The sequence below is a fragment of the Phyllostomus hastatus genome, unplaced genomic scaffold (assembly GCF_019186645.2).
Source record: "Phyllostomus hastatus isolate PE091 unplaced genomic scaffold, TTU_PhHast_1.1 phas_contig_468, whole genome shotgun sequence".
Taxonomy (NCBI): domain Eukaryota; kingdom Metazoa; phylum Chordata; class Mammalia; order Chiroptera; family Phyllostomidae; genus Phyllostomus; species Phyllostomus hastatus.
The window spans coordinates 2945715-3015367 of NW_025333884.1; the positions used below are offsets into that span (position 1 = coordinate 2945715).

Below are 69653 nucleotides of genomic sequence, written 5' to 3' on the forward strand. Positions count from 1 at the left end.
GATGGGGTTCATAGACACTTTCAGGTATACTTGAATTACCTACCTAGTTGTCACGGTGTAGGAACAACTTCCAGGAATGCTCCTATTGTCCAGGTGCTAACTCACTATGTGCAAGGCCAGGGTCTACTGCGACACGAACTGTCCTTTAAGTGGCTCACCCCAGGAGCACCAGCACAAGGGAATTAGTTGGGTCAGGAATTTAAAGGACTGAGCTGGAAGCTACTCTGTGGAAACATTTTCTAGAACTACCACTAACCTGTAAGTTAAACTTCATGAAAGTTTTCACAAATTTCCCCCAAGTGTAGAGGGCATCACCAATACTGACTTGTAAAGCTGAAACTTTAAAAAAAATTCTAATGACTGAAAAAAGTTCCATCAAGCATGCGAGAGGAAGGATAATTTACTTTTCTCTCTGGAGATAAGGATATTGTGAAATAAGTACGCGAAGCCAAAAGAGTAGGAAACATATCACAGAGGTGTGTCAGGCAGTAAATTAATAAAAACATTACGTTATCATCTTTTGGGATTTCGCGATGTTTGCGGTATTTGTCAGTTCTTTCGAATATGTAATTTGTTGTCGTTTCATGTGCGAAGTAAATTTGTATGTTCATACCCAATTTTGCGTTTGTGATTTTGTATTCCTTTTTTAAAAGAACGCTCCCCTACTATAAGCTCCATCCGCCCTGTTGCTGCCTCACTGGCACAAAATACTTGTCGTTCTCAAGCTCTGTGGTGAGGGGCTAGTGACTGTACTTCGAGCCTGTTTCTTTAGGGGCAAAATGGGGATCATAACAGCGCCTACATTGCAGGGTTGTTAACTTTAAATAAGCCAAGGCCTACAAAGTACTTAGAGCAGGCTGGGACGCTCTGAGCGCTGACAGATCTCAACCTGTCTTTTTTATGCTAATAGCACTTCTGTAGCTTTCCAACCAAGGCCAGTATCTTCCCGTGCGCTTGCGCGTCCGACACTCCCACTTCCCCCTTGGTCTAGTCATCCCGCAGGCTGTGCCTATTCTGTCGCAGGGGGTGATGGGCGGAGTCCAGTGGCTTTTTCCGGGATTTCCTCCCCTCTCCAAGGAACAACCCTTTTCCTATGACTGGCAGTAACGATTAGTTCGTAGTGATTGGAAATGGGATCCTATGGTCCGACCCATTTTGGAACCTCTCTTCCGACTTGGCCAATTGCAAGCTTTGGAGGGCGGGTTCTTCTGTGGGGCGGGGCAGAGTGACGGGCGTCTGTTTGACTAATAGGAACTTGGCTGTAAGTAAGTCAGAGCCAATTAGAAGTGAGAAAACCGGATCTTGGGGCGGGGCTGGAGCTTCGGCAGTTGAACCGCTCGCGAGGAGGGGTGGCAGTGAAGAAGGTGAGCGGCGGAGAGAGCCGCGGGTGCGCGGGCTGGTTTGGCAATTCCTGGGGGGAGGGGGTGCTTTGGGGGGGAGTGGGCTGCGGCGGGCAGCTGACCCGGCAGTGTGGGATTCGGGAGGGGCGTGCTTTTTAATACGGGAGGGTCCTTTGATGAGGATTTTTGAAGCAGAAAGCAGACTGTGAATCAGAGGGGGTTTTGTATTTCTCAGGAGGTTCTTTAATGAAGAAAGTGTAAAGCAGGACACAGCAAATGGTAAAATGTAGAAATGGACTTGTAATATAGCGATCTAATGGGAAGTTTTAAGGCAGAGAATTAATATAGCGCAGCATGGGGGGCGGTCCCTGCTATGAGTTCTAAGCTTTGGTTTGGATGGAGGGCATGTGTAGAAGCAATATTGAGGAGGGTGAGAGGGAGGCCTCTGGAGATGAGGTTATGCTTTAACGAGGTGGAAGGCTTAGCCTTTACTGGGGGCTCACTATGTGCAAAGAGCATCTATCAGGTATTATGTGAATTAACTCTTAAACTTCCTAACGACTCTGTTGTTAAGGCTGTGGCCTTGGGATGCTTGAGTTTGAATCCTGGCTTTGCCACTGACCCTCCCATTGAATATCAAAGTGGCCTCGGCGAGTTCTTTACCCCTTGTGCTGCTGCGTCATCACCGGTAGAACGACCTCTTCTCTGACTATACCACTCCCCTAGTGGCCTCACGTAGCTTTGGGGCCTCGGATAGTCTTTACATAGCGATATCCCCATGTACTCCCCCGTGAACTCCAGAGTTAAAATACCCAATGGCTGACTCTTCTCTATTTGGAAGTTCAGGTGACATCCAGACCTTAAAAACTTATCCTGATTCAAACTGTGGTTTCCCCTCTTCAACCTCCAAATCCTGTTGATGGCATTTCCATTCTTCCAGGAACGCGAACGCGGGGCAAAAACCTTGAAATTGCCCTTCGCTCCTCCTTTTTCTCACACTCACAAATGCCTTGTCATTCAAACATACCAAGAATCTGGCCGCGTCTTGCCACCTCCTGTGCTACCACTCCGATCTAAGCCCTCACCTGTCCTTGGTCTTTGCAATGAGCTCCTCACTGGGATCCCTGCCTGTGCCCTTGACCCCACATACAGGAGGATCTTGTTTAAACAAAAGTCAGGTCGTGTTGCTGCCCTGTTCAGATCCTTCCCTGTTTCTCACCTCATGTAGTCTCACCTCCTGTAGAAGGCCTTGCCAAGCCCACCAGGCCCTACATGATCCAGCTCCCCCTCCTCCCTGCCCTTAACTCCTACCACTCCTCCTTGCTCACCTTGCTTGAGCCACCTTGGCTTCCTCTTGTCTCTCAGACATAGTAACTACCATCCCACCTGGAGAATGTACTTGTCCCCCGCAGATTACACTCCTCCCAAATGTCTAGCTAGACTGCTTCTCCCTCACCACCTTCAGGTCTCTTCTCAAATGTCAACCTCACAGACAGGTCCTTGCTGACCACCCAAGCTAAAGTAGCTTCTGTCACTCCCGGGCCCCTTGCCACTTGGTTTTAGTTTTCTTCATAACACCACCGTGTGATATATATCAGTGTTTGTTTATATGCACCGGGCTTCTTCTTTTCTATTTGAGTTATTATTTATTTCAATTTTTAATTGAATTTATTGGGGGCATTGATTAATAAAATGATATGTTTCAGGCATACAATTCTATAAAACATCATCTGTATGTTGTAGTGTGTGTTCACCTCCCAGTCGTCTCCCTCCATCACCATTTATCCCCGTTTGCTCTCTTCTACCTCTGCCCACCTCCTCCCCCCATAATAACCATACTGTTGTCTGTCTGTGAGTTTTTTCCTTGATCCCTTTGCCATTTCCACCCAGTCCCCCACCCCCTCTTTCTTCTGACAGCTGTCAGTCCGCTCTCTGTATCTAGTCTGTTCTATTAGCTTATATTGTTCATTAGACTCCACATATGAGTGAAAGCATGTGGGACTTGTCTTTCTCTGACTGGCTTATTTCCCTTAGCATAATACTCTCTAGATCCATCTATGCAGCCTTCAAGGGTAAGAGTTCTTTCTGTTTCATAGCCGCTTATTATTCCATTGTGTAAATGCACCACAGCTTTTTAATCCACTCATTTACTGATGGGCACTTAAGTTGCTTCCAAATCTTGGCTGTTATAAATAATGCTACATAAGGGTGCATATATTCTTTCAAGTGAGTGTTTTGGGTTTCTCTGGATGTATTCCCAGAGGTGGAATCACAAGGTCATAAAGCAGTTCCATTTTTAATTTTTTGAGGAAACTTCATACCGATTTCCACAGTGACTGTACCAATCTGCATTTCCATCAACAGTGCAGGAGAGTTCCCTTTTTTCCACATCCTTGCCAGCATTTGTTGTTTGTTGATTTATTGATGATAGCCATTCTGACAGGTGTGAAGTGATACTTTCATTGTGGTTTTACTTTGCATTTCTGTTGCTTAGAGACACTGAGCATCATTTCATATGTCTGTTGGCCATCTGTGTGTCCTTTTTGGAGAAGTGTCTATTCAGGTACCATTTTAAAATTTGGGTTTTTTTTATGTTGAATTATATAAATTCTTTATAAATTTTAGCTATTAACTTCTTATCAGATGTATCATTGGCGAATATGTTCTCTCACTCAACAGATTGTATTTTCATTTTGTTGATGGTTTCCTTTGCTGGCAAAGACTTTTTTGTTTGATGTGGTCCCATTTGTTTATTTTTTCTTTTGATTCCCTTGCCCAAGGAGATAAATCAGAAAAAATACTGCTATGAGAACTGTTTGAGATTTTACTGCCTATGTTTTCCTCTAGGATTTTTATGGTTTTGAGTCTGACATTTAATATTTAATCCATTTTGAGTTTATTCTTGTGTATGATGTAAGAAGGTAGTCTAGTTTCTTTGTTCTTGCATGTGTCTGTCCAGTTTTTTTCAACACCATTCACTGAATAGACTATTTTTACCCCATTGTATGTTCTTGCCTCCTTTGTCAAATATTAATTGACCATAAAGGCATGGGTTTATTTCTGGACTTTCTAGTCTGTTCCAACAATTTATATGTCTGTTTTTAATGCCAGTACCATGCTGTTTTGATTACTATGGCCTTGTAGTATAGTTTGATATTAGGTAGCATGATTCCTCCAACTTTGTTTTTCTTTCTCAAGATTGCTGTGGCTATTTGGGGTCTTTTGTGGTTCCATATAAATTTTTGAAATACCTGTTCTAGTTTTGTGAAATATGCCAATGATATTTTGATAGGAATTGCATTGAGTCTATATATTGCTTTGGGTAGTGTGGATATTTTAATGATGTTAATTCAGCCTATCCATGAACATGGTATGTGCTTCCACTTATTTGTAGCTCCTTCAGTTTCTTCCTTCAATGTCTTATACTTTTCTGAGTACAGGTCTTTTACATCCTTGGTTAAATTTATTCCTAGGTATTTAATTTTTTGACACAGTTATAAGTGGAAATGTTTTCTTAGTTTACATTTATGATAGTTCATTATTTGTATATATAAATGCAACTGATTTTTGGATATTTATTTTGTATCTTGCTTCTTTACTGAATTCATTTATCAATTGTAGTAGTTTTTTTGTGGAATTTTTAGGGTTATATATATATATATATATATATTATACACACACAATATCATGTCATCTGTAAATAATGGCAGTTTTATTTCTTCCTTTCCAGTTTGGGTGCCTTTTATTTCTTCTTCTTGTCTGACTTCTGTGGCTAGAATTGCAGTACTATGCTGAATAAGAGTGGTGAAAGCAGACATCCCTATCTTGTTCCTGATCTTAAGGGAAGCACTTAAGTTTCAGATTCTCTGATTCTTCCTGATTTGGTTTTGGAAGATTACATGTTTCTAGGAATGTCTCCATTTAGCCCAGGTGTTCCCATTTGCTGGCATATAATTGGTCATGATATTTTCTTCCAGTCCTTTGTACTTCTTCAGTGTCAGTGTTACTTCTCTTTCATTTCTGATTTTATTTATTTGGGTCCTCTTTTTTTCTTGATGAGTGTGGTTAAAAGCTTGTTAATCTTGTTTATTTTTTCAAAGAACCAGTGCCAGGGTCCAGCCTCAGCAGGGTCTCAGGGTCCCCGAAGGATGCACGGCTAAGGTGAAGAGACTGAAGCGAGACACCAGGTGGGGTGCCAGAGGATAGCCAGGCTTTTTGGGCCTGACTGACTCACCTGGAAAAATCAATTTTTATTTTTATAGGGGACGTTATACAACATTCAGTGCGTAGTGTGATTATTAAAACAGAAACAGTTACCATAGAAATAATTTCGAAAAACAGAAGGTTTTACAGATCAATCATTTTAAATCAAGAAATAACCAAAAAGTACAGGAGGTCCCACAGATCAACCATGTTAAACAAAGGTTATTTTGACCAAGAGGGTCATTAATTAGATAGCCAACAAAGCTATATGGGCACAAACTTTCAGGTGCCAGTTAGTAACTAGGTATCTATTAAGATTCTAGGAATTGGTCTAAATTAAAAGGGTGCAAGGGGTGATTTATAGGTATATAGAAATCAACTATTATCCTTTGAAGTTAAATTTTTCTCAGTTAGGTAACTGGTTTTTTGCCTAGGTTTTTTGATTTATACATCTTGGGGGGGCCATGTTTTGTGTTCGTTTCCATGTATTGAGATTATTATTTTCAACTAGAACTCCTTGCTGCTTTACACTCCTGTCCAGGGTGTGGAAGGGGTATTGGCTCTAATAAATCTTAAACTTTTGAGTGGTGACTCCTTAAGAAACATTCCTAGCAACAGCTTCCTTCAGCGTTCTGGCAGTTGGTCTGTCCATAGTTTAATTTTGTCCTTAACTTCCCAAGTGGGGGAAGCAGGAAACATTAGGGTTGCTAGGGGTCTCTATTCTGTGGTCAGCAAATCATTTTGTGCGGAATCAGAGGCATTGTGCAGATTTTTTGTTATAACACACAGGTATCCCAAAATCCCACCACCTATTGCTAGCAGGGACAGGCATACAGGAGGAGATAGACAGGAGATCTGGCCACAGTTGCCTCTGCTGTGCAGATGCATCTCATCTGTCCTGACTGTGTCAAGGGTTGGCTGTTGGTTTCATTGATCTTTTGTATTTTTAAGACTCTATTTTATTTATTTCTGCTCTGATCTTTACTATTTTCTTCCTTTTGCTCACTTTGGGCTTTGTTTATTATTCTTTTTCAAGTTCCTTTAGGTTTAAAATTAGATAGTTTATTCGAGTTTTAACTTGTTTCTTGAGATAGGCCTGTAATGCTATGAATTTGCCTCTTAGGACTGCTTTTGCTGGTCTCACAGATTTTGGGTTGTTGTGTTCTCATTTTCATTCGTTTCAAGGTATCTTTTGATTTCTTCCTTAATCTCATTGTTAACCCATACATTGTTCAGTAACATGATACTTAGCCTCAATGTCTTTGTGTGTTTTTCAGTTTTTTTCTTGTGATTGATTTCTAGTTTCACACCATTGTGGTCAGAGAAGATGCTTGATATGATTTCAATCTTCTTAAACTTATTGAGGCTTGTTTTGTGTCCTAACATGTGGTCTGTCCTAGAAAATATTCCATGTGCACTTGAAAAGTATATATATTCTGCTGCTTTGGGGTGAAATGCTCTGAAGATATTAATTAAATCCATCTGATCTAGTGTGTTGTTTAAGGCCCCTGTCTCCTTGTTGATTTTCTGCCTGGAAGATGTACCCATTGAAGTCAGTGGGTGTTGAAATCCCCTACCATGACTGCGTTACTGTCGATCTCTTCCTTTTTGTCCATCAAGATTTGCTTTACATGTTTAGGTGCTCCTATGTTGGGCGCATTTTTACGAGAGTTATCTCCTCTTGTTGGATTGCTCCCTTTATCATTATGTAGTGTTCTTCTTTGTCTGTTACTATATTCTTTGTTTTAACGTATTTTGCCAGATATAAGTATTGCAACCCCAGCTTCTTTTTCCTTTTCCATTTGCATGAATTATCTTTTTCCATCCCTTTACTTTTAGTCTCTGTGTATCTTTCATTCTGAGGTGGGTCTCTTGTGCATAGCATATATGTGGGCCTTCTTTTCTTGTCCATTCAGACCACTGGGATTCTTAGACTCCCCCCACTAGAGGGCTGGCTCCATGTGAATTTAGAACTTGGCACCTAGAAGTGCACATAGGTGCTTAAAAGGTGTTACTCGTACTATATATAGCACCGTTTTTGGCATTTCTTGAGGGGAGGGATGTTGTCTCCCTGTCTCACAGGGCAGGGTTGTTGAGCTGGGGGGTCTTGGGTGGGTCTAGATGGTGATAATAAACTGGGAAGATTGTGGTGGCCAGGGGCAGAAGCTCTCAGCTCTAGTTAGTGCTGGGGGAGTGTGTAGGGAATGCGGATCCCTGGGCCTGCCCCCAGAGGTCTTGCTTCTCCAGGTTTGGGACCATGCCCAGGATCCCTCATTTCCATTAAACACCCCGAGGCCCTCACTGAGCCAAATAGGCCGTTTCAGAGCTCCAGCTGGAGCTCTCTCATCATTAAACCCCTCCTTTGTGGCTGGCCCTCTGCTGGAGACACCGTGATTGAGCAGGTGTCTGGCAGTCAGGGCGGCCTCCTGCAGGGGTAGACATTGGAGCTGAGACCTGGAGGGTGACAAGGAGTGAGCTGAGGGCAGAGAAGCCCTTGGCTGTATCTCCAGTGTCCAGGCCCCCATTCCCCAGTGTCGTTCAGTTCACAAGCTGCCCCTGACCTGTGCTTGGCCCAGGGCGCTGAACAAGCAAGAATGATCAGAATGGCTCTTTCTCATGGCTTCAGGTCTGGCAGCGAATCATCCACTCGTTGCATCCATGGTCATAGCTGACTGCATGCCAGGCACTGTTTGAAGTGCCTTGCATGTACTTAGTGAATCCCCACAACAGTCCTACGAGGTGGGATCCCCACTTTACTGATGGGGAGAGGCCCAGAGAGGGGAAGTGCCTTGGCCAGGGACACGCTGTGGGTAAGTGGTAGGGCTAGATTCCGAGCTTGGAGTCCCAAGCTTGTAGCGTGTGCCATGCATAGGGTATGAAGCCACTTTTAGATTAGTGCTGGAGGAGAAGGAACAGAGTTATGGGGGGCACATGGAAAGTGGCCAGGGAAGGACACCTGGGTGATGACTAGAGGGACAAACATTCCAGTCCACTGTGGGGTGCTGGGCAAGCCTCAGTTTTACCCTCTGTGAAGTGGGGATGGTTACAACACCTATCAGAGAGCAGAATTCAGCATGAGTCTTTGATAAGTGTGCCCGGTCCTTATCTAAGGTAAAAGCTTTTGAGGGAAAGTGTGTGGGGGGGGGGGTCTGGACACCCCACGGGGTGGTGGTGGGCTGCAGTGTGCACTATGGAGATCTGGAATGTGGGGTGTCCCAAAGGGCTTTTGGACCTATACATTCCGGGGGTCATCATGGAAGGCTTCGGTCTGTATTCTGGGGAGTACCAGGAGAAGTGAGGAGGGGATGCTATCCTGCTCAAATTCACCCACATGGTGGGATGTGATGTCAGAATAGGGGCCAGGCTGTGTGTGTGTGTGTGTGTGTGTGTGTGTGTGTGTGTGTGTGTGGTGAATTGAAGAGTCCCACTAGGTCATGGCTGGGCTGAAATTGGTGGTGGTGGGGTGGGGCTGCAGGGAGTGGGAAACACCGTGGGGTGGAGACCGTCAGGGGTGGGGAAGTACCCACGTCTGGTGTGGGAGACGGTGCTGTGGATTTGTCTTCGGGGAGTCCAGCGTGGAGGACTGTCAGCTCCAGCCCTGGGGTGAGGGCTGTGAAATCTGAAATATCCAGGGGAGTGTAATTTAGGGGGAGGAGCCAGGGGCGGAGGTGTAACACTGGAACCCAGAGGGGGTCACCTTAGTGAAAGACCAGAGGGAGAGGCTGGGGCTGGGAAAGTGTGTGCACGCAGATGGCGTGATGTCATGAGGCCCCAGAAATGGGGTCAGGTGTGTGGGCCAGAGTGGGGTTCTGGGGTGTCCATACACAGTGCGCAAGGTTGAGGTGCTGACTTTGGGGTTGACTAGGGCAGAGCCTTGAAGGCTTGGCGGGGATGCCGGGATGCCGGGATGCCGGGATGCTGGGATACCGGGATGCCGGGACGTGGCCTGTAGAAGCTGAGGCGGGGAAGAGGAGCTAGGAGAGACGTGGAACTGGAACACAACCAGCCACCAGGAAGGGCCACTGGTCACAGAGCAGGGATAGAGGATGCAGGTAGAAGGACAGGGTCAGCTGGGGGACTGGGTTGCGGGAAGCAGAAGGGAGGGAGGGACTCCAGGCTTGGGGAATCCCTGGACGGGGAGGCGGGGAGCAGGTGGTGTTCAGGAGGGTCTCTCCAAAGGAGAAAGGGGTGGAAAATGTGAGCGTGGGGGAGAGGGGTTTACACAGGATTTGGGAGGGAACAGAATCCAGGCAAAATATTTGGGTGATGGAATACAGACTGAAAATGGGGTGTGTGAGGAGTAGAACCTTGGGATATGCAGGCAGAATCCTGGCGGATTAATGGGGGCAGAGAGCAAAATTCAGGTACTATACGGAGGAACCCCAGGAGAACATGGGGGCTGCTGCAAGGAGAAGGGAAGTGTGCCCCGCTCTGCGCCCCCTACTCTCGCTGAATCTGGGAGATGGGGATGGAAGAAAGGGACTTGGGGAGGGGGGGGTGGTCTTGTGAACTAGCAGAAGAGGGGCGGGGCTGGAATGTGGAGGGCGGAGGTTCTGCAGAGTGGAGGGAACAGGCGCACCGAACCTCCAGGCTGTCTGGGGAAGGAGCGATGGGGAGCTGGGGTCAGGAAGGGCGGGTCGAGTTTGCAGGGTGGGAGATTTATTCTATCAGCAATTGTTGAGCGCTCACCACGTGCCTAGAAGAGGGGATGGGGAGGGAGTGGCGAAGTTTGTGGAGGTGAGGGAGGCAGGTGTGTTAAGGGAAGGGTTGAATTCGGGCAGAACATTCACGGGCTTATAGCTGGTGACTGAGGGGAAGCTAATGTTTCATGGCTCCTGGATTTGGAAAGGTCCTTATTATGTAGTGAAGGGCTGCTATCTTCGGGGTGAGAATGGGGGCTTATGTGGGGGAGTGGGGGAGGAGGAGAGCTGGAAGGTTGCAGCAAGGATGGGGTGGGGCGGGCTCCCTTCCTCCTCTGTCCCCTCCCGGGAGTTAGGTACCACAAGTGGGGTGGTAACCGAACTCGGAAGTAGTGCGGTTCCCCGGGGTGTGTTTCGCAGCTGCTTCCAACGCCTTGGTAACCGAGATAGTGCCTCCGCTGATTGGCTCGTGGCGTCTGAGGGCAGGTCAGTGGGCGGGGTCCGGTGCACCTGTGGGGCAGGTCCAGCGTTGCCCGGCACCGGCTTTGGGGACCAGGGGATGAGGGGTATGTTGAAACGTGTGGCTGCACAGAGCTCCGAACCTCTCAGAGAATGGAAGCACAACTGCAAGAGTGTGAATTTTCAAAGGAAAGAGGTCTCCAGATTTTAGGAGCCCCGCCAAGACCAGAGACCCCTCCATCAAATAAAGTCAAAGTGAGCACCTCAACAATTGCTTGGGTCTAGGGACAGGTGCCTGTCAGGACTTGCGGGGCTCAGACGGTTGTCACTGGGCCTTTGAGAAAGGGAATCTGTCGATGAACCTGGCGGTGGTATTCGGGGAGCCCCCGAAATTAATTGCAAAAATATATGAGTCTATTCAGTTTATCTGGGGAAGGTTCAGAGATCTTACTAGATTCTCAAATGCTCACGACTTTCAAACGGCTGAAAATCACTGACCCTGAACTTCAGGGGTCATCATCTCTCCCTGACAACATGACATTCCTGATACCGGACTTCAGGAGGGGCTTCCTTGGGAATGTGGGAGGATGAAAGGAGGCGGTTGGGGAGAGGAGGTCAGGCATTGGAGAGGTCCCCATGACCGGCGTCTCGGGAAGCCCTGGGTGGCCCTGTCTTTGGAGCAGCAGTGGGACGCTGGGCAGGGCTCTTTGTCTCCCTGAGCCTCAGTTTCCCTGTCTGCACACTGGGGAGGGAATGGGCTTGCCTTATCTCCGTAGTCCCTGTCACGCTCAGAAACAACAAAGCAATAATAACGATGATGGTGCCAGTAGGTATTGAGTGCTTGCTGTATGCCAGGCGTGACTCAATTTCTCCAAGGGTTTTGACATGATTAGTTCATTCAGTCCTCGTACCCGTCAAGGAGATGGGGCGCTGTTCTCTTACCTAGGTGTCCGGCACGGGCATCACCTGGCCCGTATACCTCTACTGGCATCCTCCTCCCCCTCCCACCTCCTTGCTGCCCTCCTTGCTGTGCTTAGAACAAACTGGGAACTACTCACCTAGGGGCCCTTACCTGGCTGTTCCCTCTGCCTGGACGCTCTTCCCAGGCACTCACCTGGCTCTCTCCCTCCCTCCAGGCCGCTGAACAGAGGCACCTTCCCTGGCCACCTTAGCCAAAAGAACCCCCACCTCCCAGCATTCCTGTTCCCCACTACTTGACACTTTTCTACCTCTGACTCCTTGCCATCCTCACTGAGGGTGGGACTGCAATCCGATCCCTGATCCCCAGCCCCCAGGGTGGCCTGTGGTTTAAAGATAAGGAATCTCTAAAGATAAGGAATCTAGGCTGTACTAAAATTGGAACAATACAGAGAAGATGAGCATCACCTCTGCCCAAGGATGACACACAAATTTTTGAAGTGTTCCATATTAAAAAAATAAATAAATAAAGATAAGGAATCTGGCTCCAGGAGAGGTTAAGTAACCTGCTCGTGTCTGCACACGTAGCTGAACCTGGACGTGACCCAGGCAGCCTGCGGCTGCCACCCTGAAGCAGCCCCCGGACTCCGGGCCGAGGTGGAGCCCTGACTCGCTTCCAGCTCCTCCACTCAAAGAGCTGACAGTAAGTCATAGCTCTACTGGCTGAGAGAAAGTTCTTGTGCTTACGACAGACTAATTAATAAAATCAATGTTTAATTCAGTGTGAGTGATTTACATGTCATTGATAGTATGTAGCACTGGGTGTTCTCTCAACGTGGACCACTGTCCCTGTACGGTCAGTCATGGCCGCTCCCTGGCCGCCTTCAGTTTTCTGCTCAGATGTCAGCCTCTCACAGAGCCTGCCTTGCCCCCTCTTTAAACTCTCTGCCTCACCTCACCTCAGGACTCTCTGTCCCCTTTCCAGCTAGACTTGTCTCTACAAATGTTTGCTGATCAATGGGTGAAAATTAAGTATATAACAAGTATAGAGATTAATAAATAATAGTATTAATCATGATTGTCTTTTTAAAAAAGGATTTTATTTATTTATTTTTAGACAGAGGGGAAGGGAGGGAGAAGGAGAGAAACATCAATGTGTGGTTGCCTCTCTTGTGCCCCCTACTGGGGACCTGGCCCACAACTCAGGCATGTGCCCTGACAGGGAATTGAACCAGTGACCCTTTGGTTCACAGGCCAGTGCTCAGTCCATTGAGCTACACCAGCCAGGGCTTACTCATGATTCTCTTGTTGGAAATCATATATGCTATCAGCCAGCATGTATTGGGCATAGTCGTGTGCAGGAAATAGTCCTGAGTGCTTTTATGTGCACTGTCCAATTTAATCCTCATGGCAACACCATGAGGTCAGTGCCATTATTATACCCATTTTCCAGATGAGGAAACCAAGGCACAGTCTCTTTCCTAAGCTGCCACAGCTGGTAAATGGTGAAGCCAGGAATGAATCTGGCCTTCCAGCTCCTGAATCTGGGCTCTCTGTCTTGTCCCCTCCTCCAGTGACACTGGCCATGGACCAGCCAGCTGGCCTGCAGGTGGACTACATGTTCCGGGGTGTGGAGCATGCCGTGCGGGTGTTGGTGTCCGGGCAGGTACTCGAGCTGGAGGTGGAGGACCGGATGACGGCTGACCAGTGGCGGGGCGAGTTCGATGCCAGCTGTGAGTGTGCCTGCCCCAGGGGGGGTGCCCCGTTCTTCCTCGGGGTCAGCTTCTCCAAGAAGATGAGCCCACCTGGGATCCTGCCCACCAGCCTCTTCTGCCAGACCAGAAAAGTTCTGAGATTGGGAGGGGGTGTAGGGCTCATTCCTCAGGCCAGAGGCACTGGGGTCAGGGAAAGTTGGAAAGTCTGGATGCATGGCCCTTGGATGGGGCGAGTGGTCAGACTTCAGGAAGAACTTTTCTCCCCACTCAGTCATTGAAGATTTGACTCACAAGACAGGGAACTTCAAACAGTTCAACATCTTCTGTAACATGCTGGAGTCAGCCCTGACCCAGGTAGGGACCGGGGCTGGGGGCTGGGGGCCGGGGGTGGGATGCCTGGGGGGTGGTAGATGCCCATCTGATGTGTGTGAGATTGTGAATCTTCTCCTTCATCGAAGGGGCGGGGCTATTTCTTTCCTTCTTTTCCAAATGGGAATGGCTTATTGATTCTGATGAGAGTTATTCTCATGAAGAAAATTCAGGCCACAGAGGAATGTAAAGAAGACAGGAAAAATTGCTTTACTGCTAATCCTCACTCCTGGTAATATTTTGGTGAAAATCACTCTGGTTGTTTCTCCATTTCTCTATTTATTTGTGAACTTCCGTGAGTGTGCGCGTGTGTGTGCATTTAGATCCATAATGGTCCAGGGTGAGGCTAAAGTAGATTTACAGTTGTGTGTATACGAAACAGGGTTTATTCTTGTATTCATATTTATTAATTATTGTGTTATTTTCCACATGAACAACTGTGACCCCACTTCTGCCTCTCCCAGTATATGTAGTTGCTGTATTTCCCAAGCTATTCTGTAACCTGCTTTTGAAAGATTGAATGATATTTCATAACAATGTGGTCACATCCGTGCCCAGGGCCAGTCATTCCTTTTGTCACTGCTGTTGGCATGGAGATACGGCAGCGAACAAGGACACCAAGGTCCCTGTCTGCATGGAGCTGACATTCCAGTGGGAGCGACAGACAAGGGAAAATCAAGTCTCATCAAATGGTTAAAAGTAGTAATAGGGGAAAAAAAGCAGGCTGAAACTTAGAGTGTCAGGGAATGTTACTCAGATGTCATTTGAAAACTGGGACCTACGTTATCTCTCTGATTGCAGATAAAATATGCACCCGTGTAACTGCGACAGCAGTAGTGTGGGACCTAGAAAGTGAGAGTCCCTCTTAACCCCCTTCCTGCCTCCTACCCCAGACTGTTAACGTTTCGGTATCTGTAGACATGATAGCTCGATCCCCAGGAGCAGGGAGTCGGAATTCCAGCCCATCACTGCCACTTACTAGCCAGAGCCTGGGCCAGTTACTGTCCCCCTCAGTGCCTCAGTTTCCCTGTCTGTAACGTGGGGGTGACAGTAGCCCCTGTTCCATAGACTTGTGAAAATTAGATGACTTACATGAAAAAGTTTAGAATAATGCCAGGCTTGTAACAAGAGCTGTATAGGTATCATCTGTTTTTATTATTGATGATGTTTGAGTTTGCCATCCTGGTTAGTGGTTGCTCGGTGTTCCAGCGTGCTCATTCGCCATGATATCTTGAACCCAGTGGTGCTGAAACGCCTTGGTGTCAAGATCCCTTTATACTTGACATAATTTAAAAATTATTGAGGATGCCAATGAGCTTTTATTTATGCAGGATTTATCTATCAATATTTGTTGCCACATTATAAATGAAAAAAACAATTTAAAGATATCTATTAATTTATTTAAAAATAACAATAATAACAAAACTGTTATATGTTAACCTCAATAACATGTTTATGAAAAATATAATTTCTAAAACAAAAGAAGAATGTAGCATTGTTTTACATTTTTACAAATCTCTTTAAGGTCTGGCATCATAGAAAACTCCTGGATTCTCCTGTGTGTTCTTGCATTCAGTCTATTGTGACAGGTTTCAGCTGAAGTGTATGCAGGAATAAACTGCCTTCAGTAGACATGTAGCTGGAAAGAGAGTCCTTTAGTAGCTTTTTCAGATAATTGTGTGTATCCTTCTTAGCTAACACGTTAAAACTGGACAGGTTGGTTGCAATGTGGAATCAGAAACCATAGCAATGAACTCTCTGTGTTCTGTGATAAAACTTACTGGTGCATCTGGCACTTTGCCTGGGTGTTTTGCCCGTTTTGTAACATCCCGTGTTGGTCATTTGGAAATATTGGTACATTGGTTGTGCAGCTCTTCCAAATGTCGCCACATTTCATTATCCAATGTCCGGAGGTCACGTTTGTTAACATCCTCACTGATCTCATCAGGAGAACCTTTCAGCACCCAGAGGCTGTCAAACACACGGTGGCAGACCCAAGGTTTCCCAACTTCCAGTTTTTGCTCTGACGTTTGAGTTTTATCATTGGCAACAAACACTGTCAGCTGTTTTTTTGGACGTGGCAGGCTCACTGTGTTCGTTGTTGAGAAAATGCCTGCCAGACATCCGAGGCCAAATGACCCCGGTTCTGTCGGGTAAAAGTAGCGTTCAGTGGAGCAGTGGCTGCCTTCGCTCCAGGCACAACGGCACAGATGCTTTTCCTGAGACAACGGTTGCGCTTGGGTGTGCTGCAGGAGGCATGCTTCCGAGTGTGTCACAGAGTCGTGCAAAGCCGTGTACAAGAGGGTTGAGCTGCAGTGAAATTAATCATTTTTACAGCATTATTAAGAACATTCCCAGGGTTCATTTCCTGTTATCTATCTCTCCCTCCCTCCTGCCCACCCCGCCCCTGAGATTACGAGGTGCTGGAGAATACAATGCCCACTAGTACGTTTGTGCCACTGGCTGAATTTCTGCCAATGGACACCAACATATTTACCCACCCCTACTTTTGCACCATTAGTGCAAATGTCAAGACAGTGAAAAGGGCAATGACATCTTAGCATCATTATGCAAACTGTGTTAACCTCTTGGACTCCTTGAAAGGGTCTCAGGGACCCCAGGGGTTTGTGGACAGTACATGGACAGCCACAGTCCTAAGGTGTCCCCCATGGCTGAGCATTTAGGCTCTTTCTAGTTTGTCCCTCTGATGAGGCCCTGGTGCCAGCACCTTGGACAGGGCCATGGTGTTCCTCAGGTTCAGATGGGAAATAGCCCTGAGAAGGTGGCCCAGGTGTGCGGGCTGTGAGCTCTGGGCATGGCCATGTTGGGTCTCATGGCAGCTCCGCCCACCCTCTCCCAACAGAGCAGTGAGTCGGTGACCCTTGATCTACTGACCTACACGGATCTGGAGTCCCTGCGGAACCGCAAGATGGGGGGTCGCCCAGGCCCCTTGGCCTCGAGGTCGGCCCAGCTCAACTCCAAGCGCTACCTGATCCTCATCTACTCTGTGGAGTTTGACAGGTGGGACAAAGGGCTGGCTCTAGGTCCAGGCTAGTGGGCAAGTGGGAGAGGGTGTGGTTAGACCTCAGGAACCCCCGATACCCAGGGCAAGGTAGGGATGTTGCCTAACCCGGCTTTTGTAATCTTCACTGTTGAGGTTTGTATCATTTAGTATAGTGTTTGGTTACAAGTAGCAGGATAGCTGTTACCAGTGCCTTAAACAAATAAATTTATCACTTGACAAGATGTCTAGGTAGGTGGTGGCAACTCAACAGTTTTATAAGGAGCCGCTGGCTCCTTATGGGATTTTTTGTTTTGTTTGTTTTCTTTTGTCATCCTCAATGTGTTTGCTTTTTGATTTCATCCGTATCTCTTCATGGTGACAAAATAGCTGCTGGACCTCCTGGCATTGCATGTGTATCAAAGCAGGAGGAAGAGGAACAGGGCTGTGCTTGCTAGTTGCATCTACTTTTTTTATCAGGAAAAGAAAAGTGTTCCCAGCAGACTCCCAGCAGATTTCCCATTATGTTTGGCTGGAAATAGTCACATGCTTTTCCCATAATGTTTGGCTGGAAATGGCATCCCTTTCAAAAGGGATACTGGGAATATGAATGTCTGTCTTTGTGACGGGAGGCAGCAAGGGAGAAGGCCGCTGGGAATGGCAGTTAGATAGCTGGGGAAAGCATCTGCTCCCTTTGTTAGTAGCTCCTGGATTTTCTAGTGGGAAGTTATTAATCTCCTCTGAATAGCACCTGGTGGGGCAGCTTATCAAGGTGCTCTACCTTCCTCCAGCCAATGGGGACCCAGGTCAGGTCATCTGGAGTCTCCTACTATGGAATCTTGGTTAGGACTGTGCTTGGCTGCACGTAACATGGCCCAGCGCTTCCACAATTGCTATGTAAGAGGGTCTTGGGGGAGGCTGACTGGTGGAAAGCGGGCAGGGAGGGAGCTCAAAGCTGCCTTTGGAATTTAAGCCTCTAGGAATGTGAGGCCTTTGGAACTGTGTGTTTTCCTACCCTAGGTGCTCAGGGGCAGGTAGATACCCTCAGGGATTCTTGGCCTCTGAGCCCTGGTTCTAATCCTCCCCAGGATTCACTACCCGCTGCCCCTCCCGTACCAGGGCAAGCCGGACCCTGTGGTCCTTCAGGGCATCATCCGCTCGCTGAAGGAGGAGCTGGGTCGCCTTCGAGGTCTGGACGGCCAGGACCCTCGGGACACCAGGGATTCTGAGATCTGGCACCTGCGGGAGCAGTGAGTCTGGGAAGGGTGGGCAGTTGGGGCGTGGGGTGGGGGCACATCTCATCATGCACTGCGGGGTCCTATGCCCTGCGCTGTTGGGAGGATGCCAGTCCCTCATTCACGGAATATTCTACGCTCTCCTCTGTGCCCTCCTTATGCTGAGTGGTGCTGGGGAAACAGTGTCCGAGACAGTTCTGGCCATGCTGTCCTGGGACTCTCAGTCCCATAGGCGAAATCTGTGCAGATGCAGTGGGCGGGGTGGGGGATCTCGGAAAGGGTGCGTGACCCAGCTGGGTAATTCCAGGCCCAGGGAACGACATGGGGACATGGGCGAAGACAGAGTAGGAGGAAGTGCTATACCCCATGCTTCTTTTATTCTGGTCCCCTCCCTGACCCTCATGTGAGTGACAAAGACAGGGGGCAGGTAGACATTGACCACATAACTACCCAAGTATGTCACTGTGAGTGGAGGTGGAGTTAGTTAGGGAAGGCAGCTTGTGCTTTGGAAGGCTGTAACAGGAACTGGGTGGGGTCTTGGGGAGGGTCAGAGGATGGGGTGGGGAAGAGCATTCTAGGCAGAGGGAACAGCATGTGCAAAGGCCTTGTGTTAGGTGGCATGTGGTGAGAACAAGGGTCTGGAAGAGTGAAATGAAGTGAGCAAAGGCATTTGACATATTGAGTGCCTGCTGTGTGCTCTGGGCTGAGGGGGAGCTGAATTGGGGGCTTGGTCTCCACCTGGAGGAGGCCCCACATGTTGGGGAGGGCTAGTATTTTCAATAGTAGTAGCAATAATAGTAATAATCAATAGTAGTAGTAGTAGTAGTATTAATACCAGTTGCGAATGTTTTTGAGCATTTAACTGGGTGCCAGGGACTCTGCTCAGTGCTTTATGATTTTAATGCATTTAATGCTCACAAAGTAGGCATTACTTATTGTCCCTACTTTACAGAGGAGGAAAGTGAGGCCCCAAGAGGTTAGAGTACTTGCCCAAGGTCACACAGTGAGTAATGTGGCCAAGCTAGACTTGAATCCTCGCAGCCAGCACCAACTGCCCTCCTCTTCTCCAGCCACTGTGTACTGTTGGCAGCTGCTAGCCCGGGACTGAGTGAGCCCTCAGTGCTGACTGGGAGAACCAGGCCTCTCCTCTCCCGGGTGTGAGAGCTCAGGGCGCTGCAGGACCCTGCGGGTCCTCCTGGAGGAGCTTGGCTGTGCAGTGCTGGGAGCAGGACGAGCTTTACCTTCCATTCATCCTCCTGAGCTGCGCTTGTTAGCTCGCTGGGGCCTGGTGGGTGCGGGCCTGTGTGCGTGTTTCCCGGGATGGCCACGAGGTGGCGCACTCTGCACGGAGATCCCACAGCTTGACAGTGGCTTCTTTTCCTTCCCAGTTTGGAGTTAGGGAGTTTGGGAGGACGCCAGCATTTATTCATCCATTCATCCAACACTTACCGAGTTCATGCTGTGTGCTGGGCACGCTACCCGGCACTATTAATGTTTATTGAGGTCTTAGTGCCAGACCGGGTCTCTACAACTTTATCGGTACGTGTTACTATTGTCTCACCTCACGGAGGTGTGAAGGGACGCTGCCCCAGGTCACCCAGCTTGTAATGGATGTGGGCAGCCCGGCCACAGAGCCCACCTAATGGCCAGACACCTGGTGACCGTCCTCATAGGGGGAGGATCCAGACAGAAAACACTGATAAATTACCAGCTAGGAAGCTAGGAAGGAACGTGCAGCCAGCCAGGAGAGCGGAGAATAGGGATCTGACCTGGCGGTGGGGGGGTGGGGGGGCGTGGGGGGGTGGGACAGTCAGGCTTCCCTGGGAAGTGATGTTTGAAGGATGGGTGGAGTCATTCCCGCCTGGAGAAGGAGAGTTCTAGGAGGAGGGAGCTACTTTTGCCAAGAGAGGCTTGGCTGGAGCCCCCCAGAAGAGGGAGTGGGAGATGGGGGGGAGGGGAGACCTCTGCTGGAAGGGGCTGAGTGGGAAGCTCCTTGGAGAGCTTGGGGGAGCCACAGATTTTGAAAAATACTTTATTGGGAAAAATTTCAAGCACACACAAATATAGACAGTAGTGTAATATGTGTGTACTTGTGCCCTGGCTCCAGCGGTCGAGACATTTTGCCCATCTTGTTTGACTTTTGTCCCCCCTCCCCAAAGAAGCGAATGCTAGACATTCCTCTTCTGTAAACGCTCAGTGTGGATCTTTAACATACAAGGGCATTTAAAAGAAAAACGCAAGCAGTGTTATTACATACAAGGAAATGAACAAAAATTCCTTACTGTGTGTATGTGTTGATGTTTCTCTGATTATCTCACAAATGTCTTTTGTAATTGGCTTGTGTGATAATACCTGAATTCAGCTACACTTTGCAATGTGTGATGTACTTCTTAAATATCTTAATTTATTAGTCTCCCCCTTTTTCATGCTACTTATCTGTGGAGGAAGGCAGGTATTTGTCCTATGGAGTTTCCTACAGTGTAGATTTTGTTCACTTTGTCTCCATGGTTAATGTGTTGCCCTGTTTTCCATATCTCTGGTGAAGTGCTTATCCAGCCTATAAGGCGAGTGAGATTCAGGGTTTTGAAAGACACCTCCCGTAGGGGGGCTGTGTTCCTGCCTCCTGTTGGGGGCTGCTGGGACTGACGCCATCCAATGTTGAGAGCTGGATCCCTCTCTTATGAAGTTCCCTTCTGCCCAGCACATCTTGGTTGTTCTCATTTGCATTTCCCTACTCACCGATGAGGCTGAGTGCTTTTTTGTGTGTTTATTAGTCACTTGGGTTTCCTCTTATGTGAGTTACCTATTCACCTATCATGTCTGTTTTTCTTCTGGTCATCTATTTTCTATTGGACTTCCAGGAGTTCTTCATATAGACTAGATGTGAGCCCTTTGTTACTTTATATGTGTTTCAGAAACCCTCCTCTCCTCCTTCCCCTAGCCTTGTCACTCTCTTAATAGTGTCTTCTGAGAAACATCGTGTGAGAGAGAACATCATGTATTGGTTGTCTGTTGCATGTGCCCCAAACCCAACCAGGGAATCAAACCTGCAACCTAGATATGTGCCCTGACTGGGGATTGAATCTGCAACCTTCTAATGCATGGGATGATGCTCTAGCCAACTGGGCCATCTGGCCAGGGCTGCAGGTTACTTCTTGTACACCCCCGGCTGGGGACCTGGCCTGCAACCCAGGCATGCATGTGTCCTGGCTGGGAATCGAACCTGTGACCTTTTGGTTTGCAGGCCAGCACTCAGTCCACTGAGCCACACCAGCCAGGGCTGCAGGTATTCTTTCTGATGCTCATATTGTCTTTGGCCAGTGGGAACACCGTCATTTTGGCTCCTACATCGTTTTGAAATGACCCTAGTAACCGTTGATGGCTTCCTTGTGTTCTGGCATGTCAAGCTGTCTTGGACTTTCTTTACCTTTCTAGTCTCAGAATTAGTATAAGGAATTTTTCCAGGGAGCTCTGGTTTCTTTTAGCGGAAAATTGGATTTAGAGATCACAGTCTGGTTGCTAGGGTGCTCTTTCCCATTGGGTGGACATTGCTTTCACACCTTTTTAGTGGAAAGAACAAGAAAGTAGATACATTTTTAGAAACAGAAAAATGTCTGTGTTGATTTAACCTCTTTTGTTTGTATGTCTTTTTCTCATACTGATGGTCTTAGTTTCTAGTAATAGTAACATATTTTCTTTCTTTATCCTAATACCAATATAGTTACTACTAATAAGGGTACTGAATGAAGTTCAAGATTTTTTTTGCAGTTCTTTTTGTCCTTAGGCTATTTCCTGCTTGCTAAAATAAAGTTCCTTTTTTGTCGCTTGACACCATTCTCCAACATGCCACTAATTCTGATATAGTTAGATGTGCTTGAGCCAGTTTCTTTGAATAATTTTAGTGATTGCTTTTGTTCAAGCTTACTTACATAAATTATTTTCATAGTTCCAATTTCAAAATGAAAAAAGAGGGTACATTCAGAGGGGTCCGGCTTGTATCCCTGTTGCCACCTCTGTTTTTTCTTTTTAAATTTTTTGATGTATCCTTATATATTTTTGAAAATATACATATGAACATATATAATTTATAATTCCCCTTTTTATTTTTCATAAAGAGACATACTAAACATTCTTCTGTACTGTGTTTGAACATATCCTGGCTATCACTCGGTGAGAAGAAACAGAAATCTTCCTCGCTCCCTCCTACAGTTGTGTGGTCCTCAGTTTAGTGGATGTACCACATGAATTCAACTAGCTCTTTGTTGGTGTACATTTGGGTTATTGCCACTCTTTTGCAATCACAAATAGTGCTGCAAGTCATGCCTTGTGTGTGCATCTTTTTCTCAAAGAAGGGTTTCAAGCACTGTAGTGACCTGATTGTATCTGCATTTTAGAAAGTCCTCTGGTGAATGGGAGGCAATGAGACCCCGCTAAGGGGTAAAGGGGAGGCTGGGCTGGGGTCAGCATCTCAAGGTTAGGCTTTGAGGTTATAGAGAAGGACAGATCAATGATATGTAATTAGAACTCAACCCAGCTGTGTCCACCCGTGGTATGGATGGGGGTGATGTGGCTGTGTTGCTTGTCACGTGAGAGGTGGAGGAGGGGAGATGATGGGACCATGGGGGCAGCTGGGAGTGTGTTGGGTTCCCCCTTTGTGAGGGAGGTGAAATGATGGTGTGTGCCCACTTCCGTGGAGGAATGGGGATGATGAGACCGTGCCCCTCTGCTACCCCCAGCCCCTCTGCTACCCCCCGCCCCCCAAGCTCTCGCTTTCTTCTCTTTATCCCCTCCGCCCAGGGTGTCGCGCCTGGCTTCTGAGAAGCGAGAGCTGGAGGCCCAGCTGGGCCGATCGCGCGAGGAGGCTCTGGCTGGGCGGGCGGCGCGCGAGGAGGCCGAGGCGCTGCGCGGGCTTGTGCGCAGCCTGGAGCTGGAGCTGCGGCAAGAGCGCGGTCTCGGGTACCGCGGGTCCGGCCGCCGCAGCCAGGACTGCCGCCGCCTGGCCAAGGAGGTGAGGGAGTGCGGCGGCTGGCAGGGGCGGCTTGCGGGGACGCAGACCTGGGTCACAGACTGGACCTCTGCGCCCCTGTCCATTCCCGCAGCTGGAGGAGGTGAAGGCGTCGGAGCGGAGCCTGCGCGCCAGACTGAAGACGCTGAACAGCGAGCTGGCCTCGTACCGGAGGGGGTGAGGGGCGCGGCCCTGGTGGGCGGGGCCTCGGAGCAGCCGACCTGGACTGCTGGTGGGCCAGGGGCTAGCGGCTCGAAGTCTGAGGGAAGTTGGGCGGGGCCCGCGCTTTACAGAGGGTAGGTGGAACCTGAGAGTGGGCGGGGATGGTGGGGCAGGCGGGGCCTAGTGGACTGCCTGCAGTGTAGAGGACTCGGAGAGTTGGGAAAGGTGAGTGGGGTCTGGAAAGATGGGCAGGGCTTGAGGTGGCATTCAGGAGGTTGGTGTTGGACGAAGGGACCAGGGGAAGGGGCGGGACCTAAAGGTCCAGCAGAACGAGAAGGGCGTGGCCCAGCAGGTGGGAATCTGGGTGATTTCTGCAGGGTTTTTTTTTTTTGCGGGGGGAGAGGGTTGGAAAATTGGTGAGGGAAAACCAGGGAACTATGGGAAACCTCAGGAAGAAGGGTCAGGTGAAGAAGGTGGTTAGAATGTAGGGAAGTGACAGGTGGTGCTTTTTGGAAGGGATGATGGGGCTCCGCGAGGGGCGGAGCCTGGGAGAAGGTTCCTGGAGGGTCGTATAGGTGTGCGAGGGGGTGAATGTCCAGAAACTGATGGACCTGAAGGGTGGAAGATGGTGAAGTCTGAGAAGAGGACTGGGATCGGAGTTGTCACCGCGCGTGGGAGACTGACAGTGGGACCTGTGCTCCCAGGAGACGGACTCCGCCAGTGGTGCCTCACCCAGCCCGGGAGGGCCGGGCTTCGTCGTCCCGGGAGCGCTCCACGTCCCGTGGCCGCGGCGCCGCCCGCTCCTCATCGAGGGAGAGTGGCCGCGCGGCCCGGGGTCGAGGCCGCCCTGCCTGCCCCTCGCCCTCGCCCATAGGTGTGTGCCCTGCCCTGCCCTGCCCTGCCCGTGGGAGGGGGTGGGACGGACTAGAGCGGTGGAGGCATTATCCTGTGACCGCAGTCGCCTCTTCTCTCCACACCCTTCCACTCCGTCCTAGGTGGTCGCATGCCTCGTTTTGACCCCACAGCCTTTGTGAAAGCCAAGGAGAAGAAGCTGAGAGAGATCAAGATGAAGTTAGCGTGCATTTCCTTCTCACCTGCCCATATCCCTGCCCCTTTACCTAGTCCTCTGACCCGAACCCTCGTCTCTCCTGGTCACCCATTCTGTCTCCATCACCTGTCACCTGCTCCATCTCTTCCCTTCCCTCGCGTGACCTCAAGCGAGTCACTGGGCCTGGCAATGACTCACAGGGGTGCAGCGAGGCCCTTCCCCGAATTAGCCAGGCGCACAGGCATGCATTTCATTTCGGTTCCCCAGGCAGCAGCGGCAGCGGAACCGACTGGGCAGTGGAGGAAGCGGGGACGGGCCGTCTGTCTCCTGGGCTCGCCAGACTCGTCCCCCTGCTGCCGTGACCGGCCGAGGGGACGCAGCTAACCGCTTCCGAAACCGCAGCTCCTCGGGTAACGGGCTGGAGCACGCCGGGCGGGGAAGGAGGGCTGGGCAGCACGAGGGCTGGGCGGGACTGGCGGGCGCCGGAGGCTCACCATCTCCTCCTCCCTCTAGTGGACAGTTTCCGCAGCCGCTGCTCGTCTGCCAGCTCCTGCAGCGAGTTCGAAGATTTCTCTGAATCCCTTCCTAGAGGGTAAAATTTGGGCCGGCGGAAAGGACCTCCAACATATAGACGTCTGGGGAGACTGGGAACAGTCTGTTGCAGGCAATTTGAGTGATGGAGCTTTGAAACCGCAGAGGAGGGTGAGGTGGGAGGTGCCAAAGACTCCTCCCATTGGTCCTCCATTCCTTCCTCCCTTAGCTCTCGCCGGCGCCTCGGGAAGACCCCCAGTCCCACAACCTTGAGTGGGTCCAATACGGTGAGTGTCATTCCTCAGGCCTTGGGGGAGGCAGGGTCAGCACTAAACCACCAGAAGCCTATGCGTTTCTCCCTGATTGTATTCTGGGGAGCAGGTTGCCAAAGCACCTGTGAAATGTCTCTGGACAGGGAGTGTTTTGAGACCACTGGATTGCAGGGGAGAATGGGCTGGCATGAGGTCGGGGCAGAGGACGCTGGTTAAGAGCCCCACAAATTGCCTCCTACCCCCTGTGTGACTCCAGGGCGGTTAGTTACTCAGCCTCTGCCTCAGTTTCTTGATCAGTTAAATGGGGATGGTAATAGTATTCATCTCAGAGGGTTTTGATGAAGATACAAAGTTATTTTGTATAGGTGCCTGGAAGGTGTCAGCTCTTATTTTTTCCTGAGATCCTTAGGTTCAGAATTTCTGGTGGGATTTGGGGGGCAGGAGGAGAGGGAGGGTGCTCACCTCTCTCATGCCTCCCCCCCCTGCAGAAGTCCACCCCCTTGGGACGTGGGCGCCGTCAGAGACACCTGGCCAATTCTGGGGGCTGGGTCCCCATCAAAGGTGAGCCCAGGACTCCATGCCTCCCCCTCACATGCCCCAGAGCCTGCCAGGGTGGCACTGAGGCCATTGGCACTCCCTGTGGCCTGAGGCCCCCCACACCGACACCTGCTTTTACAGAGTACAGCTCCGACTACCAGGCCGCTGACATGGCGGAAATAGACGCCCGTTTGAAGGCCTTGCAGGAATACATGAACCAACTGGACACGCGGTCCTGAACTGGTAGAGGGATCACTGTCCCTCCAGCCCCTATCCACCCTGGATTTGGCGTGTTGGAGGCGGGGCTGGTGTGTCCTTCCAGCGCCACCCAGGCCCGCCCCTCCAGGTGCTCTTGGGGTCTCAGGTGTGTGAGGCCCTTACACACACCTCCAGCTCCCTCAGGCAGTGCATGCTGGGAGGGAGGGTCTGTGCCTTTTGTAAATAAACGTTTTTGTACTTGGGATCCCTCAGCTTGTGACTGAAGGATAGGGGTAGTGGGAGTTGGGGGAGATATGAGGACTGGGAGGAGGTTTCTTTGGGACCTGTGTGCATTTCTGGGCATGTCTGTGACTGAGGACAGATTAGGGGTCAGGCTCGGGGAAAATCTTGCACTCCCTGAAGCAGTGAAAGCTGCCAACCTGCGGGGTGGTAGTGAACCGCCCGTCCCAGAGGGGTCCAAGCAGAGATTCTGCACAGGATGTCTGTGGCCGTTTGGTGGAGAGGGGTGTCTCATAGTATGATGCACTGCCTGCCCCCCCGCCACACACACACAGCTGCTGCCAGAGACACCTGGGCTGACCTGGTGCTGACTCCTGTGCTCTGACCTCTGGGTTCTGAGCTGCGCTGTTGCTTTGGAGCTGGTGCCTTGGTTCAGGGTCAGAGCCCTTGGTTCAGGGTCGGAGCCCTTGGTTCTGAGCACCAGTGAGGACCGAGTGCTTGCTGGAGGTAGCTGAGTGTCTGTGGGAGGGACGTGGGGATGGGAGGCAATCGGCAGACACAGGAGCACAGTTTGAGCGGCGCCTTTATTGGGCGGGGGAGGCTGTGGGATTCTGACTGTGGGTGGAGAGAGGGCCTCACAACCTGTAGTGTGGCCACTCTTGGATGATGTCGTAGAGCCGATCGCCTGGAGACAGGGTCTGCTGCACATCCCGGTGCCCTTTGAGCTCGTAGTCAGGGGTCAGAGCGTTCAGAGCCACTCCGCAAGCTAACAGACTCCTGGCTGCCCGGAGGGCCCGGGGCGCGGGTGACCGCTCTGCAGTGGGGACAGAGGCAGGAGTTGAGCTGGAGCTTCCTCGGGGGCAGCACTAGTGTGGGGTAGTGGTTCCATTTGGGCGTCCCCAGAACCCCAGCTGCCTCTCCCTAGCCGTGACTCAGTCTCTCTGTGCCTCCGTTTTCCGCATGTGCAGGAGAATAATGGCCCTGCCACAGGGCGGTGGCATCACAAAATGAGCTGCTTTGCGTAAAGCCCACTGAACGGCGCCTGGCACTGCCCTACTGCTCACTCTCCCTGGGGCCCTGGGCCTGTGGGTCCTACCCACGGCAATGCTGTCACCAAGTGCTTCTTAGATGCCGTGTTCTGATTGGCCTAGGAACCTTCGTACAGAGTTACTCATCCTCATCCCAACCACATGGTTGAAAATGGTCATTATCCAAAAAGGAGGAACCGAGGAGCAGGAAAGCAGAGTCATGTCCAGGGTCACAGAGCTCGTGCGTGGAGGAGCCTCTCCACAGCCACAAGCCATGCCCTGCCGACTCCTGGCCCAGAGGCAGCCCTTCTCCCACGTGGCTGAACACTCACCCATGAAGTTGCCCATAAAGGTGATGCCGATGGCTTTGTTGTTCCAGAGACTTGCGTGGTCACCCATGAGTTCCCAGCCCCGGCCCTCATACACAAGCCCGTCTTCTCCGATCAGGAAGCTGTGATGGGGGTGAGGGAGGGAGGTTGGTGAGGGAGGGAGGGCTTCCGGGAAGAGGGCTTCCTCTGCCCCCTCCACCACTTGCCCTGCCCCTCTGTTCTTGCCAGTCACAGCCCCCCCCCCCCCACTCCCCAGCCTTCCTCAGTAACAACAGTGGCAGTGGCCCCTAAAATGCCAGGCACAGCTCTGTATGCACCCATTCTCATCCTCGCAGTAACTCAGGGCCCAGCTGCTCCCGTTCTGCAGATAACCAGAGAGGGGGAGACACCTGCCCATGGTCACGCAGTTGGTGGGGGGGCAGAACCAGGGTTCTCACCCAGGTCCTGTGACTCCCACCCCCAGGGTCTGATTCCTTGCTCCCTCCCGCCGCCCTGGAGGATTTGCTGGGCTCCACTCTGCTGAGGCTTCACATGCGTGCGGTCGGTCTGTCAGTCACCTGAGGCGGTATTGTTGGCGTCCCTACTTGAAGCTGAGGGAGCAGACTTAGAAAGAGAGGTGATTTGCCCCAGCTCATGTCCCAGAGGCCCCTGCTTAGAAGTTGCCACAGAGGAGCTGCAGTGCCCTCAGTCCAGCCTGCTCCCTGCTTCCCGCTCCCTGCTGGGCGTCAGGGTCGGGGCCAAGGCCTGAAGGGCTGGGGCCACAATCAGACTCAGACCCTCAGCCCCAGCTCTTTGAGTCCCCAGTCCTGGGAGGCCCCGAAGACTCTCATTGCACAGGTCTGGACTGAGTGAGACAGCCCCTTCGGAGGAGCAGTGTCTGCGCCTCCGCCCTGTGGCTCCCCGGCTGCCAGGGACGCACAGCGTGTTGGAACTCCCGGATATCGGGTCCTGAATCTGCCAGTTAGGATGCCAGACTCAGAATCTGGCTCCTAAGAGACTAGAAATGTCAGAGTGACCCTCAGGACTGGGCCAGCTATGGCCATGTGAGGTCCCCAGCCCCTGGCACAGGCGATGGGTGCTCCTTGTGTATCTGTTCAGTGGGTGCAGCTGCTGTAAACCTCCACCTCCACCGCAGGTGGGTGCAGTCAGGGCCCCGTTTCGCAGGGGAGGAGGGACTGAGGCCTGAGGGAGGACGTGTCGTGACAAGGAAGGAGGATTTGGGGCTTTGAACCAGGCTCTGAACCCCACACTCCGAGGGACAGACTTCAGTCGGCTCTTCTGTGCCGTGACCGAGGTCGACGGCTGTGGGGCCTGGCCCTGGCCTTCGTCACCTCACAGGGATACTTGGAATTGGGACACTTGGAAACCAGACCTTGATTTGGTTTCTTCTTGATTCTGGAAGCTTTGAATTGTAAACTCTTGAACCGGAAGAGCTGGGTGATACCCTTGGAGCATCTAAAATTCCCCCAGTGATGTTCCCAGATTCCCCGGCTTCACCACAGCCTGCACTGCCCCCCTGCCCCGCCCCCTGCCAAACCCTCTAAGGGAGGCGCCTGGGAGCCTGCATTTTCAGTGAGGTGATTCTGGTCCTCACCAATGCCTGAGAACCTGTAGGGGCCAAGGGTTCTCTTGCACTGGACCCCAGCCTGTCACCCTGGAAAGGGAGCTGGTGGGCATGGGCCCCCGAAGCAGAGCTAATGAGCCCCCACCCTGTTTCTGCCCTCATGCTGTGGCGTCTGCTTCCCCACAGTGGCCAGAAGGAGCATCTGGTATCTAAGGAGGCTCACACCCCTGCCTGGGCTCCTGTCTGCCTTGCTGGTGGCCACCAGGCCCTGTGTCCCAGCTCCTCCCAGCCACCTCCCATGCCCTGCCCAGCTCACTCCCCCTCAGAGCCTCCCCCTGCCTGCGGCCCCTAGCTTATTACACTTCCTCCCTGTCCCAGAGCCGCAACACAGGGCGGCATTCTCCCCCCCCCCCGCCCTTCCAAAGGACCCTGAGTGGGTCTGTGTTCCCTTCTGAGGTTGCCCGTCATCACTCTTTTCCATCGCTTCTGTCAGCATCTGAACTCATCGCACCGCCTTTGTTTCTCCCTGCTGGGCTTCACATCCGGTCGGGCTAGAGGCCCACTGCTCGCGGCCGTGTCCCCATCCCAGTATCCCGAAGGTGGCCTGGGATGTAGCAGGTGCCTCATGGCAGTAGTCCACGGATTCAGGGCTCCCCCGACTTGCCAGGTGGGATCCTAAGTGCTTCTTTGCACCTATGGTTTTAATGCTCAGGTGGACCCTAACCCCACAGACCATAGAGGAGGAAGCTGAGAGCAGGCGACTGCTCTCAGACCTGGCTCGGGTCTCAGGAAGCCGTGAGCGTGAGCAGAGCTGGGGACTGGAACCCCGCCCACGCGTAGCCAGCCTGACACCAGATGCTGGCCTGTGTCCGCAAACTCCGGGCAGCAGACCTGGACGCCAGCCCCTTCCCCCTCCTGGCATCTCTGTGCCGCCTGCACACTCCCAGCCTGTGCAGTGACTCCGGGAGAATGGAAGATACCGCTGCGGGGGCTCCAGGACAGTCCGGTCCCCGCTGTCTCCCAGGCCCGCACGCCCCCCCCCCTCCCCCGCACTCACTTGTAGGCCACATCGCACCAGTCCAGTGTCCGCGCGTGGTAGTGCTGCACGTTCTGGGCCTGCTGCCGGCACAACGCCGGGGTGTCACAGTGGCTGCCCGCCGTGTGCGACACCACCACGTAATTCACCGGCAGGCTCAGTTTCTTCGTGCACCGGGAAGGCAGGGCGTTCCACTCTCTCCGAGGCACAATGGGACCGCAGCACGTCTCCCTCTGGTTTTCTTCTTTCGCTACTGCGAGTCCAAGGAGGGCGAGGAGGGCCCAGGCGAGCGGCGCACCGAGCAGGGACATGGTGGGCAGGCGCTCAGCGTTGGTGAGGAGCGTGGGGCTCCTCAGCTGCCTTTATATGCTGGGGCCTAAGGGTGGAGGGGTGCGGGGGGGGAGGGGAAGCCTTGCATCACGCTCTGGGGGGACTTCCTTAGCAGGTGACATTGGACCCCGACTCTGCTTCCTTTTCTGGACGGGCTGCCACAGGATGCCGTGTGGTTGGGGCTGAGGGAAGCAGGGAAGGGGAGCCCACGAAACCGTCAAGGGACCCCTTGTCCGGCAGAGCGGGGCGGGGAGAGGCGCACAGGTCCCTGGGCACTCTGCGCTATGGTTTCTGGAAGACTGGGGGCCTGGATCCTTGCCGGGCTTTGTCTCTTCTCTCAGCCCGGGGTTGAACAATTCACCAGGAGCTGAACCCCAGGGAGAGGCCTGGGGCCTCTTCCTTCTTCCAGCAGGGAATGAGGCAACAAAGACCGCCATTTTTTAGCCACTTCTCCCAGGCCCAAGCCCAATGCCGTTGAACCCTTTCAGCAGACCACAGAGGTGGGCGTGGGGAAGGCCATTTTACAGTTGGGTGAACTGAGGCTGGGAGAAGGAAAGTCACCTTGCCGAGACCCTAGTACATAGTGGAGCCTGGTGACCCAGAGCCCGTATTCAGAGCCAGGTTGCCTGCATTTGAATTCTGGCCATTTTCCAGTGTGTGGACTCCGGCAAGTGACCTAATCTTTCTGTGTCCCAGTTGCCCCACCTGCAGAATGGGGATGATAATGAATAATAATAGGGTCCACGTGAGATTCAGTGGGTGGAAAGCGTGGAACCCACAGAAATGCCTGACTCACGGTGCCTGACAAGCACCCCTGGGACTTGGATTCAAATCTGCCGCTGGCTGTAAGCAGCCTGCTTTCCGTAGGTGCCGCTGGCTGTAAGCAGCCTGCTTTCCGTAGGTGCCACTGGCAGCTGCGTTCTGCACAGGAGGGGCTCTGAGGGCTGGAGAGGAAGGATTTTTTTTCCCCGGGCGCCACTCAGTGGCTGGGCTCACCTGTTGGGGCAGAAGGCTCTCCTGGGGCCTCTGCTCCACCCCTGCTCCGCCCCTGCCCGCTTTCCCACTCCCTCCTACAGCAGGTGGTGAGATAGGCATGCGTGCCCTGGTTTGCTCTTCCTCCTTTCCGGATACTTTTGGGGTTTAAAAAGTGACCAAAGGTTTGGGGCACTGGGTGAAAGAGGTGGAGGGACTGAGAAATGCAAATGGGTTGTCACGACGTAGTCATGGGCACATGAGTAAAACATAGGAAATAAAGTCAATAATATTGTGATAAGTCTGTACGGTGCCCGTAGGGTGCTGGAACTGTCGAGGGGAACACTAGGTAAAGTATATGATTTTCTAACCACTAATCTGCACACCCACACCAATACATAATAAAGGAAACACAGATAAAGTGCCATGAAACAAAAAAGTGACCAAAGTCACACGTGAGCTGTAGCAAGTGGAACTGATCCAAAATGCTAATCACCCGTGTCCCACTTCCTCCAGCTCCACCGCCCAAGGTCGCCAGCGAGAACAGTGGGGCAGGTTTTCTCCTACCGTATGTTCCGTGCTCGGGTGGATTATGCTTCTGTCCATGATGTCATCTAATGGCACAGCAGGTGTCTCTAAGCGCTTTCTATGAATTATCTCAGCACATGCTCCCAGCAGGTTTGTAAGATAGGTTTTATTGTTGGCCCCCATTTAGAGCTGAGAAAATGGGCCCAGAGGGGTAATCTTCCTGTAGGTAAAGGAAGAAGATGATGATGATGTCAGGGTTTGGCCACAGGCCTCCTGGCTCCAGAGACTAAGTTTTAAACCACATACTCCACTACCTGCAAACATATAAGGACATAGATTAGAAGATCAAAACCATGCATATCACTTTGCCTTTTGTCACTTAGTATTTCATGTGTGTCTCTCCAGGTCACTGCCTCTAATTTATGTTTTATTGTACTTGCATAATATCATCTGGGTTTATCACTGTGACAATCTTTCAGGGGCTTTCCTGTCCCCCCACCAATGCTGCAAGAATATTACCAGCCCCACAGCCCCACACGGGGACACCATTATACATTATAAATAGAGACTCTTGGTCAAAGACTGTATATATTTAATAGATATTACAAGCTTGTTTTTTCCAAATGGCTGTTAACAATTCATAGTTCTACCAGTAACGTAATGGAGCCCTCATTCACCCCAGAAGTGGGGGTTAGCGCTTCTTAACTATGCGTATGAAGTGATATGTCTTTGTAACTTTAGTTGGCATTTCTATGACCATGCAGGAGAATGAATGTTTTTCTGTGTTTGCTGTCCATTTGGAGTGACCATCTGGGTCTGTCTTTTGTCAATTGCCTGTTTATCTTCATTGCCCATTTTTATTTTTAATTTTAAAAAAAATCTTCATCTCAGAGAGATGCAAATTAAAACCACAATGAGATACCACTTCACACCAGTCAGAATGGCCATCATAAACAAAGCAACAAACAACAAATGTTGGAGAGGTTGTGGAGAAAAGGGGTCCCTAGTGCACTGTTGGTGGGACTGCAGACTGGTACAACCACTATGGAAAGCAGTATGGAACTTCCTCAGAAAACTAAAAATGGATCTGCCTTTTGACCCTGCAATTCCACTGCTGGGACTATATCCTAAGAACACTAAAACACCAATACAAAAGAACCTTTGCATCCCGATGTTCATAGCAGCACAACTTACAATAGCTAGGTGCTGGAAGCAACCTAGATGCCCATCAGTAAATGAATGGATCAAAAAACGGGTACACTTACACAATGGAATTCTATGTAACAGAAAGAAAGAAGAAACTGCTACCCTTTGCAACAGTGTGGATGGAGCTGGAAAGCATTATGCTAAGCGAAACAAGCCAAGCAGTGAAAGACAAATACCATATGATCTCACCTTTAACAGGAACCTAAACAACAAAACAAAGAAACAAGCAAAATATAACCAAAGACACTGAAATAGAGGACAGACTGACAGTGACCAGAGGGGAGAGAAGAGGGAATTTCAGGGGAGAATGGGAAGGGTTTACAGGAACAAATTTAAAGAACACATGGACAAAGACTAGGGGGAGGGTGGTAATGGGAGGGAAGTGGGGAGGGTTGGGTGGGTGGGCTGGCATGGGAGTAAAAGGGAGAAAACTGTACTTGAACAATGATTAAAATAAAATTTTAAAAAATCTTCATCTGAGGATATGTTTACGGATTTTTTTTGACAGAGATAGAGATAGAGATAGAGATAGAGATAGAGAGAAACATCAGTGTGAGACAGAAACATCAGTCGGTTGCTTTGCATACGCGCCCTGACTGGGGATGGAAGCCTGATCTTTTCAGTGCACGGACAATGCTCCAGCTGACAGCCACCCAGCCAGGGTTCCACTGCCCACTTTAAGAATCAGTTGGGGTGTTTGCCGTTCTGTTATCAATTTTTGAAATGAAGAAAACAATGCCGTAACTAGTGCTGAGTTGCTGCTTATGTATGTTTTGTGTCTCAGTTCTAATTTTAAAAGCATTGAAGAATAACACATATATCAAAAAAGTGCTCAAATGTACTTTTTAATAGAGTTAATAGAACTCAGTCATACAGTTGATATAATTAATAGGGTGGAGAGCTCTATTTCTGTGCCATGAACATGCCCATGTATCCAGTACCCAGATCAGGAAATAGGGCTACATTAAAAATATTAATAAATATTGCCAAAACCACTTCAAAAAGTTTTGGCATTTCTTTCCCCCAGCAATGTGATCAGTTTTAAAATGCTTCACCAACCCAGGGAGTGGTATATCATTAGCATTTCATTTGTATTTTCTTGACCATAGAGAGGTGATCATCTTTTACACATTTATGGCTGCACCCACCTTCTGTGAACTGTCTGTTCATCTTTTAAAATCGTGTGTCCGGTTGAGTTGTTCAACGTGGCGGATGGTAACTGTGTGTTTACTGTGCTGCCAACCCTTTCTCAAGTCTATTAAAAAAATCTATTTTTTTCCTGTTATAGTTTCTATGTTCCCTATAATTAAGATCTTTCCACACCAAGATTGTAGAACTTTGTCTATTTAAAAAGTATTATTTATTCCATACTCTGACCTGGTTTGAAATTTTAGCTCTACCGCTTACCAGCTGGATGGATGCCCTTGGGCAATTGGGCAGCATCTGACACAACCGACCGCTTCCTTTTCCTTGAAACACTCACTTCCTTGGCTTCTGTGTCATCAGACTGACTTCCCTTCTCCGGTTGGCCTTTGCTTCCCCCTTTCAGACTCGATCCTCCCTCCTGGACTGTCACGCTTGTTTCTTCCGGGTGATCTTGTCCAGATAATGGCTTCAGCCACCCCCGAAATGCACATAATTTCCCGATGTTTTGTGTCCAGCCCAGAGCTTTCATCTGAATTCTGGGCCTGTGTGTCACCTGCCTCCTTGAAGTCTCCGCATGGGTGCCCCACAGGCCCTTCGGACGTGAGATTCCCCAAGCGGTTCCAAAGGGGGTTCTCTCTCCTGAGTTCCTGTCAGAGGGCTGATACATTGTCTTCCCGTTACACAGGCCTTGCACCTGAGTGCCATCCTTGACTAAGCTCTGCTCTCTCCCCTCTTGTTTCCCATACCCAAAACAAACCCAAGCCCATAGCAGGTGCCCTATAAATGCCAAATGGTTGAACGAATACTCAGTTTACCCCTCAGCCACATTGCTGTTACGTTCTGAATGTCTTACAAATTAGACCTCTCCTGTCTATTCCCACTGTCTTCACCCCATTCTGTCACCATTTCCTGATGCTTGGGGTTTGCTCCCACTTGCCCAGCGACCTCCCAGCATGCACCCTGGCCCGTGAGGCCAAAGCTCAGATCTGATCAGGTCTTTCCTGAAGGTCACCCTAAAAAATGAGTCATATTTTTTTGTGGCTTCTCATGACTCAGGAAGAGTCCCAAAGTCCTCACCATGGCTGCCCCCACAGACTGCCCTCACCCTGCCTCACCTCACTCGCTCCCGCTCCCCAAGTGCCCCAGCCACCGGCCCCTTCTTGCTGCCCTTGAAAATGCTTTGACTATCCTGCCCCTCCCAGGGGGCTTTTTACACACCACACATACATTCTGTTTATTTATTTTTTAAATATTTATTTATTTATGTATAGAGAGAGGGGAAGGGAGAGAGAAAGAGAGGGAAACATCCATGTGTGGTTGCCTCTCGTGCACCCCCCACATGGGGACCTAGCCTGCAACCCAGGCATGCACCCTGACTGGGAATTGAACCAGAGACCCTTTGGTTCACAGGCTGGCATTCAATCCAGTGAGCCATACCAGCCAGGGCTGCACATGTTTTAAATAGAGGATCTTGAGAAACTCAAGAGCTTTGTACCTTAGCTTCAAGATTGCAGAACACTCAGCTAGCCTTTTGTAAATATTTTCACATCAGATTCCTTAATGATACTAATCATATAATCATAGCCTAGTAGGGTGAAGTCTTCCCGCATTAGAATTTTGTCTGGCCTGTATCTTGTCAGCATAAAATTGCAACATGCCCTTGTGAGCATTTATGGAAACGTTAATCAATGGGCAGTTGCTCCATTGCCTTTAATCTTGGGATTTTTCTAATAGGAAATTGTATTAGAGTCACTCCCTGTATGCTTTAGAAAGTTAAATTTTAAAATATTTAACTCACCTACTGCCTTCATTTAGTCTTGTTCTCATTAATTCAGCCATTATAAACGCTCACCAGATGCTCTTGCAGGTAGCAGAGAATACTGGTTTCCTTTGTTGTATCAACAAACAGAAATCAAATGAAAGGTGATTATAGGGAGGACAAGTTTGAAACACAAGGCAGAATTGTCATTGGTTTCCCTGACGTCCCCAGGCCAGGAATGCTCGACTCCCTCACTTTCCCCATCCTAATTGTCACTTACTGTTCCTCTAGTGTCACCTTTCAGGAGGTGACTAATCCCTCTATATGCTTTCCCCACATTGTTTCCACTTCTTCATATTTATCATAACTGTAGTTATTAACTTGCCTGTGCAATGTTTTTCTTAAATTAATTTCTGTCTCTCGTACTGTACAGTGAGGCCTGTAAATAGGGTCGTGGTGTGCTTTATCGTCCAAACCATGGTACTCGAGAAGAAAAGAGGGAGATTATTAACTATGCTAGGTCAATAGGTGTATGTGGACTGTCCTGGGTAATCCCGGATGTCTCCGGTAAAGAAAGGGCCCTGGCCAGTGTGGCTCAGATGGCTGGAGTGTCTTCCTATACACTGAAAGGTTGCAGGTTCGATTCCCAGTCAGGACACATGTCTGGGTTTCTGGTTTGATCCCTGGTCAGGGCCCATATGAAGGCAACCGAACAATATTTCTATTCTATTGATGTTTCTCTCCCCTGCTTCCTCTCTCTCTAAAAGCAGTGAAAAATGTCTTCCGATGAGGATAAAGAAAAAAGTAAAGATGAAGAAGGGACTATCATTTCCCCCTTTCCCCCATAATTACATCCCCAGTTCCTAGTTCCTAGTTGGCGATACATACATGTCAATATCACATATTAAGCCCCGCCCCCCACCCCGCAGCTTCTCCATCTGCAGAGCGGGCTTAATGACAGCCGGTCCCTCTGAGGGCTCTAGTAAGCTTCAGTCTGCCCCTCAAATGCGTGTTCCTCTTGCTAAATAAAAGTTGTAGTCAAGCTAACAGCTGCTAAACAAAATATGATTTACCCTCCTCACCAAAACACCTGCAAAAAGGCAAAGTAGAAACATGCGTGCAAAACAATAGTCCAAATGACTGTGAACACGGCGATTTCAAAGCGGATTTCCTTTTCTGCGGAGACCCTGGTTCCCTCTGGGGAGCTGGGTGCGGGGAGGGGCGGGCAGCCTTCTACTTTTATTGACTCAGTTCCTCTTTGGTAATTTGGGAAACGGAGCATCGTAAATACCCATTTTCCCTTCCTTTCTATTGGGGGAGGGGACCGCTCCCCTTTTGCTCCTGTCCTCACCCTCACCCAGGGCTTCTCACAGGTGTCTCTTCCCTCGCCTGGGTGAACCTGGGTGACCTCAGCTCACAAGGCTGCCAACCTGCAGGAGACACCCTAGTAAGTTCCTCAGCGGACGAGGAGGCTGGACGGCTCCGTTGGAACTGAGCATTCCTTGGAGTTCTGCCCAGGAACATGGAGGCTTCTGGAGAATAGACTCTCAGCTCCCAGCGCCACAGCCCACCCCTCCTTCTCAGCCTGTCGTGGGGCCTCCTGGGTACCCCTCCTCACTTGCCCCACATCTGTCCACAGTCCCTGAAGCAGGGGCCCCCTTGGGTTTAGGGTGCATGTCTGACCTCCTTGCATCACTGACTCAGGGCAAAGGCCCACGCAGGTTCTGGAAGGGGGCTCAGGGCTGCCTGTTCAGGAACTTCTAGGGTCTCCGGGTCCCAGAGTATGTCCAGAGCAAGGGGCCCATATTTCTTTCAGGGATCCCTTGTCCCCGAAGAGAGGGGGGGGGACTGAATGCTCTGTTCAGGCAGAGGGATCAATGGGGCAGAGAAGGGGCAGGGTAACACTGTGGAACTATGGGAAACTTGGTGTTGCTGGGTGTGAGGGAGTGAGGGTGTGAGGGACCTGGGTATGTGGGCAGCCAGGTCTGCAGCATGGCTGGCACTTCTCTGGCCCACTGGGCAGCTGGACTTCATGCTGTGGGCACTGGGGAGCCATGGAAGAGCATATGCAGATGGGAGTGATGGGAGCCACTTTGCATCTTTGAGAGACCATTCTGGAGAACACAGAGGGAGAGGGAGTGGCAGACAGACACTCCTGGAGGGCACCACAACCACGAAAGCTTCTGGAAGCCAGTTTTCAACCAGGAGGGAAGCCATGATCAGTGCCCTCAGTGCTCCAGAGGCGGGGAGGATGTGGAAAGAGACCGAGTCGGTAACACTGTTGCTGAGCCACAGGAGGTGCCTCACCCAACGAAAGCTCTCTTACCACATTCTCCTGCCCTTCGACACCTCTCAAATTAGATTGATTCTTACCGTTTTTGTGTTCCGACCTCCCAATGGATCAGGACTGTTGTATTTACTGTGTCTATGAAAGGTTGTGTAATGGAATAGTTGTGGCAGGCTTAGAGAAGTCCCTCTAAAGAGACCCATGTTCTAATCCCTGGCACCTGTAAATGTTAATTTTGTAGAGCAAACCACCACCACCACCATCACCACTGTCATCCCCTGAAAGGGTCTTTGCAGGTGTGATGAAGTTAAGGATCTTGAGATGGGGAGGTTATCCTGGATCATCCCAGTGGAGCCCGAGTACCATCACATGCATCCTTATGGGAGGGAGGCAGACAGATGAGAAGGTGATGGGAAGGCAGAGGCAGAGGCCGAAGGTACCAGCATCCACCAGAAGCTGGAAGAGGCTTAGAGGAAATTCTCCCTGGGAGCCCTCAGCAAGAGCTTGGCCCTGGTGACAGCTTGGTTCTGGACTTCTGGCCTCCAGAACTGTATATTTCTGTTGTTTTAAACCACTAAGTTTGTGGCAATTAAGTTAAAATACTGCAAGCTTAAGATTGAAAATGTCAGGCTGGGTCAAAAAGCAAGGAAGTCCTACTACATGTTGTTTGCAAGTGACATAATTTAAATATATAACTTTTTAAGTTATTTATTCATTCATTCATTTATTTATTTATTTATAGACAAAGGGGAAGGAAGGGAGAAAGAAAGAGAAATATCCATGTGTGGTTGCCTCTGGCTGCATCCCCTACTGGGGACCTGGCCTGAAACCCAGGCATGTGCCCTGACTGGGAATTGAACCAGTGAGCTTTTGGTTTGTGGGATGACACCCAAACAACGGAGCCACACTGGCCAGGGCTTCAGTGTATTATTCTTCCACATCTTTTGTTAAATTTATTTCTGTATTTATTCTTCATGATGCTATTGTAAATGGAATTGTTTTCTTAATTTGATTTTAGGATTCTTCATGGCTAGAGAGAGAAGGACAACTGATTTTTATTTATTTATTTATTTTTAGAGAGGGAAGGGAGAGAGAAAGAGAGAGAGAGAGAAACATCAATGTGTGGTTGCTGGGGGTCATGGCCTACAACCCAGGCATGTACCCTGACTGGGAATCAAACCTGTGACACTTTGGTTCACAGCCCGCGCTCAGTCCACTGAGCCACACCAGCCAGGGCAGCACAACTGACTTTTGTGTGTTGGTCTTGTATCCTTCAGCTTCGTTGAATTCTTTATTTAGGTCTAATAGTTTGTGGGTTTTTAAAGGATCTGCTATCTGTAGATTTTGTTGTCTGCAAGTAGAGCTAGTTTTACTTCATCCAGTTTGGATGTTTTTATTTCTTGTACTTGCCTATTTTCTCTGGCTAGAACTTCCTGTACAAGGTTGAATGAATAACAGCCTTGGTTGGGGTTGGAAATCTAGGTTCCCTGACCTTGTGGCTCCCTTCCTGGGACTTTCCAACACACCCTGGTGGTGGAGTCCAGACTCCTCCTTACAGCCTGGATGTAGCCTCACTAGGGAAATCCCAGCTCTTTATCTTTCACGGAACTGGGTGGGAGTGGTTTCACAGTTTTATTTTTGTTGTGTTTGGCTGGAGTAGAGACATTATTATTTGAACACTGTCTGCTTTGCTAGCCTGTGTCTTCGCTAATCTTTTGAAGCATTAAAAAAATCTGCATCTGTTGGTGTCTCTTGGTTGTGGCTTCTTCAGCTCTAAGTGTGGGCTATTTTAAACAGAAAGAAATGAGATGTCAGAGTGTGGGCATAGCAGAGGAGATGGGTGGACAGAAGTGCTCACCTACATGGCTTGTGGGCAGGTAGTGGGCAGTGTGCACACTGAGCTGTGGGCCTGGCTGTTCATGCCTGGGGCAGTCGGGCGCTTCAGGGCTCCGGGGGTGGGGGTAGCCTGGGCCAGGTGGTGCTGGTGACAGCAGCAGCAGAGGCAGTAGTTGTGGCAGCTGTAGTGGTTGCAGCATCTACAGCTGGGGGAGAGAAGAGGGGCCTTTCACAGGGTAGCACTGGGACCTGAGGTGGGAGACTGGCTTGCCCACCCATCTCTGGAGCTCATCCGTGTGGCTGCCCCATGAGTATTAACTCTTTGGCCTGAGGGGCAGGACAGGGGCGGCTAGCACTGGGGTGGTCTTCTGCACCAGTGACCGTCACAAAACAACACGCATGGGGCTTCCGGTTCTGGGACAAGAGAGAGTGGACAAACTTATCTCTATATTCCATGAAGTACATGAGTGTTTCTTCCAGGTACATAAGTACCTGAAAATTAAATACAAACAAACATAAAAACCAGAAAAATGGAGGGAAGAGGCAAACTGGCGAGGGGCTCAGAACCCAAGCAGGTGGCACTGTGTCAGAGGAGCCCAGCAGAAGAACAGGCCAGGAACCCCTTGTCATATTAAGAAGCCAGAAAAAGCACAACTTTGATGGGGAAAGATAACCACTGAGATGGTACAGGTGTCAGAATTATCTGACTGGGGTTCTAAAGCAGTCATCTTATGAAAAATGCTTCCACAAGCAATTATGAAACAAAGGAAAAAAATACACAGTCTTAGCAAGAAAATAGGAGATATAAAGATGAACCAAATGAACATTTTAGAACTCAAAAATACAATCACTGGAAGAAAAACTGTGGGACTAGAACAAAAGGCCTAATGTATATGTCATTGATGCCCCAGAAAGAGAGGAGAAATGAGAGTGAGACTGAAAAAATATTCAAATAATTAATGGGTGAAAATTTCCCCCCTTTGGGAAAACATAGAATCTTAGGCATTCAAGAAAATGTATACAGGATAAGAGATCCATACAGGATAAGCTCAAAGGACTCCAGTTAAGATACATTATACTCAAAGTTTGCTTCCTTTATTTCAAATCATTGATTTGACTCTTGGCTTTATTCACGACACTGTTGTGTCCCTGTAATTGTTCTTTTTTTTCTTTTAAAGACTTTATATATTTATTTTTTAGACAGGAAGGGAGAGAGAAAGAGGGAGAGAAACATCAGTGTGTGGTTGTATCTTGTGTGCCCCCTATTGGAGACCTGGCCCGCAACCCAGGCATGTACCCTAACTGGGAATCGAACCTGCGACTCTTTGGTTCGCAGGCTGGCACTCAATCCACTGAGCCACACCAGCCAGTGCTCTGTAATTGGCCCTTATTTCAATTAGTGTATCCTTCATTTCTGACTGGATCTTTTTTATGCTGCTGAGGTCCTCACTAAGTTCCTTGAGCATCCTTATAACCAATGTTTAGAATTCTGCATCTGAAAGAGTCCTATCTCCATTTTGTTTAGCTCTTTTTCTAGAGTTTTAATCTGTTCTTTTATTTGGGCCATATTTTTTTGTCTCATCATTTTGGCAGCCTCCCTGTGTTTATTTCTATGTATTAGGTAGAACTTCTTTACTCCACGTCTTGGTAGTGTGGCCTAATGTAGCAGGTGTCCTGTAGGGTCCAGTGGCACAGCCTGCTCTATCACACAAGCTGGGTACTCAAGGTGTGCCCTTCATGTAGGCTGAGTACACCTTACTTTTGTAGTTGTGCATTGGTTGCGGTTGGCAGGTCAATGGGAGGGATTTACCTAGGCCACTCAGTTGCAAGGACTGGCTGTGACCACTGATCACCAATGTCTGCCCTCTGTGGAGGATCAACTGTGCAGGGACAGGGATGGGGTGGTGGTGCTCCAACATGGTTTGTAGCTGTCCACTGGGTGCACAGACCCTGGGGTTTCCTGGGTGGTGCAGGCCAAGGTCAGTCCGCACCTGTGTTTTACCCAGGGCCACCCTGCCTGAGCTATAGAGCAAACTGAGATGGCTGCTATTTGTGCTAGGCTTGGAGACTCCCAGGCAAAGCCAAGCTGTGGATTTAGGCTAGCTGCTGCTGGTGCTGTGCCTGGGGCTCTTAGCAAAAGGTACTGGGGCTAGGGACTCACTGAGGGCATTAGTTGCTTCTCTGAAATGATTTAGGAAGTTGAGAAGCTTGAGTCAAGACCAGCCATGCACATGGAAAAGCTACTGTTAACAGCTGTTAGTTGGGTGGTTCAGAGCCTTAGGGCATCTCCAGGGTGGGGCAAACAGTGTTAACCAGGTTGATGGAGTCTCAGATACGTGTGACACATGCCTGCCAGCTCTGTGTCTCTGCCTGCCTTTCTGTCTGGGAGAAAGTGTCCCCTAGCTCTCGCCTGGATGCCAGCCACTTCAGTTCCTCCCTGTGTGCCACTGGTGCCTTTGACGCTGCTACCCCAGTGCTGAAGCTCAGAGGGAGTGAGTCTAAGTCCATGTGTGCATTCTTTAAGAAGAGCTGCTTGGCACTCCTGAAGTTTCTTCCACTTACTCAACCCCTGCTGGTTTTGGCAGACAGGAGTTATAGGGACTTATCTTCCTGGCACTGGTACTCTGGGCTGGGGGGCCTGGTCTGGGGCTGGGACTCCTTGTTCCTGAGACATCCTCCTGAATGTTTATCTACCACATGTGTATGTGGGACCAGCCTGTTCTGCATCTCTGCCTCTCTTACCAGTCTGGATGGATGTGGTTTCTTTAGTTCTGTAGTTGTCAGACTTCCATTCAACTCAATTTCTGCCAGTTGTGAGTGATGGTTGTATAATTTAGTTGTAATTTTGATGTGGTTGTGCGAAGAGGTGAGCTGTGTTTACCTATGCTGCCATCCTGACTGGAAGTCAAACATATGGGTAAATTAAAAAAACTTTCTCTTCTTGAGTTTTCTAAATTATGGTCAGTTTAAAAAATTTTTTCTTATTTTTTACAGAGGCAAAGGGAGAGAGAGAGGGAGAGAAACATCCATGTGTGGTTGCCTCTCATGCGCCCCATATGGGGGATGTGGCCTGCAACCCAGGCGTGTGCCCTGACTGGGAATCAAACTGGTGATTCTTTGATTCACAGGCTGGCACTCAATCCACTGAGCCACACCAGCCAGGGCAAATTATGGTCAGTGTTGATAGAGTTGTCAAGGTCATTTGATAGAGAAAAGGTAGGCCTCAGTAAAGGATGCGGGGGAGTTGCCATACCCATTAAAATAAAAGTAAATGTGAACTTAAAATATTGTTTTTTAAGGATTTTATTTATTAATTTTTAGAGAGAGGGGAAGGGAAGGAGAGAAACATCAATGTGTGGCTGCCTCTCACATGCCCCTCTTCCCCCACCAAAGAATCTGTCCTGCAACCCAGACATGTGCCCCGACTGGGAATTGAACCTGCGACCCTTTGGTTTGCAGGCTGACACTCAATCCACTAACCCACACCAGCCAGGGTGTAAATCTCAACTTTTAAGTCTCATGCCATACCAAAATTTCACTTGAAGTGGATCACAGGTCTAAAAAAATGATACTAAAACAAAACAAAATAAAAAATAGAAATACTGAAGAGAAAATGTATGAACTTGGGGCATGTAAAGATTTCTTAGACAACACAGAAAAGAATGCACTAAAATGAAAAAGTGATAAATTAGATTCTGTCAAAATAAAGGCTTCTGTTCTTCAATAGATAAAATGAAAATGCAAGTTGAAAGGAGGAGGTCAGTGCCATTTGCTCACATGGCACCATTTGCTGAGCAGGCCTGTGACCTTGTTAAACCAGACTCTCTGAGCTTATGTCCCTAGGGCTGGAGTTTACTGGAAAGCAAGAACAGAACATGACTAACCACTTCCTATAGCCACAGGCAGAAGATAATATTGGGACAAACTGCAGCCTCCTGTTGCAACTCCAACAGCCCAAGGGATACATACAACATCACCCCCACCCTTTTTATCCAATTGCAGTCCAATGAAAGCTCAAAGCCCCACCCCTCAGTGCTGGTGCATCTCTCCACACCATGTTCCTCACCTTTCTTGGTGAGTGAATAAAAACTTTATACTTTCTTCTCTTTGTGAATTCTTTCACAGACTGCATCACTGACCACCCTAACACAAGTCACGTCCTGAGAAAAGTATTAACAGTACATATAACTGATAAAGGAATTGTATCTTGAATATGATAACTTTTAATATAGTAATATTTTTAAAAGGGCAATAAAACTTCACTTAGCATAATTGTCTCCAGTTCCTTCCATGCTGTCCCAAAGGGTAGGAGTTCCTTCTTCTTTCTTTCTGCTGCTAGTATTCCATTGTGTAAATGTACCATCATTTTTTAATTCATTCATCTACTGATGGGCACTTGGCTGTTTCTAACACCTGGCTATTGTAAATAGCACTGCTGTAAATATGGCAGTGCATAAGCATGTATGAGTGACCCATGGACATGGACAACGGGGCAGGGAGGAACTGTAGGAGTGGAAGATGGGGTGGGTGGAGGAGAGCAACTGCAATAGAATAAACAATAAAATAAAAATTTAAAAAGGGCAATAAAATTGAATAATTCTTTACAAAAGAAGATACATATATAACCAATAAACATATGAAAATATGCCTAAGCCCTGGTAGGTATGGCTCAGTGGATTGAGTGCCAGCCTGTAAACCAAAGGGTTGCTGGTTTGAGTCCCAATCAGGGTACAAGCCTGAGTTGTGGGCCAGGTCCCCAGTAGGGGGCGCATGAGAGGCAATCCACACACATGTTTCTCTCCCTCTCTTTTTCCTTCCCTGTCTCTCTAAAAATAAATAAGTAAAATATTAAAAAAGAGAAATCATTAAAAAAATAAAATATGCCTAATATTAGTCATCAGAGAAATGCAAATGAAAACTACAATAAGATACCACTGCAACCCCCTTAGAATGGGTACAATAAAAAAGACTGACAGTATTCCTGGCTGGTGTGGCTAAGTGGACTGAGCTCTGGCCTGTGAACCAAAGGGTTTCTGGTTTGATTCCTAGTCAGGGCACATGTCTGGGTTCTGGACCAGGTCCCTGGTGGGGGGGGGGGCGTGCAACAGGCAACCACACATTGATGTTTCTCTCCCTCTCTTTCTCCTTCCCTTCCTCTCTCTAAAAACAACTACATAAAATCTTAAAAAAAAAAAGACTGACAATAGCAAGTGTTGCCAAGGATGTGGTGAAACTCTCATATATCACTGGTGGGAGTATGAAATTGTACAATCATTTTGTAAAACAATTTTAAAGTATGTTATAAATTAAAAATTTTAACCATATGTCCCAACAGTTCCACTGAAAGGTATTTAAGAGAAACAAAAACTTAAGTCCATACAAAACTTGCACATACATGTTCTTTGAAAATAAAGCCCCAAACTTGAAATATGTAAATGTTCATCAACAGATCAATCAACAAATTGTGATGTATCCATACAATGAAAAGAATGAGCTACAAATAAAGCTAGAATAAAAGAAATGAACTACTAAGGCAAGCAAAAGATGGATGATGGTGAAAATATATTGAAGGTAGGTAGATGCAAAACTATACAAAGTGGTTTGGTTTCCTTTCTATGAAACTAGTAAAGACAGACCTAATCTAATTCTAATCTGTAGTGACACACAGTGTGTGTTTGCCTGAGGTCTTGGGTTGGAAGGAAGGATTGCCTACGATGAGGCAAAAAGGCACTTTTCTGGGTGATGCAAATGTTCTATATCTTGATTGTCATGGTAGATTCCATAAGTATATACACATATGGATGACAAATCAATTACTAACAAGGAAGGTAATTTTAAAATTAATTTGTCCTTGTAGTCAAAGATAAAGTGATGAAATATGTAAGGTTTTGAATTATACGAAAATTAGGAAGCCAGCCCTGGCTGGTGTAGCTCAGTGGACTGAGCGTAGGCTGCGAACCAAAGGGTTGCCGGTTCAATTCCCAGTCAGAGCACATGCCTGGGTTGCAGGCCAGGTCCCTGGTGGGGGCCATGTGAGAGGCAACCACACATTGATATTTCTTTCCCTCTATTTCTCATTCCCTTCCCCTATCTCTAAAAATAAATAAATAAAATCTTTAAAAATAATTAGGAAGCCACATTTGTTTTCTCAGACAACTCCACATTACAGGAAATGTGAGATGAAACATTAAAATACCATTGTGTATATTCACATTTAAATAAATCCATGCTCACACAACACTGATCTGTAAAGTTAAATCCTGTTTTGAAAAATTGTCCTGAGAGAATCACTGGCTCTAGAATTACTAAAATTCGCATTAGAACTAATTTGTCAGAAGTTTACCATAATGTCAGAGATTATAAACTCTTCTTAAGGGCCTCAGAATGCTTGCATCATGAGAAAGTGAATTCTAAAAATTAAATGTTATCACAATTATTTCTGATTTGGCATTTTTAGTAACTGAAAATAGTTGTTGATGTATACATTTTAATGATATGATAACTTCACAGATGAACAAGCTAGAAAAGTCTTATAACCCATCAAGATGTAATTTAATAAAACTATTTTCTGTTTACATTAGAAAAACTGGACACCACAGTGGTGGAGGTGGGTCCTTCCCCTTGGTCCTCGCCAACAGCATCCCCAAGGGAGAGCCATGGCTTTTCCTTATAGGCAGGTGAGGGTGGAAGTCTGGGTTCTTCACCTGGTTTTTGCTGGCGGAGCGGAGTGGGGCCAGAGTTCTGGGTGATATTTGCCTGGAGTAGAGAAGTTATTGTCTAAGAGTGCATGTATTTCTAGGCTGCCCCTTTCCTGGTTCTTTAGTTAGAGAGCAGACTTGGGTGGGGTGTGGGCTCTGTTGGTCTTCTCTCATTGGTGTTTCTGAGTTGCTGGCTTTTTCCATTGCATCTCCTGGCTAGACCTAGGGGATATTATGCTAAGTGAAATAAGTCACACAGAGAAAGACAACTATCCAAAACTTTTTAGCTTAAAAATAAAGCCCTAGAAATAAGTCAGTAAAATTTCAGCAGTTGTGGGCTTTCTGTTTTCAGTTTATAGAAATTTTAAAGGTTAAGAAGTGATATTTATTGAGAAAAAGGCTGTTCAGTTGGCCTTGCTGATAGGTTGTATATATGTGTTTGAGCTCTTATATACAAATATATGGATGCATATTTTTATCACCAATTAACTCACATGAAAGTCATAATACAATGAACTAAAAATTATCTCCAAAAATCTTTTCTAGGATGCACTCTTGCATAAAGGCAAAGTGTGATAGATAAGCCTTTAAATTTATTACAGAACAAGTTAGAGCTCAAATTAAAAAAAAACATTGAAACTATTTCCCCCACTCAGTCTTTATGTTCTTATCTGTGAAAGCACGTTAATTAATGTGTACTCTCCCTATTAAGACTGGGAAACATCATCTGTATATTGTACTGTGTTCATCACTCCAGGTCAAGTCTCCTTCCATCACCATTTATCCCTCCTTTTCCCTATTCTATCTCCCTCACGCCCTTTTCCCTGGTAATCACCATACTGTTGTCTGTGTCTATGAGTTTTTTTCTCAATCCCTTCACCTTTTCCCCACAGCCCTCCAATCTCCCTCCCCTCTGACAGCTGTCAGTCTGTATCTATGGGTCTGTTCCTATTTTGTTTGCTAGTTTATTTTGTTTGTTACATTCCACACATAAGAAAAAATCATCTACAATTTTATTAACCAATGTCCCCCAAAATTAAAAAAAAAAAGACTGGGATACATACATATGTACAAAAATTATTTGGAATCTTGAGAAAAAAGAAATAGAATTAAATCTACTATTGCCTTCTCTGGTTAAAGATGGACTGTCTAACTCAAGTAATAAGTATACCACTATTTATCTAGCAAGCTGAATACAAGTTTTGAAGGATATGTAAAGACGGTTATCAAATGTAAAAAAAGTATGGGGAGATAGGGATTAACTACAGATTTTGTGGAAGCTTGGACTAGTATGATGGTCTTCAAAGTGGAAAAAAGGAGTTATGTTTATGGTTAAAAATTTTTTGTTATAAGACTGCTGATATCACAGCAAATATCACAGTAATTTTTAATATAATTTTTCTTTATTTAAACCATTTTTTCCTTTTTATTTTTTGTATCTTTACCCGAAGACATTTTTTCCCACTGCTTTTAGAGAGAGAGGAACAGAGAGAGGAAAGGAAAGAGAGACACAACGACGGTTGGGCCGAACCTGCACCCTAGGCACGTGCCCTCACCAGGAATCAAACCCACAGCTTTTCAGTTGTGGAGCGACACTCCAACCAATGGAGCCATACCAGGGAGGGCTCAATTTTTTATTTTTCACTATAGTCCAGGTACATCATATTAGTTTCAGGTGTACATTCCAGAGATGAGACATTATATAACTTACCAAGTGATCATGTTGATAAATCTTCATAAATATCACAGTCTTGAGTGTCCTGTGTCTGTGTTCCTCAGGATGGCCCAGATAAATCCAGCTCTGGCAGATGACTTGCTGGGCAGATATTTCTTTAGAGAAATAGAGATAGAGAGATGAGGGGAGAGAGAGAGAGAGAGAGAGAGAGAGAGAGAGAGAGAGAGAGAGAGAGAGAGAGAGAGGGAGAGAGAGAGGGAGGGAGGGAGGGAGAGAAACAGATCACAGGCTCACACAGAGTTGGTGTGATGGAGAATTTAGCAGAGACTGCACATCTGGGTGAACAAACACACACAACAAAACTACACCCCCTGTGCCCATTCCCCAGTCAGAACCTGACTCTTACCTGAGCACAGATCCTGGTGAGGGGGGCAGAGGTGCAGTTGGACTTCGTGCCTGGGACCTTAAACCTCACAACAGCCTGTCTCCGAGAGCCCAAGGTTTCCAGGCAGCAGTGCTGGAAGCAGGGCCAGAAAGTACAGTTGGGGCCGCACAGGCGGGTCCCATTCAAGGGCAGGACGGTCCCGTCATCACAGCACTGCTCCAAGGGGTTGTAGATCTCATCCCCACACTTGGGTGCTGGCTGGCATATCCATTGTCCAGTATCTAGAGGAGCCAGAGCAGAATGGGCTCCAAGAGCAGTCTGGGACCTTTGGGAACCCCCGTCCCATCCACAGTGCTCTGTTCTTACCTGGGACTCCTTTTGAGTGTGAGCACAGGAGTCCGAAAACAAGGACAGCAACTGCGAGGCAGAAGGGGAATGAGAATAATGCTGGAGAGTAGCCTTCTGGTTGCTGTTATGTGGCCCAAGATAATGTTGATGAGCTCCTTTCATTGTAGGTGACAGCTCAGAGTAGATTTTGAGACTGACTCTGGGTGGCAGGGGAGGGCTCTGGGAAGAGTGAAGGTTCTGAAATTTGCAGGTTGGGGGAGAGTTAGCAGTATAGTCAGAGATATCACAGGGCTTGTTACAGAGTGGGACGTCAAGAATGGAATAGGAAAGAGAATTCAGCTCTAGCTGGTGTGGCTCTGTGGACTGAGCACCAACCTGTGAACAGAAAGGTCACCAGTTCGATCCCCAGTCAGGGCACATGTCTGGGTTGTGGGCCAGGTCCCCAGTAGGGGGCGTGTGAGAGGCAATTCATACAGTGATGTTTCTCTCCCTCTCTTTCTCCTCCCCTTACTGTCTCTAAAAATAAATAAATAAAATCTTAAAAAAAAAGGAAAGAGAATTCAGTTTGAGGCTCAGAGGTACATTAGGCTGTGATAACACATCAGCTAGACTTGGGGCTGGAGCCCTCTTACCGCAGCTCCTGGGCACCATGGGTCTGGATTATGTTCCATCCACAGTAGTTGATGACAGAGCAGCAGCAGCACCTGTGCCCTGTGACTTATATACCTCATGTGCTCACATGCATCACAACAGAAGGGCAGGGCTGCCAGAATGGGAGGGGCATGAAGAGTCACAGTTACATGCAAAGAAAAAACACGTGAAAAATTTAATGAAATGTTCCTGAGCCAGTTCCAACAGCTGCCACCTTCCCAGATATGAAACCTCAGGGTAAATACCACCTTGACACCTTTCCAAGTGATGACATGTCTTCCCAAGAACACTGCTGAGGGAGAAACCCAGCAGGAAAAGCCTCCTTGGCACATCACCCACCAAACGCCGGCTCCTCCTCAACATCCCATTCTTCTCCCCCCTGGATGTTTCAAAGTCCCTCTAGTCCTACCCACAATCCACCTCCAGACCCACACTGTCTACAATTCTTCAGTTATTTAGAGGAAATTATGAAGTCACAGAGTGATCTAGAAGAGCAAGGAACATAAAAACCCTGCTAGGGAGAAAGAAAAGGGAACAGATTGACATAGGATAGACCCCTGGGATCATAAAACAGAGAAGAGCTCCTTGTCCAAAGAAAGCCTCCACCCGTGTTTCTCACTATGATTTTGTGTCACCATCACTGTTATTGGGACGAGATAACACGTGGGCTATTATTAGATAGACCCTCTGTTCTCTGCTGGCTTCCTCCCATGTTACAGTGAACAGCCTGGGAAGGGGTGAGAGAGATAAAGCAGAGCCTTTAGACCCTGTAAAAGCTCATGGTTCATGGACCAGCTCCTTCCTCTTCTCTTTGACAGTATATGCAATCCTTCACCACGAGTGGGGGATACACGCATGTGTGTCAGCCCTCCCCCTTCATTTGGCAGGTGTCTGTGAGGGCTGCTCTTTGTGTCAGCAGGTTTCCATAATGTCTCCTCCCACCCATGCCCCTGACAGGTGTCCCACCTGTGGAGACTCACCTCCCACTTACACTGCACAGCTGTTGGAAATGCAGACCTGGAAGAACTACATTCCCGTTTCCTAAATTCATAAGGTTGACACATCAGACATAATTCTCAACCTACAGGCTAGGAATTCCTGACTAAAACAGAAAGTCCTTAATAAGCAATATACCTGACTATGAAGCAATATCATAAAGGGTAATATGTGAGGAACTGGTGTTGGTGTAATTAAATTGTTTACACAGAAATCTCACAAGAGCTGTGATCAAACCAGAGGCAAGACTGATAGATCAGCAGTCACAAGACAACAAGCCCTTTTTAGATTTAGACGGTTTATTGCTCACCTGGGCAATGAAAGTACAACTGGCCAGAGGTGCCAGTTGCCTGTGTCCCTTGCACAGGGTGACACTCAAGCAGAGGGGCCCAGGTGACAGCAGCAAGGGTGGCAGGATGTCGTGTTGCTCAGTAGGGAAGGGCAGGCTACATCTGAGCAGTTTTATAGACTGAAGCTCAGCTCCGCAGGGGTGAGGGAGGAGCCTCAGACCTCATCCCCCCAGGAGATGGCAAGGAGCAGCGTTCTTAGGACAGCGTGCCTGAAAGACAGAGAAGCAGTGAGAACAGTGTTATAGCAGCTCTTCCTAAGCCTCCCAGGCTCTCCTGTCCCAGGAGCATTGGAGTGTTTTGCCAAGGTGACGGTGAAGGTTAGCTGTGTGCAATCCTTGCTGATGAGCCCCATGTGGACACAAGAAAGTACCAGGGAGCTGAAGCCATCTCCCTGAGCCTAACAACAAAAAAGACAAACCAAACCAAAAAACCTCCTGGAACTAACCATTGAAGTTGGAAAGATTGTAGGATCAAAGTCAACACACACAAAAAAACGTGTTTCTGTGCACCAGCATTAACACTGGGGAATGAAACTTAACAACCAGCACCATTTACCCCTCCTTTGAAATGTTTAGAGGTGAGTCTAATAAAACATGTGCATGATGTATGTTGGGAACCGCCCTGCCTGGTTTCAGGAGCTGTAACCCCCCATGGCTAAGGCTGAGTGAGAGACCTCCGGACCAGGAGCCACTAAGGAGACAACCTTATCTCCCTGGCAGGAGTGCTGCTTCTGCTCCTTGCCTGGCCCCCAATGCTTGATCAGTTAGCCAATGACAGGTAAGATTTCCCAAGGCGGGAACAATCTACGACAGGCATGATCATGTGGAGGCCCGAGGGAAGGACTTGGGGGGCTATAGAGAAAGGGGGTGATGGACCCTTGCCCCTCCGCTTTGACATACATAGCCTGAGTCCTCATTCTGCCTGCAAGAAGCCTCCTATCTCTTGGCTGCCTTACTTTCCCTGCCTGACTTAATGACACAGGGTGGTGCAGCCCTGTGCTGGAAAGGGCAGGTTCCTCTGGCGATCAGGCCTGAGAAAGAATACGTAAACTCCTGTGAAACCTGCTTTGATAAGAATGCTATTAATTAAATGATAAAGGTCTGGGCAGGAAATGGGTTGCTTCCCAGAGTTTTGTAGCCCTTTAGCTAACAGACCCTGACCCAGAATAGGTCCTCAGAGTTCTTTGTATGTTATCTATTTTTTAATCCTTACTGCCTGACAATGATTAATGAACTTTACCTGTATTCCTGTGCAAGTTAAAAGCCAATAAAAACCCTGTGAAGGAAGGATCGGGACACTCTCCTTTGAGAGAGTGGCCAGGCTGCTCCAAGGCACCCTCCCCTTGAGAGAGTAGCCGTGCCATCCCTTTTCCTCCACACAGGACTGGGTAGTCCATGTGAATGTCTCATGTCTCATCCATGATGCCTCGGACACTGCGGGCTGGTGTCTGCATCAGATGTATAGGAGGAAATTATAAATAATGAATGAAAGAAATCAAAGACAAACTAAATAAATGCAGAGACATTCACATCGTGATTTGGAAGACACAGTATAAATATTAAGATGTCAGTTTTCCCTAAATTGATCTCCAGTTTTAACACAATTGCAATCAAGATCCCAGTAGAAATTTTTGAAGATACAGACAACCTAATTCAGGGAGAAAGGAGGGTAGGGGGGTGATGCAGACTCCGGCCAGCAGTGTTGTAACTGCAATGCACAGATTCACATGGACTGCAGAAGTCCTGTGGAGAAAAAGGGACGGCATGGCCACTCTCTGAGTGAGAGAGTGCTTTGACCCTTGCCTGGACAGGCTTTCATTGCTTTCTAATAGCATTCATCAAAGGAGATTCTCATTCATTATGTTCAGGTTTGCTTTAGGTGATTACTTTTTACAGATAACAGAGGAAAGTAAGTTACTGAATACTTCTTACAGATTAACCAGGAAAAAATGTTTCAAATGCAAGGGAATGATGAGTGATTGGTCTGGTTATACTCTGTCCTTGGGAGAATTAGCAAAGACTTTAGGAAGTTACTTTAAAGATATGCAGTAAACATTTGCTGCTTCAACTCAGGGTGAGGGAGTTTTAGCAAGAGCAAGCCTCAAAGCAGCCTAGGTATGATGCAGACCTGGTCCCCATGAGAAAGCCGATCCATGGGTTTGGCTCCTGTGTGCCGACTCGCACCTGTCAGTGTTCCGATATGGCTGGGGTACATTTGCCATGCCAAGTAAATCGGTTCTGTTTAGGGAGTAGGTAGAGGGAGGCCCTGGGGGAAATCGGGATGGAAGGAGACTCTGCTTGGGAAGGTGGGCGCATGATGCAGTGTGCAGATGATGTTTTATGGAGTTGTCTACGTGAAACCTGTATGGCTTTGTGACCCTATGTCACCCAAGAAATTAAATAAAAATGTTATAGAAAGGCAAAGAAAACTACAAAGCTAAAACAGGTTTGAAAAGAAAAAAATGTTGGAAGACTTGCTACTCAATTTTAAGTGTTACTATACAGCCACAGTAACAAGGATGGTGCAGTAATGACCAATGAATAGACACAGATCAGTAGAACAGAATTCAGACCAGAAATAGACCCACACAAATGTGGTCATGGGATTTGTGACAAGGACCTAGAAGCAATTAAAGGGAGGAAATCGAGTTAGTAAATAGTAATAGAATAATTAGGCATTCATATGCTAAGGGGAAAAAGGATCTATAACTATATCTAACATTTTGTATAAAATTTAACTAAAAATGGATCTAAATGTAAAACCTAAAACCATAGGTCTTCTAGAAAAAAACAATGGAGAAAATATGAGTGGCCTAGAGACATGACATCAGAAACACAGTCCACAATGGAAAACATCAATAAATTGCACTTTGTCAAGATTTAAAACTTTGGGGGAAAATATTTGTGCATCACATACCCGACATAAAACTTGTACCCTGATTATTCAACTATTTGAAAAGTAGGTATTCAGGATATATGATAACATGGACACTCTCAAAAGTAAGCAGTAAGAGCCCTGGCAGGATTGCTCAGTTGGTTGGAATGTCCTCCCTTACATTAAAGGTTGTAGGTTCAGTCCCTGGTCTGGGCATGTAGGGGAGGCAACATATCGATGTTTCTGTCTGTCTGTCTGTCTGTCTGTCTCTCCCCCTCTCCCTCTATCCTAAAATCAGTAGACATATCCTCAGGTGAGGATTTAAAGAAAAAGTAAACAGTAAGCAAACAAAGAATGAGGACAGACGGGGAAAGGATGAGCTGCACTTTACAAAGAGGAACTACAGACAGCAGACAAGCTCAGGAAAAGATGCCCAATGTCATTACCATTAGGGATTTGCAACTAGATAGGACCACGGGGAAATCACCTCCCATCTATGAGAGGTTAAAATTAACAAAATACAAACAGTACTAAGTGTTAACAAAGATGCTGAGAACCTGGATCTCCCACACATTACTGGAGGACATGCAAAATGGTCCAGCACTCTAAAAAACAGTTTGGCAGCTTCTTATAAGACTGAATATTCACTTACCCTATGACTTGGCATTCACACTCTTGGGCATTTATCCCAGAGAAGCAAAAACCTTATGGTCTGACATGAAAATTACATGAGTGTTTATAGCTGTTTTATTTGTAATAGCTCCAAACTGGAAACAACCCTAATGTCCACCACCAGGTGAGCTGATGGATGAATTATGAGAAATTTCCTGACAGTGGAACACTGCTCAGAACAGAAGTTAGAACCACTGATGTGCCTGAGGAGGTGTCTGGGTCACAGAGGCATCATGTCTGAGAGAGGCTGGTCTCAGAGATTACATACCAGTTACTCCATTCAGATAACACCTGGGAAAAACTGTGAAGGTGGAGAATAGATTGTTGTTGCCAGAAGTCAGGTATGTGTGGGGGGAGGTGTGACCACAAAGGGACTTCATTAGGGCATTTTTTTTGTGGGGGAGGAACTGTTCTGAGAAGAGACAATAACTCTAGTGCTGACAGACCAGAGGGACTCTGGAAGTGTGGAAGATTGTTATTGGCAGCAGTGGTCACTCCATACCTTCTACCTAGAAACCTCACACAACCAGTGCATTTATGGAGTTAAATGACATTCTCTTTGATTTTGCAGTGATCGGATATTCTTTACATGTAATTTGTATTACAAATATATTTGGTAGACAGAGTTGACTAGACTAAGCCAAAAAAGGTAACCTGAATCAAAACTGTTGACATGTGGCCTGGCTGGTATAGCACAGTGGATTGAGTGCGGACTGCAAACCAAAGGGTCACTGGTTTAATTCCCAGTCAGAACACATGCCTGAGTTGCAGGCCAGGTCTCCAGTGGGGGCCATGTGAGAGGCAACGACACATTGATGTTTCTCTCTCTTTCTCCCTCCCTTCACCTCTCTAAAAATAAGTAAATAAAATCTTTTTTTAAAAGATTTTATTTATTTATTTTTTTAGAGAAGGAAGGGAGGGAGATAGAGAGAGAGAGAGAAACATCAATGTGCGGTTGTTGGGGGTTATGGCCTGCAACCCAGGCATGTACCCTGGCTGGGAATCGAACCTGGGACCCTTTGGTTCTCAGCCCGCGCTCAATCCACTGAGCTACACCAGCCAGGGCTAAATAAAATCTTTTAAACCTCCCCCCCGCAAAAAAAAACTGTTGACATGACATGTACAAGGGTGGTGGCTGGGAGGTTGGCCAGGAGCCCGGGGTGGAGGGTGAGGTCCTGTGTCAGCTCCTACTGACTGGATGGAGTCCTGGGCTTGTCTGTACATGGTGAGTATTATATCTTATCTTCCCTGCCCTTCCCTGAGGGGTTGGCCCTGGTGTGGGTCCTGCTGGGGCACCTAATTAGTTGGCACTAATTACTCAGGTCCAGTTTAACGATCATCTTCTGTAACTCTAATGCATTTCATTTGCATACATTTTCCATTACCACGCATGTGGTTTCTTTTTTTGTTGTTTGTTTTCAGGGTTGGCGACCTGCATTAGTTTCCTCTGGCAGCTGCAACATCAGCTCAGTCCCGCAGACAACACACACCGACTGCCTCACTGCTGTGCAGGTGGAATTCTCCGGATCAGTCTCAATGGACTGAAGTGCACGTGTCTGCAGGTCCAGTTCCTCCTGGAGGCTCCAGGGCAGAATGCGTGTCCTTAGCTTCTCCAGCTGCTAAGCTCGATCTTTGGCTCCCTCCACCTTCAGAGGGGCAGCGCAGTAACTTCGGCACTCTTTCCATACTGTTTCTCTGTCAGAGGAAAAGGAGATGTGTCTCTGCTCTCAGTGTTGTTCTCCCTCTAGGTGCCTGTAGTCAGTGTGGGGTTAGAGGCTGACGTCTCATCACGGTAGCTGTTTCCAATGCTTTGTATCAGGTGACAACACCTGATGGCCTGTTAAGCTTTTACTGAGTATATTTGGTGATACTTTGGGGCCATTACTTGACCCCTGTTAAATCAGCTAGAAATGAATCATTATTTTTTGCCAATTAAAGTAATATTGTAGAATCCAAGTCCTGTGTTCTGAAACGTTTCTATCTAACATGGTTCCAGAAAGGGACTTGGTTTGGATCATAAGGAAGATGCCCGGAGCCCCCAGATTCCATGGCATCTGTGGATGTATTTACGTGATTGGATACTTGTATGTCCCAACATCGGGGTGCTGTTATTTCATTGTATTTGAAGAGAGTGCTGAAGCTGTGAGACATTAAGTGTTTTGACAAAATCTGACAGCTTGTAAGTGGCGGTTGGATCCCTGAAATCATAACAGGAAATTATGAGCATTAAAAAAATATTTTATTTACTTATTTCTAGAGAGAAGGGAAGGAAGGGAAAAAGAGAGGGAGAGAAACATCAATGTGTGGTTGCCTCTTGAGCACCCCACATTGGGGACCTGGTCCACAACCCAGGCACGTGCCTTGACTGGGAATCGAACAGGTGACCCTTTGGTTCACAGGCCTGTGCTGAATCCACTGAGCTACACCAGCCAGGGCTATGAGCATGTTATTTAAAACTATGAAGATGCTGTTCTGGCCAGGTGCTCAGTTGGTTAGAGTGTCATCCCCTGCATCAAAAGGTTTGCAGGTTTGATTCCTGGCCAGGGCACAGACCTAGGTTGCGGGTTCAATCCCCAGTAGGACGCATGTGGGGGACAACTGACCAATGTCACCTTCTAACATCAATGTTTCTCTCTCTCTTCCCCCTCTCTATAAAATCAATAGACATTCCTTGGATGAGGATTATAAAACACAAAACAAAGCAAAACAACAAAAAACTAACTACAAAGATGCCACAGCTAGAAGCTGGTAACAGCACTGGACTTGGGAGTGCAAGTGGGGATGGAGGTCAAAGAGGAGAGTAAGACTTTTCATTTGGGGAAAAAAACATGCTGGAAGTTTTAGTTTATATATGCGCACTTTTAAAAATTTTACACAAATCCAGGTTGGGCCAATAACCAGGATGGTCACACCGGCATGGCTAGCACAATGACAGAGCAGAGCAGGAGTGCTGTGGGCACAGGTAGAAGGGTCCTTACCTTGATCTCGGGAAGACTGGAGGCAGGAGAGGAAGGCGGGAGAGGTTGCTGCCTGAGCTGAGCCCTGAGGAAGTAAGGGTGTTTCAGGGAAGGGCAGGAGCTAGGGGCTGCAGGCAAAGAAGGCAGAAACCAGGCGCAGCCTGTCTGGGGAATTGCAGGTGGGACTGTTCTGGGCGAGGGGGTGGAGGCCAGCACCTCTGCAGAGGCAGGTGCAGAGGGCAGAGCAGGGTGGGTCCTGGGACCTTGATTCAACTTGGAGGCAGTGGGAGTCACCCAACAATTTCAAGCCATGGAAATCCAAACCAGGTCACAATCCTGTGCCACTGAAGGGTCTGTTCTCACTCTCAGGACCGGCACAGGCACCACTGCAGCAAGGCCATGGCTCCCTGGGTCACATGCCCGCTCCCCAGTATCTCAATGATTAACTTGTCTCTTTATTATACTATTGCTTGTGGGTGTTAGTATCAGTTTCTGTGGAACTCTTGCATTCTTGCATGTCCTGCAGTGAAGCAGTGACTGTCTTTTTCTTCCACATTCTTTCCAAGGATGTTTGCACAGTGAACACCCTTGGCAGGTGGAGAGAGCCTCTTCCTCCAGAGCCCAGGACGGATTCGTTTAGTGTCTTGTATGTTAGTACCACGATCCTCCTCCAGGAGAAGACCAGGCTGCCCAGTGTGAAAAAGTCAGGCTTCCTCACTTTGGGGTGTGTCTCCTGTAATGCAGCCTTCTGTGAGTGCTGGAGCCCCTGGTCCTCTTGCCTTGCCCTGCGGGAAATGGGGCTTTAGGAACCGGTGCGAAGGTGGATACTCTGGTTACTCTCTGTTGCTGTGAGTGGGAAACTGTCCTTTGTCTCTGACCCAGAAGTCTTGTGTCTCCTGAGAGAAGCCAATGAAACTGTGACAGGATTAAGCCCCTTCCCAGTTCCTGACAGTTGGTTTATTTCTGTGTGTTTTTGTTTATGTCTTGTCATGCTTCCAAAGGGACTTCTTCATACGGCTGTTTGCTGCTACAAGTACAGAAAGACAAACCCATATATAAAGGATTATTGCCATGCCCACTAATAGAATTTATACTGCCTACTTTTGAACAACTCTATTGAGACATAATTTACACATCATAACGTTTACCGGTCTAAAGTGCGTGGATCAGTAATTTTTTTGCTGACTACATTTTAAGATTTTCCATTTTTCTGAAGGCCACAGTCAAACTCCCCAGGAACACAATCTGCGTGGTGACAGCTCCCACCAGGTGATGGGAGGACATCCACCCAGGTGATGCTTGCACACACACCTGGGCGTCATTTCGGGAGAACCACAAAGCTGGGAAATCAGAATCACTCTTCACTGTGACAGCTCTGTTGGCGCAATCACTAATGAGATTTGCATCCACCCCTGAAAGCATCTAGACTGGCCCGTCCAGCAGAACTTGCTGCCGTGATGGACGTGCTTTATGCCTGCACTGTCCCGTGTGGGAGCCGCCAGCACACGTGGATGTTGAACATGTGAGACGAGGTCAGTGAAACTGAGGTACTGAGTTATTAATTTCATTTAATTTCAACTAAGTTAATTAGCAGTGGTATCCTGTGCCTGCAGCATTGGACAGCACAGGTCAACTAAGTAACAGTGCAGCTGCCGTCAGACAGAACCTCCGGACTGCCGAGCCATCCCTGAGATGCTCCAGGACCTCCTCTCCTGGAGCACATTCCTGAGCCAGGGCCTCAAGTCAGCAGGCCCTGGGAGAGCTCTGGGGTCTGGGAACTCACTCTTGGTTCCCATTGCTCTGGCTCTTCCCAGGTTTCTTGTTTCTGAGCTGGAGCTGAACCTGTCCCAGGTGGTCCAAGTGTGAGGTGCACCTGACTCAGACCTCGCACCCTCAAAGGGGCTCACTGGTTCCCTTCTCCTAGGAAGTGACTAATGCCACCACAGAGAGACGGGCCAAGTCCACCCTACAGCTGTGCCCTTATTCCATCGAACTCTCCCTGCAGGGCCCTGTTACCATAATTTTGTAAACCCTCTAAATGGCTATAATATGGTAGGATAGCTTTGTGCTAATTGCATCAATTTAAAAATGTGGGTATTTACATTAAGCCAAGATTTTGATCCTTTTTTTGCCTTGCTTTATTTTTCAGTAGACAGCATCCTCAGAAAATAGGAAAGAGGCAAACACACCAGGCCCTGTGAAGTGAACCAGACTGCAGGGCACTGTGAGCCTGGATCGCCTCACTCACCTGCAGAATGTGCTCATGACTGGTTCAGACAGGTGCAACTTCCTTCTCTTATGGGCTGTCTGTTGCCCTGATTAGGGTGGTTCTGGGCTTCTGTCTCTGTCTGAGGGCCTGTGCCCTGGACAAGCTGAAGCAAGCATTCTTGCAGGTAGTACTGGAGATGGACATGTCCCCTGAGTGGCAATTGTGCATGGTTATGGTGCTGGTGGGGTATGAGCATCTGTAGCAATTTTGTAGAGCCCAATGGTGTAATTAAATCAGTTTATCCTGCTGAGCATGCGGATACCAACTACCACCCAAGGTCCTGATCTGCTGACCTGGATTTGGTATTTAGCATGTATTGAGGGGCTAACAACCACTCCCAATATATTTATCTGAAATGATAAATACATGGGAAGCTTGGTTCCTCCCTCAAGTAAACTCTGTTTGCCATATTGGAGTCACCAACACCAACTGGAGTCTTCAGTGCTCAATTATCTCTGTGAAATGCTCATGCAATTCCTGGTGAAGATGCAGATGGTGGACATACCCTGGGAAGATCCCAGGGCAATGGGACAAGTTCTGTCTTAGTGTGTTTCTCAGACCGTGTTTTCCAAGGGTGGACAGTGTGTTTCCTCTCCCACATTCTCTGCTGCAGTGTGACCTTGCCACTCCCCCATCAGCAGATGGAGCCTGACTCCCCTGCCTCTGATTCTGGGTCAGCCCTAACGACTTATAGTCCCCAAGATGTGGCAGGAGTGGTGTTGTGTCACTTCCCAGGCTAGGTCAAAAGAGGTCACATCCTGTCCATCTCTTTCCCTCCAATGCAGCCTCTTGAGAGGCTCCCACTCAGAGCCCCACCTCTGGTGGATAAGCACCCAGAGCACACGCAGAGGCCACGTCTCCGGGTTCTGGTGGAGCCCCAGCTGCACCGAGCATTTCAGTCATCTTGTCCAGGGGCCAGACATCTGCATAGTGGTCTCTGGATGATTCCAGCCCCAGCTGTGGGTCACCCAGCCTTCAGGTCTTCCCAGCTGAGGCCCCGAGATGAAGGAGCAGAGACACATCTTTGCCCTCTGTGCCCTGTCCAAACTCCTGACCCACAGAATCCATGCAAACACTGAAGTTGCGGTTCTTGTCATTTCATCGGTGGTGGTTTCTTACTAAACTACATGTCGCTAGAACAGAAATTGGTACGTGGCCATGAGGAGCTGCTAAAACAAAGATATAACAAAGAGATATGGTAGGGGCCAGGGCTGGGGGTTGGGCAGACACTGGAAGAACCTAGAGAACACTCTAGAAGGCTAGAAGGGCCTCAAATAGACTCTTGATGAAAGCTGGGAGGACAGGGGAAACTGTTATGGAATATGGAAAAAACCTAACTCTTTATATAGTAGCAGAAATTTTCCAACACTTTTAGGACCATTGAAAATAGTAAATATACCTGATGATCTCATGGATTTGGGTTAGAGTATTTCTACACAGAAAATGGAATGCAATAATTGTTTTTTATAACCACATTTAAGGATAGAGATAGAGATGTAAAAAATAGGAAGTGTCCAGTTTTCAAAACATTTTAGAGGACTTATATAGCAATAGCAGGACCTGCTGAGGTCACAGATAAAGCTGTTTCCCACTTCCTGCCTCCCCAAATAGCAAGATTCTCAAATTAAAAAACAGATTCCTGGCAAAGATCAAACCCAGGGTGAGGCTGTGAGGTTCTCTGCGAGAGGTCAGAACTATCCAGGGCGAGGCCACCACGTAGAGTCTTTCAGCAAAACAGGGTGTCCTCTAAGCATCCCAAGGTCACACCTCCCAGGCCCTGCCTATTAAACTAAAGGGCAGCCAAGAATCTCAAGGTAATTGCACTAGAAAGGGGGCTCCAGGTACAGACAAGGGCCTGTATCAAAGAGATATGCAGTGTGTTTTCTTTTTTAATATGAAAGATATCTATAGACCAGCAATATTCATGGACACTACATCTGCTGGAGTTCTCCAGAGAAACAGAAGCAATAGGATTTCTGTCTCTCTCTTTCTCTCTCTCTCTCACACACACACACACACACACACACACACAACGTTCACGTGCCCTGGCCAGCTGTGTCCTCTACTCATGCCATATGAACCCAGGGATCACCTTGAGTTGTATTAGTATTTGCTGTCATGTCTGGAGACATCTCCTTATAAATTTGAACACTGTCAAATTCATGGGCGAGGGTGGAGGCCAGCGATATTTGGATAATTGCAGCACCATGGACGGTCACATCATTGATACCAGAGAGCACAAGAGAAGGAGTCACAGGCAGTGAGAGTGAGGCAGAATAGTTAGATGTTACAATTTTTACAGTGGGAAGAGGGAAACTGAGGCAGGTGGTTAGACAAATATGGTAAGAAAAATTGAAGCAAATTACAGCCAGTTGGGGAATCGCAAGAACTTATCCTCCCTGACGAAGGACACTTGAGAGCAAATGGTTTATATGTCTCCTCCCTACGAGAGAGTAAATAGTTTAAATTACCTGTGGGGAGATAGATAGCAAACACCAATGAATGCCATTTGTGCCAGCAAAAGCCAAGGATGGATAAAGGTGGGGAAATAAATTACACACACACATGCACGCGCACACACACACACACACACACACACACTAACAATGATGACAAAAATCCCAGTAAGAACCAAAGAAATCTAAGATAGAGGCAAAGCTGGCCAGAAAATGGTTCTGGCCCCTCTATGCGCTCATTTTGGTGCATCACCATATTCAAGAGCACACCCGGAAAGCTGGTGAACAGTCTCCTGATACCCTCCCCTGAGACCTCCTCTAAGAGTCCCACCTGGCAAAAGACAGACGAAAACCTTAAGAAAAAAGACCTAGCGGCAGCTGTCCTTGGAGCATGCCCACGCCTCCTCTGTCTCAGGTGTGAATTTCTGAACACGAAGGGTCCCCAGAGACTTGCAGCTGGTGTGGCTCATTTGGTTGGGGAGTGTCCTGCAAAGACAGGAGTCGCTGGTGTGATTCCTAGTCAGGGCAACACACCTGGGTTGTGGGTTTGGTCCCTGATCGGGGCACATGTGAGAGGCAACCAGGAGAAGTTTCTCTCCCTCTCTTTCTCCCCCTCTTCCTCTATCTCTAAAAATAAATAAATAAAAATCTTATATCTTAAAAAAATGGTTCAATACTTATCCCCTAACACCTGTCCCCTGCACTAGACTCAGTCCCAGCTGCCTCGTGTGCCGCTCTGCATTCTGTGTCCAGTGCAGGGCCCTGCACAGGGCAAACGCTCTCTGCTCACTGACGCTGACATCAGCAGCCAGGTCCGGGACCCAAGTGGAGATGACCTTGAACAGCAGCCCTGCAGGTCAGCGAGGGTGCAGCTGCCCCTGGGACTCGGGGGGTGAGATCTGCTCCGGCCACTACAGAGACGTGTTTTATCCGTGGGAGCGAGCACACGGCTGCCCTGTGAACTGGGACATGAGTCTGAGGGAATATGTACGTGGGTTCATCAAAAGACGCACACAAGAACGCTCACAGAAGCCTTACACGCTCCAGCCCCGCACTGCAAACAACGCACACACCCATGGGAGGCGCACTAGAGCAGTGCTGGGAGTGAACTCAGAACGGGGAATGGGCCGCAGCAGCGAGGAAGGTCCGCTGCTTCCACCTGGGCCCCCGTGTCTCTCAGACAGAACGTTACTTGAGTAAGGTCAGAACTGAAGAGAACAAACCCTGAGATCACGGGTAAAACATTTAATCTACAATCAGTCTCAGGATACAATAAACCTGGCCGTGGGCAGAGGAGGGGGAGGGCGGTGGCGGGAATAGCGCAACGAGCAGTTCCCACCAGCTGGGTGCGGCTTGGCTAACCCGCGGGCACAGGCGGCCGGCTCACTGCAGTGAGTTGTACACGCCCCTGCTTCGCCTCGCCTCACCTCTGTAAACTTTCGGCTCCACCTGCTGAACAGCCCCGAGCGTTTTTAGAAATCAGCAACCCAGGAAAAATGACTTTTACTCACATGAGCCACCTTCTCAGGGCCCCGCCCTGCAGAGATGGGAGAATCCACGCGCCTCCAGCTCAGGTCTGCGGCTCATCTCCGCGGGGTCTGCGGTTGCTTGGGCCCCAGACACGCTCTGCATGCCACCAGGCGCGTTACTGCAGTAATGGGCACCGGCTGCGCACTGGAGATCGTACATAAGCAGGACTGTACACAATCGGATAATTTGGACAATACAGTTCCAGTCCATAACTTCCTGTTTCCAGAACTTGAAATCGTCACAGAAACAGACGATGAGATTATACCTGAGGTTTTGCAAACAGAAGATGAATCAGAAATTACCTATCGGGAGTGTGGGTGAAGCTCACAAGGAGGTCCTGCGTTCCAGGGCAAATCATGAGTCCAGGGAAGACACACTCTTCCAGAAGTGTAACACTAAAATAGCCCTGGAACCAGAAGAGACTCTCAGATACGTCAGAGGGATTGCCCCCATCTGGATCCCTGGTGACAGTATCCCTCAAGGAAAGGCTAGTGCAGATTGCCCCTGTGGTGCCAAGAGAATATTTGAATTCCGGGTCCTGCCTCAGCTGCCCAACGACCCAAAGGCCCCCGACTGGGCAGGTGTGTTGAGTGGGGCGTTCTGGCCGTTTCACTGGTGCTGAAAGCTGCAGGCGGGGCACGGGCTCCCGGGAGCAGCTTGTCTGGGAGCAGGATGTGAGGGAGACTCCTCCAGCGCAGTGCCGTGAAGCCTTGAACTTGCTCACAACCTCTTAGACCTTGTGGTAAATTTTTAGGGCTTTCTCCTAAGGAAATAATTACATACACTACAGAGAAGTACAAAGATGTTGTTTTAGGCATGGTTTACATTGTCTAAATATTAGTGAAACAAAAATGTCCAGCAACAGGAATTTAATAAATTTTGGTGCATTTATCCAGTGGGAAACTGTGCAGTTTTAATGACACAGGCCTATGTGCATACCAGGGAAGCTGCAGATCCCAGTGACATCAAGACACCATTAGAGATGGGATGCATAGTGTGATCGTATGTTTGAAAAAATAAATGCACATATGTATGTGCACAGAAGTAAATCTGAAAAGATACTTAAAAATCACATAGTATTAAATCTGGGTGGAGTTGCTGACCAGCACGGGGGAATGAGAGAACATTCTTGAAACGTGTAAATGGCCGATCTCTGGTTGTGAGCGGTGGCTATACACACGTGAATTCTTCAAGCATAAATGTAATGTTTGTGTACTTCTGGAAAATGAGAAACAATAAAAATTATTTTTGTAATGAAAAATGTTTTTTCTCTTATAGAAAATAATGCTAGCATTTTCTGGCCAATGTTTTCTTTTGGAATCTCAATATTTCTGACAAACTGTGTTGCTTAGATGTTATTTTCCTTCTTAATGGAAAGACACATATTCTAATGCATTTTTCTTAATAAGATCTATAAAATTAGGCATTTTCTCCTGGTAGATTTGTATACACACCCTTATTTGTGCAACTAAAAGATCTCATCTGTTCCATATTATATTTAATTACTTACAGAATTCCATTTTCTTTATTGATGCCTTTTTTCCTATGTCAGCACTTTCATGTGTACATCACTGCAGAACCTTAAGGCAACTAAGGCTTTCTCTGCTCTTCATTACTCCTTGCCAAATCACGTTTTGGAGATCACAAGTCAGAGATCCTGTATTTCATGTTGTTTTGAAGAAAATGTGTCACAGAAACCAGCCAAGAGCAGAGGTTGTCTCTGGCAAGGGGAGGAGCCCAGAGGAGGGGAGAGAAAGCCTCGCTTTGGAAGGGCTTGCACAGGCGGGTGTGTGCCTGGAAGAGGGGCCCAGTATTCTGCTCCTTCCCAGCACAGCACGGTGATGTGGTTTCGGGCACCAGAGAAAATGGTCCTGATGTGGGCTGCACATACTGGCACCCTGGAAAGAACCCTACGCATTTTTGATAATGTTCCATTTTTATTTTTGTATGCCTCTCTCCAAGAAGCCTCTTCCTCCTCCAGCTCCTGCTGGTTTCTTCTCCACCAAGGAAGACCCCTGAAGGGAGTGTCAGTCTGAAAGTGACAGATGGCCCCTTGTGGTCAAGCCTCTAAGCCAAGTTCATTTTCACAACAGACAGGGCTCCCTTTGCCTGCAGCCAGTGACATTAGGTGCAGTCACATCCATTCATTTTTGTCCAAACGTATTTCAGCAGAAAATTGTGGGAGTCCTGGCTGTGCTGGACACTGTCCATGGTGCTGAGGACACAGCTGTGAACAAAACCATGTCCTGCCATCGTGGAACATTAGCTCTTGGTGTAGGCAGAATAGAAACAGGCAAACCCACATCTATTATGCTACTGAAACAAGTACAACCAACATGAATACATCAGAGTTGCAGGAGGGATCAGGATAGAGGTGGACTGGGGCTATTTCAGATACAGTGGTCAGCAAAGGCCTGTCTGTGGAGCTGACATCTGAGCAGAGACTGGAACACAATGGGGCAGAGAGGTGTGCAGACCTCTGGGGGAAGGACCGGGTAGAAGGAGGAGAAGGTGCGTGAGAAATCCTGAAGGAAGCTGAATCAATGTGCTCAAGACACGAAGGAGACAGTGAGGGGGAGGAGGGGGCTGTAAGAAGGGACCAGGTGATGAAAGCTTCCAGGGGTGAAGTCACACAGGGTCATGGGAGCCATGAGGAGGATCTGGGACTCTAGGCCCAGTGTGGTGGGAAGACACTGGGGACCATATCTGAAGAGGGCAGTGACCCACATAAAGGACCCTCTGGGTGCTGCATGGAGAACAGACCTAACAGGCACGACTCTTACCCTCACTCACACGTCACAGCTCTGCTCCCCCTTCCATGGTACAAAGACCTCTCTCCTCCTCTGAGTCACTGGGAAACAGGCTGTCTCTGCCGCCTGCATGCAAGCTGCCCATCTGCTTACAGGAAGCACTGCCCCTGGGAATCCAATCTTGGGGGCTCCAGCATCTGCTGCATGAGTACCTGACCCTACTGCCTTCTGTTCCCTGGAGCACAAGACCCCATAGGAAAGATCTGAACACTTCCCTGTGTCTGGAGATACCTGAGGTTATGAGGGTTGGTGAGGCCAAAGGTGTCACCAGTATTATAGATGTAATACCAGAATACCATTTCCCAGAATCCTTGCTGCTGGGGTGCTGGCAGGTGACTCAAGCTCAGCCAACCAGATGCACCCCACCTGCCTTTGGCTAGGAGGCTGCAGGCTGAGGTGGGAGGGTTCTCAGTCCCATGCCACAGGCACAGGCTTAATGGTGGCTTCCGGGTGGCACTCAGGGCCAGAGGATCCAGTGCTGCTTGGTGACACATGCAGGAAGACCCCATATCCGGCACACATATTACTGTCAACAGCTTCTCCCTCTTTGTGATCAACAATGTAGCTTAAGAAGAGTTCAGACTGCTCAGCTGTGTGCCATTTCTCCATTCTTCCAATCCATCTTCAGGTTCCCCTGTGTCCCTTCAATAAAGGCCTTTTCTTACTAAATCATCCAGAGTGCACTTATCCTGATCGCAATGTAGACTCCTCACTGACAGAGCATATCAGAATGGAATTTAAAATGTTTGAAAGTTACAGCTGTGAAGAGACTGTTTCCTATTATTTAGCAATCACTCATGAGACTTTACCAGGAGGAAGGCACCATTCTAAGTATCTCACAGGTGGACACGTGTCCTGCTACACGCTTGTGGACAGAAACACCAGCAGCACCACGCAGTGCAAGTACATACAATGGGGTTTCCCAGGGTGGACTCCTATACCAAGGGAGAGGGAGCTGAGTGGACTCAGTTCCCTGAACACTCAGTGTCCCCCCAAAGTTGTGCCTTCGCCAGGCATAGTGTGATTGATTATGTGTCCCAGCCCCTCCCATCCAGTGGAGAACTCACATGAGGTTTCCTCACGTCCAATATGATCCTCATCAGAGTGACTTGAGAGTTGGAAATTCTCTGATCTGTCTGAGGTTAACCAGAGACACTCCCAGAATCACATGTAGGCCCTTAAGCCGCATTACAGGAGCTGTTTCAGAACCTTGGACAAATTTCCACCCATTCTCTGGAGGCTGCTGCAAAGCCATGGTGTCCAGGAGCTGGGTAAGGAGGACCCCAGCCCCAAGTGCAACATCCTCAGGCCAACACACCCCATCCCGGCCCCTAACACTTTGCAGACGTCCACTTCCAGCCCAGCCCCCTTCCCTCTGTCCCCTTGGTCCCTGCAGCACCTTTGCCCCGCACCACCTCCCACCAACCAGCACACTTGGTCCCTTCCCTGGACGCTAATCGTGGCTGTTTCAGAGCATCCCTGCATCCTTCACCTTCCAGGGTCCCAGAGAGCCCATGACCAGCTCTGGGACACTGCCCCCAACCCAGTCAACCTGATTCCCAAAGAATCATCCCCAAACTAACAATGAGCTTTAGCTAGAACCCAAACTAGCCTGAGAGCATACCCCAGGCAGGAAATGTGACTACAGATTGGTCCCATCCCCATCCCCATTACTTTCCCACAGGGCTGGTCTACATCCTCATGCATCTGTGCTCAGACTCAGTGGGAGTTTCAGGTGAGGACAGGGAGGGGGAGGAAGCTACTCATGGAGTGGTGGGATGGGACCAATCCCATCACCCCAGGGTGGGAACCAAGTCTGTTGCTCCCCCGGTCCTACACCTGCTCCACATCCCAGGATCCTCCTCAGACTCGGGGCCCTGCCTGTCCAGCCAGCCCCCAGGTGTGGTAATCAGATCTATGACTCCATGGAGAACTTCTGGGTGGAACAGACTGTGGTGCCCTTTGTCCAGAGTCACCTGTGCGGACAGAACTACACCTACTGGCCCTGCTTCCCGCTGTGCTGCCTCTAATCCTCTGGTTTCCAGAAGATGACTTTGAGACAGAAGGTGCCAGGAGTGACGTCTCACTGCTCATCTGCTCCTGTCAGGGAGGGATGCCTCGGGCAGGGGCCCTGCTGTGCTGCAGGCTGGAGGAGGGAGTGTGGGGTGGGCAGGGGATGGTTCCCACATCTGGGTTCCCCCTGCAGGGCACCCTGCTCTGTCTTTTGTCCTCTGTCTCTCCACCTCTTGTCCCAGATTCCCATCTACTTGCTCACCATCGCTGTCTCCCTCAACCCCTGTCTCACAAAGTCCCTCTCTTGGTGTTTCTCTCAGTTGAAGAGAGACCTGCCAGAGGGACCAGAGCTGATGATTCCCACAGCAGCCTAGAGAGGAGCTGGGGGCTAGCCTGGCTCTAGGCTTGGGGGGCAGGGGAGGGATGCAGGGTGTTCTGATGGCCCGGAGACCACAGCTCTGTGTGTCCCAACTCATCATGATGCAATTCCAAATGAAGCAATGCTGAATGCACACACCATGCTTAATTGTGTGTTCAATTAAACAAAAAAGTTGTTTTTCTTGATTGTTTTGCTTGCAAATTTTGATCTAGGGTAACCAGTCCTGACCTGTTTCCGTCTTTGTCCTCCTGCTTTGGTGGGCCCTAGACAAAGGTGTGGTGTGCTTTTAGGGGCTGAAGGATTTGAAGCCTGTGGGAGGGTGATGGTGCACAGAGATAGAATTGTCTCTGAGTGTCCCCACTTTCCCTTCCTGGTTAGGCAGTCCTGCCAACTGCAGTTTCCTCCTGAGAAATTGTTGGGAAAGACCCCAGGCAGGCTGGTCTGTTGTGACTGTATTCTGAGCCATAGTGTGTCATAAAGGGAATTTCTGATGACTCAGGCATCTATCACCCTCTCAGCCTCAGGGCCCAATTCACTTGAAGGCACATCAGTCATCCCAGGACTGGGAGCAGCATCTCTTTGTCTAACTGGCTGAAGTTCCACTTAAACCAGGTCCTCACGTTGGGGAAAATCTCACCAGTGATTGGGATGGAAGAACACATTCCTGCATTTCCTGTCTGCTCTCAGATTCTGGCT

At 48.5% G+C, this 69653-nt stretch overlaps 3 protein-coding genes, 1 non-coding gene and 1 pseudogene across 12 annotated transcripts; 3 read left to right on the forward strand and 2 right to left on the reverse strand.

The window, feature by feature from the left end:
- The first annotated feature begins 1328 nt into the window (after positions 1-1328).
- CCDC61 (coiled-coil domain containing 61) lies at positions 1329-25891 on the forward strand. Of its 5 annotated transcripts, none has more exons than XM_045845189.1 (15): positions 1335-1364; positions 12149-12263; positions 13135-13293; positions 13547-13629; positions 16508-16665; positions 17734-17895; positions 22678-22888; positions 22980-23062; positions 23752-23921; positions 24043-24118; positions 24363-24505; positions 24609-24687; positions 24856-24913; positions 25387-25459; positions 25577-25891. In XM_045845189.1, coding segments are annotated over exons 2-15 (1554 nt in total). In that variant the 5' UTR covers positions 1335-1364; positions 12149-12262; the 3' UTR covers positions 25675-25891. The 5 variants fall into 5 exon arrangements, with proteins under 5 accessions (XP_045701149.1, XP_045701145.1, XP_045701146.1 ...); XM_045845190.1 differs by lacking the exon at positions 1335-1364 and adding an exon at positions 1372-1387; XM_045845191.1 differs by lacking the exon at positions 1335-1364 and adding an exon at positions 10664-10897.
- LOC123823067 lies at positions 11967-12075 on the forward strand. The gene has a single exon (XR_006786474.1). It is a non-coding gene; the product is annotated as a U6 spliceosomal RNA (small nuclear RNA).
- A 554-nt stretch (positions 25892-26445) lies between the features above and the next one.
- On the reverse strand, positions 26446-31825 carry PGLYRP1 (peptidoglycan recognition protein 1). The gene is made up of 4 exons (XM_045845238.1): positions 31700-31825; positions 29852-30206; positions 27234-27352; positions 26446-26687 (listed from the first exon to the last, which is right to left on the reverse strand). The coding sequence occupies exons 2-4, from the start codon at positions 30139-30141 to the stop codon at positions 26509-26511; spliced, it is 588 nt and encodes a 195-aa protein (XP_045701194.1). The 5' UTR covers positions 30142-30206; positions 31700-31825; the 3' UTR covers positions 26446-26508.
- An 8221-nt stretch (positions 31826-40046) lies between these two features.
- On the reverse strand, positions 40047-49686 carry IGFL4 (IGF like family member 4). Of its 5 annotated transcripts, none has more exons than XM_045845260.1 (5): positions 49633-49686; positions 49019-49069; positions 48674-48933; positions 48304-48422; positions 40047-40100 (listed from the first exon to the last, which is right to left on the reverse strand). In XM_045845260.1, the coding sequence occupies exons 1-4, from the start codon at positions 49649-49651 to the stop codon at positions 48336-48338; spliced, it is 417 nt and encodes a 138-aa protein (XP_045701216.1). In that variant the 5' UTR covers positions 49652-49686; the 3' UTR covers positions 40047-40100; positions 48304-48335. The 5 variants fall into 5 exon arrangements, with proteins under 5 accessions (XP_045701216.1, XP_045701215.1, XP_045701214.1 ...); XM_045845259.1 differs by lacking the exon at positions 40047-40100 and adding an exon at positions 44291-44435; XM_045845258.1 differs by lacking the exon at positions 40047-40100 and adding an exon at positions 46376-46829.
- Positions 49687-63347: 13661 nt separating this feature from the next.
- On the forward strand, positions 63348-64489 carry LOC123822920 (annotated as a pseudogene).
- Positions 64490-69653: the final 5164 nt, after the last annotated feature.

Coding starts and splice junctions, on each gene's coding strand:
- CCDC61 (XM_045845189.1), top strand. Junction 13,630..16,507: donor TGGAGTCAGCCCTGACCCAG/GTAGGGACCGGG, acceptor CTCTCCCAACAG/AGCAGTGAGTCGGTGACCCT. Junction 23,922..24,042: donor CCCCTCGCCCTCGCCCATAG/GTGTGTGCCCTG, acceptor ACTCCGTCCTAG/GTGGTCGCATGCCTCGTTTT.
- PGLYRP1 (XM_045845238.1), bottom strand. CDS start 30,141: ATGTCCCTGCTCGGTGCGCCGCTCGCCTGGGCCCTCCTCGCCCTCCTT. Junction 27,353..29,851: donor TGGTGCGATGTGGCCTACAA/GTGAGTGCGGGG, acceptor CCCCCATCACAG/CTTCCTGATCGGAGAAGACG. Junction 26,688..27,233: donor CTTTATGGGCAACTTCATGG/GTGAGTGTTCAG, acceptor TCCCCACTGCAG/AGCGGTCACCCGCGCCCCGG.
- IGFL4 (XM_045845260.1), bottom strand. Junction 48,934..49,018: donor ACACTCAAAAGGAGTCCCAG/GTAAGAACAGAG, acceptor TGGCTCCTCTAG/ATACTGGACAATGGATATGC. Junction 48,423..48,673: donor TCACCAGGATCTGTGCTCAG/GTAAGAGTCAGG, acceptor ATTTCTCTAAAG/AAATATCTGCCCAGCAAGTC.